Below are 72,089 nucleotides of genomic sequence, written 5' to 3'. Positions count from 1 at the left end.
CAGTTTAGCTAGATCCGTTCCTGTTATCTTCCTACTGACAGGCAGGCTTGTCTTGTTACAGTATTTACAGCTACCTGAAGAAAATTGCTGGTGTTCTTTTGATCCTATTAGTACCACAGTCAGGCAGCTAGACTATTTACAGTTAGTGCAGTGCGTCCTGCTCACAGTGTTCAGCTAGATCCGTTCCTGTTATCTTCCTACTGACAGGCAGGCTTGTCTTGTTACAGTAAATACAGCTACCTGAAGAAAATTGCTGGTGTTCTTTTGATCCTATTAGTACCACAGTCAGGCAGCTAGACTATTTACAGTTAGTGCAGTGCGTCCTGCTCACAGTGTTCAGCTAGATCCATTCCTGTTATCTTCTTACTGACAGGCAGGCTTGTCTTGTTACAGTAAATACAGCTACCTGAAGAAAATTGCTGGTGTTCTTTTGATCCTATTAGTACAACAGTCAGGCAGCTAGACTATTTACAGTTAGTGCAGTGCGTCCTGCTCACAGTGTTCTGCTAAACCTACAAGTTAGTGGGGTGCGTCCTGCTCACAGTGTTCAGCTAAACCTACAAGTTAGTGGGGTGCGTCCACCTCACAGTGTTCAGCTAAACCTACAAGCTAGTGGGGTGCGTCCACCTCACAGTGTTCAGCTAAAGCTACCTGTAGAAGGTTGGTGGTGTTCTCATACTACAGGCAGGCAGTTGATTTTGCTAGCTGCAGTATCAGTACACATATATATATATATATATATATATATATCCCAGCTTAGTGCAGCTACAGGCCATTAGTATGTCTGGAAGGCCAAGAAGGAGAGGCAGACAGTCAGAAGCCAATAAGAGAGGGCAAGCAGGCTCTGTGTCTAGTGCTGGTCATGGAGACGGTGCATCCTCATCAGCATGTGGCCATGGGACACGCTTGGCCTTTTTTTCGGCAGCTGGCCATATTGAGCCGCAACATGCGGAAGACTTGGTTGAGTGGCCTCATCCTCCTCATCCTCTCTCACCCATGCCCAGGGTACTTTGTCTGGCAAAGCAGCGGCCTCTTCCCTCGGCTCAATGTCATCAGTGACTCCTTCCCTAGCTCCACCATGTCCTCCTGAGGAGTCCCTCGAACTGTTTGACCACAGTGTTGGGTACATGCTCCAGGAGGATGCCCAGCGTTTGGAAGGCTCTGATGATGATACTGAGCTCGATGAAGGCAGTAACATGAGCACGGACAGAGGGGATGCCCAAGAAGGACAGCAATCTGGCAGTCATGCTCCCCCTGCTGCACCATACTGCCAGGTTTGCTCCAGTGATGAGGAGGGAGGGGATGATGAGGTCACTGACTCAACGTGGGTGCCTGATAGGAGAGAGGAGGAGGAGGAGGAGGCGGCACATCACCAACGAGGCAGGATGCCCTCCAGGGGCCAGCCTAAGGGCAGCACATTGACTGCATCACACCCCAAAGCTCCACATGTGCAGGGCGCTGCAGTCTCTGCACGTTATTCAAAAAGTTCTTTGGTGTGGGCCTTTTTTGAGACGAGTGCATCAGATCGCACCGCTGCTATTTGCAACATATGTCTCACGCGTATCTCGCGTGGCCAAAACATCTCCCGCTTGGGTACCACATGCTTGAATAGACATTTGTTGACCTGCCATGCAGTTCGTTGGCAAGCGTATCTAAAAGACCCACACCAAAGAACAAAGAGGACCTCTCCTTGCTCCTCATCAGCTGAGATTTCCAACCCCACTAGACCTTCAGTCCTCTCTGAGACCTGCACTGAGAGGAATGAAGGTGTAGAATTAGGTGTGTCACAGCCAAGTACTTGTGGGCAATCTGCTTTTGGTACACCGACGTCAGATTGTACCAGGCAAGTTTCCCTGCCCCAGCTGCTGCACCGCCGAAAGAAGTTTGCTCCCAGCCATCCACATGCCCAGCGGTTGAATGCTAGCTTGGCAAAATTGCTAGCACTTCAACTGCTGCCTTTTCAGTTGGTAGACTCTGCCCCCTTCCGTGAGTTTGTGGAATGTGCGGTTCCTCAGTGGCAGGTACCCAAACGCCACTTTTTCTCATGGAAGGCGATTCCGGCTCTCTACCGGCATGTGGAAGGCAATGTCCATGCCTCGCTGGACAGGGCGGTCAGCGGTAAGGTGCATATTACCGCTGACTCATGGTCCAGCAGGCATGGACAGGGACGTTACCTAAGTTTCACGGCGCATTGGGTGACTCTGCTGGCAGCTGGGAAGGATGCAGGACAAGGTGCAGTAGTGTTGGAGGTTGTTCCGCCACCATGCCTCCAAAATGCTAATGATTGTGACACACCTCTCTCCTCCACCACCCTCCTCTTCTTCTTCCTCCATGGCCTCTTCCTGTGCTTTGTCCTCGGAACCAGCGGTGCTCCGTAGGCGTTCAAGGGGCTACGCAAGTACGCAGGCCAAAAGATGCCATGCGGTGCTTGAGCTGGTGTGCTTGGGGGACAGGAGCCACACTGGGGCAGAGGTGCTGTCAGCTCTGCAGGGGCAGGTTCAGAGGTGGTTGACGCCATGCCAACTTAAGGCAGGAATGGTGGTTTGCGACAATGGCACCAACCTCCTCTCTGCCCTCCGACAGGGACAAATGACCCATGTGCCCTGTTTGGCTCACTTCCTTAACTTGGTGGTGCAGCGGTTCTTGGGCAGGTACCTGGGCTTACAGGATGTCCTGAGGCAGGCCAGGAAAGTCTGTGTGCATTTCCGCCGGTCATATAATGCCAGTGCTCGGCTGACGGACCTCCAAAAGGAGTTTAACCTGCCCAAGAATCGCCTAATCTGTGACATGCCCACCAGGTGGAACTCAATGTTGGCCATGCTGCAGCGGCTGCACACGCAGCAGAGGGCCATCAATGAGTACCTGTGCAACTATGGCACCAGGACAGGGTCAGGGGAGCTTGTTTTTTTTTCCCCACGCCAGTGGGCCATGATCAGGGATGCATGCACTGTCCTGTCACCATTTGAGGAGGCCACAAGGATTGTGAGCAGTGACAGTGCATGCATCAGTGACACTGTCCCCCTTGTCCACCTGTTGGAGCACACGCTGCGTGGAATAATGGACAGGGCACTTGAGGCAGAACAGAGGCAGGAAGAGGAGGACTTCCTTAGCTCTCAAGGCCCCCTTTATCCAGACAGTGTTCCTGCATGCCTGCCGATCACACAGGAAGAGGACGAGGAGGAGGAGGAGGAGGAAGATTGTGTCAGTATGGAGGTGGAGCCTGGCACTCAGCATCAGCAGCAGTCTTTAAGGGATCAGTCCCAAGAAACACATGGACTTGTACGTGGCTGGGAGGAGGTGGCTGCGGACCATGTCATCCTTAGTGACCCAGAGGACTCCGGACCGAATGCCTCAGCAAACCTACGCTGCATGGCCTCCCTGATCCTGCAAAGCCTGCGTAAGGATCCTCGTATTCGTGGTATCAAGGAGAAGGACCAATACTGGCTGGCAACCCTCCTTGATCCACGTTACAAGGGTAAGGTTGCGGACCTTATCTTGCCATCGCAGAGGGAGCAGAGGATGAAACATCTTTGGGAGGCCTTGCAGAAAGGTCTGTGCAACGCGTTCCCAGAGACTGGGAGGTTACAAACTCCTGTTTCTGGACAACATGTTGCTGAGGCTTCGGTCAGTCAAAGAAGGAGCGGTGGAGAAGGTGGCCGTCTGACCGATGCGTTCAGACAATTTTTTGGTCCGCAGCCCCAAGGTATGATCGGTTCCAGCAACCATCGCCAGCGTCTGTTTTACATGGTGCAGGAATACCTAGGGGCAAGATCAGACTTGGACACCTTTCCCACCGAAAATCCTCTGGGTTACTGGGTCTTGAGGATGGATCACTAGCCAGAGCTTGCACAGTATGCAATTGAGCTACTGGCCTGTCCTGCATCCAGCGTTCTTTCGGAACGCACATTCAGTGCTGCTGGAGACGTGGTAACCGATCACAGGGTGCGTCTGTCCACCGACTCGGTCGATCGACTGACCTTCATAAAAATGAATCAGTCTTGGATCACCACCAGCTACCAAGCACCTGATGCTGATGTAACCGAATAATTTTTTTTGAAATCTCAGATCCCTTCAAAGACTGCCTATGCTGATGCTGAGTGACTATCCCTGAGTAATTATCCTCTTCCTCCTCAATCATCACGCTGATAGCTTGTAAGAACATTTTTGGTTCTGTGCGCCACCACCAGTGCCTAAGGCACAATTTTTCAGCCCCTGTTTAACTACAATAATTAATTACAATTTTTGATGCAATACTTTGCAGCAGGGCTCGTTCCTGCGTTCCAACTAGAGTGTCTGTGATGGGTAGCAGTGTTGTGGCACCAGCACCAGTGCCTAAGGCCCAATTTTTCTGCCCCTGTTTAACAGGGGCGTGTTATTACAATTTTTGATGCAATACTTTGCAGCAGGGCTCGTTCCTGCATTCCAACTAGAGTCTCTGTGAGGGGTTGCAGTGTTGTGGCACCAGCACCAGTGCCTAAGGCCCAATTTTCCAGCCCTTGTTTAACAGGGGCGTGTAATTACAATTTTTGATGCAATACTTTGCAGCAGGGCTCGTTCCTGCGTTCCAACTAGAGTGTCTGTGAGGGGTTGCAGTGTTGTGGCACCAGCACCAGTGCCTAAGGCCTAATTTTTCAGCTCCTGTTCAACAGGGGCATGTAATTACAATTCTTGATCTAATATTTCACAGCAGGGCCCTGTGAGGGCTTACAGTGTTGTGGCCACAACAACACCTAAGGCCCAAATTTCTGCTGAGTATATAGGGCAGGACTCTACTTTCAAACATCTAACTTACAAACGACTCCTACTTGCAAACGGAAGGAGACAACAGGAAGTGAGATGAAATCTACCCCTAGGAAGGGAAATTCTCTCCTGTAAGAGTTAATATGGGAAAAACATTTCTCCTTTCCACTGATGCTTTCCAATCCTTGTTCCACAAAAAAACCCAAATTTTCAAAAAACATTTGTCATTGGGACAAAAAGTGAGGTGAAATCTTCTGAAGAGGAGGAAAGACAGCAAAACAAATGTCACAGGGGTGATAACCCTTCCCTATGTTTTCCAAAAAGCTTAAAAAAGATTTTTTGGCTGGAGCTAAACACGTAAAAATGTACCCGTTCAAAATTACAAACAGATTCTACTTAACAATAAACCTACAGTTCCTGTCTTGTTTGCACCGCCTGTATACTGCTGTTCAGAGTATATAGGGCCTGGTGGCCCCACACCTTTCCTTATTTTAATTTGGGTGCGGGGTTCCCCTTAATATCCATACAAGACCCAAAGGGCCTGGTAATGGACTGGGGGGTACCCATGCCGTTTGTCTCACTGATTTTCATCCATATTGCCAGGACCCGACATTACATTAACCTCCTGACATCCGGCCGTAGCCGAATGACGGCTTCAGCGCGGATGTCAATTCCCGGGAGGACGTCATATGACGGCCTCCCCTTTCCTCGCTCCCCGTGCGCGCTCACGATCGCGCAACAGGGAAATTCTGTGTTGGCCGTGTCCCTTGGACACAGCCAATCACAGATCGCTGTAAACGGCCAATCACAGCGGCCGTTTACAGCGCAATCGCTGCCTCCAATGAGAGATGATCTAAAATGTAAACAATTGAGATCATCTCTCATTGCCGGCTCTCTCTCCTCACACAGAGACAGCGTGTGAGGAGAGAGAGATCTGTCAGCCTTCTGTGAGTGTCCGTTTGTGATTTACTGTGCCTACAGTGCCCACAGTGCCCATCAATACAGTGCCCCATCAATACAGTGCACCATCAGTACATTGCCAATCGGTGCCCACCTGTGCCAATCGGTGCCCACCTGTCTGCCCAGCGGTGATCAGTGTCCAGCTGCACATCTGCACAATCAGTAAACACCTGTGCCACCTCATCAGTGCCCACCTGTGCCACCTCATCAGTGCCCACCTGTGCCAATCAGTGCACATCTGTGCTGCCTCAGTGCACATCTGTGCTGCCTCAGTGCACATCTGTGCCGCCTCATCAGTGCCCATCTGTGCTGCTCCATCTGTGCCGCCCCATCTGTGCCACTCCATCTGTGCCGCCCCATCTGTGCTGCCCCATCTGTGCTGCCCCATCTGTGCCGTCCCATCAGTGCCCAGCTGTGCCACCTCATAAGTGCACATCTGTGCAATCTCAGTGCACATCTGTTCCACCTCATCAGTGCCCACCTGTGCCACCTCATCAGTGCCCACCTGTGCTGCCTCATCAGTGCCCACCTGTGCCGCCTCATCAGTGCCCACCTGTGCCACCTCATCAGTGCCCACCTGTGCCACCTCATCAGTGCACATCTGCACATCTGTTCATCCTCATTAGTGCACATCTGTTCCACCTCATCAGTGCACATCTGTTCCACCTCTTCAGTGCCCTTCTGTGCCACCTCAGTGCCCATCTGTGCTCATCAGTGCTGCCTCATCAGTGCCCATCAGTGCAGGCTTAGCAACTATGGCCAAAAGAAGCTTTTCCGCCGAGGAGGCGTACCAAATACTGTCCCAGGCCGACGAGAGCAACGGGGAGCTCTCTTTTTCAGATTCCCTTTCCGATTCCGAGTCGGACATAAATTATGAGCCAGTCCTCAGTAGTGAAACACTGAGTGACTCAGAGGAGGAAGAGATTCGGCCCGCCAAACGAAGGCGTTCTGGTGGGGAGGCAGTGGCATCTACCAGCACCGCAGTCCCGTCCACCAGCACGGCAGTCCCGTCCACCAGCACGGCAGTCCCGTCCACCAGCACGGCAGTCCCGTCCACCAGCACCGCAGTAGCATCTACCAGCACCGCAGTGCCATCCACCAGCACTGCAGTGCCATCCACCAGCACCGCAGTGCCTCGGCAAGAAAGGCCAAGGACCCATGCCAGCCTTCCCTATGCCCTGCAGAACCCCTTGTGCCTTCCTCTTAATTCAGGAGAAGCCAACATTCCCCCTTTCACTGCCCAGCCAGGAGTCCAGGTGAACACGGAGAATTTTTCCCCAATAGATTTTTTTAATTTAATTTTTACCGAGGACATGCTGTCAAGTATTGTGGCCCAGTGCAACCTTTATGCACAGCAATTCATTGCGAATAATCCAACGTCCTACTATGCCCGTCCCTACGAATGGAGAGACCTAACGGTGGAGGAGTTGAAGGTTTTTTTAGGGCTCACATTTAACATGGGACTCACGAAAAAAAACACTTTGCTGTCCTATTGGTCAACCCACCCCCTCCAACACATGCCAATATACTCCAAGGTAATGCCCAGAAACAGATACCGCATGATAATGAGATTTCTTCATTTCAACGACAATACCCAGTGCCCTCCCCGAAATGTCCCAAACTATGATAGACTTTTCAAAATTCGGCCACTTTTAAATTATTTTTCTGCACTATTCCCCCTGCTGTTTACCCCAGACAAAAACATGTGTGGATGAGTCCCTTCTTAAGTTTAGTGGCAGGCTTAAAATAAAGCAATATATTCCCAGTAAAAGGGCACGCTATGGAGTGAGGGTATACAAATTATGTGACCGAGTCACAGGTTACTTGTATGCCTTCAAAGTGTACGAAGGGAAGGACACCCAGCTGCAACCCCCTAATTGCCCAGACTACTTGGGATCAAGCGGGAAAATTGTTTGGGATCTCACATACCCCCTACTGGAGAAAGGCTACCACCTGTACGTAGATAACTTCTACACATCTCTGCCCCTGTTCCACAACCTGCATCGGAAGAAGACGCCTGCATGTGGTACCATCAAAAAGAACCGGAAGGGCTTTCTTCAAAGTCTGGTCAATAAAAAATTGAGAAAAGGAGAAACGGCGAGTCTACGTAACAACGAGATTTTGGCAGGGAAGTGGAGAGACAAAAGAGATGTGTACATGTTGTCTTCAATCCACGATGATACCTTCATGGAAATCCCCAGAAGAAATGGCCCCATACAGAAACCCAAATGCATCTTTGACTATAATTTGTTTATGGGGGGAGTCGACTTGAATGACCAGATGCTGGAACCGTACCTTGCCACAAGACGGACATACCATTGGTATAAGAAAGTCGCAATTTATTTTTTTCATTTGGCCATCTACAATTCTTATGTCATTTATCGTAACTCCACCCAAAACCCCAAACGCTTTCTTGGCTACCAGGAGGAAGTTTTCACTGCCCTTACATTCCCGAACGGCCCCCCAGAAAATATCCGATCTGATGTTCTAAGTCGACTCTCCGAACGCCACTTTCCAGATAAGATCCCTCCCAAACCAACAGGCCAACGACGGCAAAAAAAATGTAAGGTGTGTACCAGAGCTGGATTCAGAAGAGACACATCTTATTATTGTGCACAATGTCCTTCTGAACCAGGCCTCTGCGTAGGTGAATGTTTTCATCGTTACCATACTTCAATAAATTATTAGTGAAGTATGGTAAACATAAGCCTCCGTTCCTGCAATTTACCCTCACACCCCTTATGCCACTGCCTCCTCTGTAACTGACCCTGGCTTGTTATTTGACCATGCTTCTGCCTAACGATTCTGCACATACCTCTGCCTGATCTGGAACTGACCCTGGACTGTTATTCGACCATGCTTCTGCCTAACGATTCTGCACATACCTCTGCCTGATCTGGAACTGACCCTGGACTGTTATTCGACCATGCTTCTGCCCAATGATTCTGTACATACCTCTGCCTGATCTGGAACTGACCTTGGACTGTTTGACCATGATATTTGCCTGCCTCTTGGACTGATCTTGTACCCTGCAACTGGACTAGTGGGATTCAACACAGGGGTCTCACATATGTGAGAGGCTCCAGAATTGTTTTTCTGGATGAAGAAAACAATTTTTTTTGTTTTCTCAATCCTAGATTAGGGTCTGGAGACTCAGAGGCTTCAAAGAGATTTGGGTGGGAGAAGCCTCTACCCCTGTCCCCATTCTGTCCTGAACAAGGCCCTACTTCTGCCTGTAGGACTTACTGCCGTCATGCCTCTGCCTGTTGCACTGACCACACCACATGGACCTGCCTACTACCAGGACCAATATTTTTGGCACTGCAGACAATATCTCTGCCTGCACTGACCCTGGACTTTATATGGACAGTATCCCTGCCTGCTGCCTGGACAATTGTGTTCGCCGCTGCTGACCAAGTCCCTGCCTGCTGCCTGGACCAGTGCTATCCTCCTGTGTACAACTGCGCTACTACAACCACAGGTAATCTTTTTTCTTTACGCTTTGCTCAGCATAATGTATTTTGGGGTGTAATTCTTGCTATGTGCATGCTATGTGTCCCTGGAACACCTGACGGTGTTCCTTGCATGTTGGATCTCTGTATGTGGCCAGGTTGTGTAGAAGTCTCACACATGTGGTATCGCCATACTCAGGAGGAGTAGCAGAATGTATTTTGGGGTGTCATTTTTGCTATCCAAATGCTATGTGTTGGAAATATCTTATAAACGGACAACTTTGTGTAAAAAAAATGCGTTTTCATTTTTTTTCCACATTTTCCAAAAACTTCTGGAAAAAAATAAACCATTGAAAAGACTCATTATGCCTCATAGATTATACGTTGGGGTGTTAGCTTTCCAAAATGGGGTCATTTTGTGGGTGTTTCCATTGTCCTGGTGCTCCAGGGCCTTCAAAATTGTAACAGGTGGTTGAGAAATGTGATGTGTAATTTATGTTCCTAGAACACCTGATGGTGCTCCATGCATGTTGGGCCTCGGTATGTGGCCAGGCAGTGAAAAAGTCCCACACATGTGGTATCGTAATACTCAGGAGGAGTAGCAGAATGTATTTTGGGGTGTCATTTTTGCTATCTAAATGCTATGTGTTGGAAATATCTTATAAACGGACAATTTGTGTAAAAAAAATGCGTTTTCATTTTTTTCCACATTTTCCAAAAACTTCTGGAAAAAAATAAACCATTGAAAAGACTCATTATGCCTCATAGATTATAGGTTGGGGTGTTAGCTTTCCAAAATGGGGTCATTTTGTGGGTGTTTCCATTGTCCTGGTGCTCCAGGGCCTTCAAAAGTGTAATAGGTGGTTGAGAAATGTGATGTGTAATTTATGCTCCTAGAACACCTGATGGTGCTCCATGCATGTTGGGCCTCTGTATGTGGCCAGGCAGTGAAAAAGTCCCACACATGTGGTATCGTAATATTCAGGAGGAGTAGCAGAATGTATTTTGGGGTGTCATTTTTGCTATCTAAATGCTATGTGTTGGAAATATCTTATAAACTGACAACTTTGTGTAAAAAAAATGCTTTTTCATTTTTTCCCACATTTTCCAAAAACTTCTGGAAAAAATAAACCATTCAAAAGACTCATTGTGCCTCATAGATTATACGTTGGGGTGTTAGCTTTCCAAAATGGGGTCATTTTGTGGGTGTTTCCATTGTCCTGGTGCTCCAGGGCCTTCAAAAGTGTAATAGGTGGTTGAGAAATGTGATGTGTAATTTATGCTCCTAGAACACCTGATGGTGCTCCATGCATGTTGGGCCTCTGTATGTGGCCAGGCAGTGAAAAAGTCCCACACATGTGGTATCGTAATACTCAGGAGGAGTAGCAGAATGTATTTTGGGGTGTCATTTGTGGTATACACATGCCATGTGAGAGAAATAAGCTATTACAATGACAATTTTGTGGGAAAAAAAAAATCTCAATTTTGCAAAGAATTGTGGGAAAAAAATACAACTTCAAATAACTCACCATGCCTCTAACTAAATACATTAAAATGTCTACTTTCCAAAAACGGGTTATTTGGGGGGCATTTGTACTTTCCTGGCTTGTTAGGGTCTCAGGAAATGAGATAGGCCTCAGTACATCAGATGTGATAATTTTTTTATGATTTGCACCATAGCTTGTAGACTCTAAAACTTTCACACAGACCAAATAATTTCCACAAATTTTTGGTTATTTTTACCAAAGATATGTAGCAGTATAAATTGTGGCCAAAATTTATGAAGAAAAATTACGAATTTGCAAAATTTTATCACAGAAATTAGGAAAAATTTGTTTTTTTTTCAAAATTTTTGGTCTTTTTTCATTTATAGCGCAAAAAATAAAAAACCCAGAGGTGATCAAATACCGCCAAAATAAATCTCTATTTTTATGAAAAAAAGGACAAAAAAATAATTTGGGTACAGTGTTGCATGACTGAGTAATTGTCATTCAAAGTGTGAGAGCACTGAAAGCTGAAAATTGGTCTGGATAGGAGGGGGGTTTAAGTGCCTAGTAAGCAAGTGGTTAAACCCGCAAGCAGTTTTAAATGGGATTTTTTCCTTTAAAAATGACATTTGGTGCAGGGACTGTTCTAAACACGGGAAACACGCGTCACTTTACAGGCATACTATAGACAACCCCCAGGTACGATATTTAAAGGAATATTTAACTTTTTTTTTTTTTACTTTAAGCATCATTAAAATCACTGCTCGCGAAAAAACGGCCGCTTTTAAAAGTTTTTTTTTGCATTGATACATGTCCCCTAGGGTAGGACCCGGGTCACCAAACCCTTTTTAGGACAATACCATGCAAATTAGCCTTTAAAATGAGCACTTTTGATTTCGAACGTTCGAGTCCCATAGACGTCAATGGGGTTCTAAAGTTCGTGCAAACTTTCGGTCCGTTCGCAGGTTCTAGTGCGAATCGAACCGGGGGGTGTTCAGCTCATCCCTAATAAGCAATCATTTCTGTGTTTGGTATCATTCACAATGCCATAATTTACTACTGTGATAGCTGTGATTGGCTGCAGCTATCGCATAGTACATTGTTTCTGTGATTTGCCTTGAACCATGTATTTGTTGTGACCAATCATGAGACAGACATTGTTTACTACTGATTTAAATGTTATAGAGGACAGAGACAGTTAACCAATGGCACCACATCCCATAAATGTGTACAAAAAAGGAAAAGGGGAGATGGGGTACAATTACCCCAGGGACTTTTAAGGTGCGTGGATCTATCAATGGTTAGAGTAAAAAAAAATGTATGCAAAGTCTATCCATATGAAAACATTTGTTTATTTAGTATATAGTAGCAAAAAATTCATTCATTAAAAACACATTTCACAATGACCATAGTTGGTTTTAACAACATTTTTTGCAGAAACTACCACTTGGTTAATACCACTCAACATGTTTCACTCTTTCTGAGCTTCATCAGGAGTTCTGGTACATATGTGGGCTACTAAAAGTAAGAAACAAAGATACATGTCATATATTATGAATTTGGAAATTCGAGACAAACTTTAAAATAACAGTTCTAAGGATAGAATATTATTACATACATCTGTGACAACAGCAACAACTAAGGATTACATTAGAGTAATGGAAGTATATCCAATTAATCAATGAACAATAAGTAACAAAAATAAAAATAAAATGAATAAATTCCACATGTAACAATTAAGTCAGGACTGTCTTACCAAGCCAGATAGATATATATAGATGAATCAAGTGGAGTAGTTTAGGTAAATGTGATGGAAAACATTCACATTGGATTGGATGAAACTCCCATGCCTCAGCCTCCCAGATATGTGGTCATAGAGGAACAAAGTATGTTTATATCCGTACTTTAAAGTAGAGATAGCAAATATAAAATGAACAAAACAGTAAGCTGCTAAATATTTAAGATTGGAAATCCAAAAATCAAGCAAATAATACCTTGAGTTGAATCAAATGTATATTGCTGATTGTTTGCCAATAGTATGTAAAGTACAGGTGTAATAAAGATATATGTACTCTGTAAAAGAAAAACAATTGAGTGGACACACTAGTGTGGAGACACGATTACCTGTAAGTAGAGTATATGCTGGCATATAGTGGAGGGGAGAGAGATGTCCAACCTCCCTTATCCCTGAGGGAGCCACCGACAGAAAGTGGAGACTGATTGCCGCATACTTATAGTTTCTCCATCCCGGCGGCGTCTGATGTCACCGCCGGGATGCGGACATGTGTTAAGGTGTTCCGAGCGCTGGGGAGCAGGGGCGGGGCCGGAGTATGACAGCGGAACGTCAAATACGTCCCCTGGTGTATTGCGCATGCGCCAGGATAACTGACGCTGGTTGCAACAAGCATCTACAGTGCGCCTGCGTCAAACGAAGAAATATAAATGAAGAACATTATTAGCGGCCCGAGGCCGATGTCGCCATCTTGGAAGAAGAAACACAAAGGGATAATAGCCCATGAGTTCGCCCATATGTTGATCCTCAATTTGTATGGGGAATAAAGATAAATAAATTTAAAGAAAACAATTTGGTGGAATCAAATAGGATTAAGGAGAAATAAAATGAATGGTAATAAAATGAAATGAATTAATAAAATAAAATAATGTAAAATAAAATAAAAATAAAAAATATTAAATAATAATAAATAAATAATAAATAATCAATGAAAAATAAAAAAAAATACTCACAAAATACAAAAGAAAAATTGAAAATAAATATAGAAAAAATATGTGCAATAAACAACCAGATATATTGAAAAAATGAAAATAATAATGAAAATAAATAAGAATGAATATGAATGAAAATGAAAAAAATAAAATAAAAAAATAAATAAAAAAAGGGCCCCATTTGCTATAATGCCCCACTAGGAGCTGGCACCCCTAGGGCTCCCATGGGTGAGTGATTGATTACTCACACGTTCCAAGGGTGCCCCTGGCGTTCGTATGAACCAAAAAAGGAAGCCTGTGCAATGGAAGCATCCAATTTCTATTGCTTGTCTATTTGAAATGTTGATGACGTTCACTACAAAGTAGTAAATAATATATGGCTTGGGAAGAGGGTCAAATCAAGTATTGGGGAAACCACTACAGGTGTATAAATTTAATACATCTTGTATCATACAGAGACAATGATTGATCACAAGTCATTCGTATGTGTATAAAGAGCATATATACTTTGAAAGGGAAGTAAACTGCAATGAGAAAGATTGAAAAGAAAGACAGAGTATTGAAGGACCTGAGCTGATGTTTCCTGTGAACTAAAGAAAAGATTAGAAGCTGAAAGCATCATTGAGGCCTGGATGTTTTAAAGCCGATAAATCGTGTATCCAGCGGGCCTCTCATTGTAGCAATAGCTTATTATATTTTCCACCGCTCTCACCAGGTGGAATATGCTCGAGAGCAAAAAAGTGCATTTTGCTACTGTCAAATTTGTGATAGAGGCCTATATGTCGGCTGATAGGGGTTTCCATTAGTTTTTTTTGTATCAGGGACACATGGTCACTGATTCGGCAAAAAAAGGGGCGCTTTGTCTTTCCAACATAAAATGCTTGGCATTCGCATATCATGATGTAGACAATGCCAATGGATTGACAAGTTAGGTTTGAAAAAGCGACCATTGGGAAGCATAATTCCTCATGTAGCATAAATTAATCTGCAGTATTGACACTTGTGACAAGGCCTACTGCCTTTACGAGATTCAATGGAAGGTGTAATTGAAGCATCATGGCGACTATGCACCAAGGTGTCCCAAAGGGACCGGGAATGTCTAAAAGTAATCTCTGGGTAAGGTTTAAGGTGTTTAGACACTTTGTCATCTCCCATTAGGAGATACCAGTACTTTTTGATTATATCTCGTATCTGTTGTTGTTGGCCGGAGAATCTAGTGATTATCCGAACCCCTGTACTTGCTTCTCTAGATTTGGCATTGTGTATGAGTGACACTCTATTTTGATTTTTAGCTTTCCAATAGGCCCTCTTTAAGCATTTATTGCTATAACCTCATGAGGCAAGTCGAGATCGTAGCAATTTGGCTTCTTTTTCAAATTCTGAATTCGCACTGAAATTTCTCCTGATCCTGAGATATTGTCCATAAGGTATATTTCTAATGAGGGGAATAGGATGGGAACTGGTAGCGTGCAATAGAGAATTGCCTGCTGAAGGCTTGCGGTATAGAGAGGTCTCAATGTTTCCATCCTCTTTTACTGAAATTTGGACATCTAGGAAAATTATTTGATGTTGACTAAGCTCAAACGTAAAGTTGAGATTGTATCTGTTGGTTTGTAAACTATCGAGGATGGAAAGAAGAGTATCTTTACTCCCCAGCCAAATAAAGAAGATGTCATCTATGAAGCGTCTCCATACCGGAATTTGATCAAAATAAATCTGCATGTCATCCCTAAAGAAAAGTTTGTGCTCCCACCCCCCCAGATACAGGTTGGCATAAGAGGGGGCACATTTGGTCCCCATGGCCACCCCCTGTATCTGGAGGTAGTGGGAGCCGCCGAACAAAAATATGTTGCTAGAGAGAATAAAAAGAAGCAAATCCAGGATGAAATTGTTGTAGTCACTTGACACTTCCGAGTTTTCCGAAATGAAGCCCTAAACAACTCTCACCCCCAAATTATGGGGGATGGAGTTGTAGAGGGCCTCTACATCCAAAGCCACCAACCAGGAACCGGCAGGGATGGAGATGCCGTCAAGAATCCAGAGTAAATCTCCGGTATCCTGAAGGTAGGATGTGAGACCCTCCACGTGGGGTCTTAGAAAATCGTCAACTAGTTGACTGGCCATTTCAGTGAGGCAGCCATTCCCAGATACTATTGGCCTACCAGGAGGTCACTCTGGGTGTTTTTGTGTATCTTGGGAATCGCGTATAACGTTGGGGTTCAGGGTCAAGTGACATTCAAAAATTTCCAAGTGCTCTTTTTTATTAGGCCTTTATGGTACGCTGAAGTGTTTATATCTAGTGGTCATTAAGGTAAGATGGCTTGGAGAAACCTTTCGGTACCAATGATGGTTTTGTACAATGGCCAAGACCATATTCTCGTATTGGGTTCGGTCCATGATGACCAGATTTCCACCCTTGTCCGAGGGCTTAATTACAATATTTTTATTGTTTGGCAAGAGTTTGAGGGCCTCAATTTGTGGGTCAGTTGGATTTGACCGAGAGGTGGGGGAGGAGGAGGGTCTGACGAGTCGAGGTGATCATCCGCCTCCTTTAGATCAATCTCCTCTAGACCTCCCTCCTCCCACAGCTCCATCAACTCCTCCATTGCCTTTATATCCGCAATGGTCATGCCTTCCCAAACGGGATTGGCCAGAGCCTGATCATTAATTGAAGCATGTGGTTTGTCATATAGAATCTTGAGCATTAATTTTCTAGAAAAGAGATTTATCACTTTAATTAGCTCAAATTGATCCACTTTTTGAACAGGGCAAAACGTTAAGCCCAGTTTCAAAATTGATAATTGTTCTGATGAGAGGGAATATGAAGACAAATTTATCACTTTAAATTGTTTTTTTACCAGTTTCGGATTCGTTGGGTCTGTATTTACAGCCCTTTTCGAATCCGGAACTGGTTGGGAGAAGATGGGTGCTGGATGAAAATCCGACTGTGAGGGTATAGGAGTGACATTGCTTACCTGTGTGTTGGGAAACAGTGTTTTTGAAGTATTAGTGGGGCACATACTAGTGTTTGAATCCGAGTGGCCCGGTGTGCTAGTTGATGAATTTTTAGCCGTACTCGCCCGAGTGGTCATGGGTGCTTTTGTGTTGGGGGTGCGTCTTACGGTGCCCGTAGAGGTATTTTCCTTTGGATATTTTGCTGCTCCACTTTATACGCACTTCCCAAGATACACAAAAACACCCAGAGACCTCCTGGTAGACCAATAGTATCTGGGAATGGCTGCCTCATTGAAATGGGCAGTCAACTAGTTGACGATTTTCTAAGACCCCACGTGGAGGGTCTCACATCCTACCTTCAGGATACCGGAGATTTACTCTGGATTCTTGACGGCATCTCCATCCCTGCCGGTTCCTGGTTGGTGGCTTTGGACGTAGAGGCCCTCTACAACTCCATCCCCCATAATTTGGGGGTGAGAGTTGTAGAGGGCTTCATTTTGGAAAACTCGGAAGTGTCAAGTGACTACAACATTTTCATCCTGAATTCGCTTCTTTTTATTCTCTGTAACAACATATTTTTGTTTGGCGGCTCCCACTACCTCCAGATACAGGGGGTGGCCATGGGGACCAAATGTGCCCCCTCTTATGCCAACCTGTATCTGGGGGGGTGGGAGCACAAACTTTTCTTTAGGGATGACATGCAGATTTATTTTGATCGAATTCGGGTGTGGAGACTCTTCATAGATGACATCTTTTTTATTTGGCTGGGGAGTAAAGATACTCTTCTTTCCTTCCTTGATAGTTTAAAAACCAACAGATACAATCTCAACTTTACATTTGAGCTTCGTCAACATCAAATAACTTTCCTAGATGTCCAAATTTCAGTAAAAGAGGATGGAAACATTGAGACCTCTCTATACCGCAAGCCTTCAGAATTCTCTATTGCATGCTACCAGTTCCCATCCTATTCCCCTCATTAGAAATATACCTTATGGACAATATCTCAGGATCAGGAGAAATTGCAGTGCGAATTCAGAATTTGAAAAAGAAGCCAAATTGCTACGATCTCGACTTGCCTCAAGAGGTTATAGCAATAAATGCTTAAAGAGGGCCTATTGGAAAGCTAAAAATCAAAATAGAGTGTCACTCATACACAATGCCAAATCTAGAGAAGCAAGTACAGGGGTTCGGATAATCACTAGATTCTCAGGCCAACAACAACAGATACAAGATATAATCAAAAAGTACTGGTATCTCCTAATGGGACATGACAAAGTGTCTAAACACCTTAAACCTTACCCAGAGATTACTTTTAGATGTTCCCGGTCTCTTCGAGACACCTTGGTGCATAGTCATCATGATGCTTCAATTACACCTTCCATTGAATCTCGTAAAGGCAGTAGGCCTTGTCACAAGTGTCAATACTGCAGATTAATTTATGCTACACTAGGAATTATGCTTCCCAATGGTCGCTTTTTCAAACCTAACTTTTGTGTCACTTGTCAATCCATTGGCATTGTCTACATCATGATATGCGAATGCCAAGCATTTTATGTTGGAAAGACAAAGCGCCCCTTTTTTTGCCGAATCAGGGATCATGTGTCCCTGATACAAAAAAACACCTGTAGTGGTTTCCCCAATACTTGATTTGACCCTCTTCCCAAGGCATATAATGTTGAATCAACATTTCAAATAGACAAGCAATAGAAATTGGAAGCTTCCATTGCACAGGCTTCCTTTTTTGGTTCATACGGACACCAGGGGCACCCTTGGGATGTGTGAGTAATCAATCACTCACCCATGGGAGCCCTAGAGGTGCCAGCTCCTAGAGTGGCATTATAGCAAACGGGGCCCTTTTTTTAATTTTTTTTTATTTATTTTTTTTCATTTTCATTCATATTCATTCTTATTTATTTTCATTATTATTTTCATTTTTTCAATATATCTGGTTGTTTATTGCACATATTTTTTCTATATTTATTTTCAATTTTCTTTTGTATTTTGTGAGTATTTTTTTTTATTTTTCATTGATTATTTATTATTTATTTATTATTTTTTAATATTTTTTATTTTATTTTACATTATTTTATTTTATTAATTCATTTCATTTTATTACCATTCATTTTATTTATCCTTAATCCTATTTGATTCCACCAAATTGTTTTCTTTAAATTTATTTATATTTATTCCCCATACAAATTGAGGATCAACATATGGGCGAACTCATGGGTTATTATCCCTTTGTGTTTCTTCTTCCAAGATGGCGACATCGGCCTCGGGCCGCTAATAATGTTCTTCATTTATTTTTCTTCGTTTGAAACAGGCGCACTGTAGATGCTTGTTGCAACCAGCATCAGTTATCCTGGCGCATGCGCAATACACTAGCGGACGTATTTGATGCTCCGCTGTCATACTCTGGCCCCGCCCCTGCTCCCCGGCGCTTGGAACACCTCAACACACATCCGTATCCCGGCGGTGACGTCAGGCGCCGCCGGAATGGAGGAACTATAAGTATGCGGCAATCGGTCGCCACTTTCTGTCGGTGGCTCCCTCAGGGATAAGGGAGGTTGGACATCTCTCTCCCCTCCACTATATGCCAGCATATACTCTACTTACAGGTAATCGTGTCTCCACACTAGTGTGTCCGCTCATGGACAGAGCGATTCACCTCTGTGGGTCAGCACATTTACTTACATAGAATTGTTTTTCTTTTACAGAGTACATATATCTTTATTACACCTGTACTTTACATACTATTGGCAAACAATCAACCCCTATCAAACCTTTCATTTGGTGAGATGGAAAGTGTGTGTGCTCACTCTGCTAATCCAGGCTACTATTAGCCGTTCAGCAATATACATTTGATTCAACTCAAGGTATTATTTGCTTGATTTTTGGATTTCCAATCTTGAATATTTAGCAGGTTACTGTTTGTAACTTCATTTTATATTTGCTATCTCTAGTTTAAAGTAGGGATATACACATACTTTGTTCCTCTATGACCACATATCTGGGAGGCCGAGGCATGGGAGTTTCATCCAATCCAATGTGAATGTTTTCCATCACATTTACCTAAACTACTCCACTTGATTCATCTATATATATCTATCTGGCTTGGTAAGACAGTCCTGACTCAATTGTTACATGTGGAATTTATTCATTTTATTTTTATTTTTGTTACTTAACTTTTCATTGATTAATTGGATATACTTCCATTACTCTAATGTAATGGAAGTTGTTGCTGTTGTCACAGATGTATGTAATAATATTCTATCCTTAGAACTGTTATTTTAAAGTTTATCTCGAATTTCCAAATTCATAATATATGACATGTATCTTTGTTTCTTACTTTTAGTAGCCCACATATGTACCAGAACTCCTGATGAAGCTCAGAAAGAGTGAAACATGTTGAGTGGTATTAACCAAGTTGTAGTTTCTGCAAAAAATGTTGTTAAAACCAACTATGGTCATTGTGAAACGTGTTTTTAATGAATGAATTTTTTGCTACTATATACTAAATAAACAAATGTTTTTATATGGATAGACTTTGCATACATATTTTTTTACTCTAACCATTGATAGATCCACGCACCTTAAAAGTCCCTGGGGTAATTGTACCCCATCTCCCCTTTTCCTTTTTTTGTATTGTTTACTACTGCTGACTGTGATTGCTAGGAACACCCAAACTGGGAGGCCATGTGGGTACATTCTCTCAGAACGACATTTGTCTCACCAGGATGTATATATGCAGTGGGCTGGCAGGAAAAGTTAAGCTAATAGTTTGGCACCCAAAAATGTTAAATGAAGAGTAGGAGATCCACATTCTGTTCTAGAAAGCCAGATCATTGCTGGTATTGTGAAGGACCTGGAGCACCTAGAGGGACACAATGATTCAATACAGATAACTTTCCACTGCCAACTGTGTTTTAAGGAGACATTGTTAAACAGGATCTGAGCCTACTTGCTGTACTTTGTACCCCAAAAATTTGTTTTAATTGTTTTTTCCACAAACCAGTCTTATACAGACACATAAACCTAAACACATAGTTACATAGTTGATAAGGTTAAATGAAGACACTAGTCCATCCAGTCCATTCTCTGTGTGTGTTTATGTCACTACCATATCCCTGTATATTGTATTCACTAAAATGTCCATCTCAAAGTTTTATCAACACTCTCTGACAACACCAGCTGTGGAAGGGAGTTCTACATCCTTAACAATCCAACAGTAAAGAACCCCTTATGGAGTTGAAGGTTAAACCACTTCTCAAGCAACTTCTTTGAGTGGCTACGTATCTTCTTTAGAGACTAGAGACTGGGGGGGGGCGCATGCGCGGCGCGGAACTGGAAGGTCTCTTCTGAGCAGAGCTCCGTCACAGCGGGGACTACAGCACCTTCCCTGGGGCTGAAAAAAACATCTAATCGATCCCAAAACCACCTGCACCCCCGGGGGAACGAGCGGTGGATGCCGTCCTACAAGTCCCATCATGGGAAACCGGCACAAAGGTCCCTCCTCATGGTCCGGGAGATGGCTGAGGACTCCCAAGATGGCACCGCTTCACAGCGTGCTTCAGCCCCTGCACACAGTTTGGTGGCCTCTCCTGCACATTCGTTTGGGGACGGTGAGTACACACTGCAACTCACCAAAGCAAACCTGGATGACAGCCTTACAGCTATGTATAACAAAATTGCAGAGAAATTTCAGACGGAAATCCATAAATCCACTAACACTTTACAGCAAGAGATAGCTGTCCTTGGAGGGAGAACCGATCGCTTAGAGGCTAAGCATTATGAGCTGCAGCTCGCATACACAGATGTTCGGAGAGATCATGAGGCCCTCACAGATTCTGTATCCCAGCTCCAGGCCCATTTGGAGGATCTGGATAACAGAAATAGGAGAAACAACTTGAGAATTAGAGGGGTTCCTGTGGAGGTTACTGAGTTAACCCCAGCCATCCACAAGTTGTTCCAGTCCTTGCTGCCTGATTCCCCACTGTCTGAATTTGCTTGTGACAGGCTGCACAGTGCTCTCCATCCCAAACCCCCTGAAGATAAGCCTTCTAGGGACATAATTCTATGCCTCAAAGATTATCTGGTGAAAGAGGAGATTCTCAGGGCCTCCCACAACACCCACAACATAGGTTGGACTTGATGGACTTGTGTCTTTTTTCAACCTCACCTACTATGTAACTATGTAACTATGTAACTATGTAACACCCCTAACATCTTGCTGGAAGGTACTAAAATTCAAATATACCCAGATATATCTCCCGCCACCTTAGACAAACGCTGAAAACTTAAGGAGATCACCACTCCTCTCCAAGATGCAAGAATTAGATACAGATGGGGGTTTCCCTGTAAACTCCAAATCACCCGCAACGGTTCCACATACACTGTAATAACTATCCAAGAAGGAAAGGAACTCCTAGTTAAACTAGGTCTCTTGGCCAAAGAAGATCCCTCTAGGATGCCGTCCACCCCGCGCCCTTCTGCCATCTGGGCAACACCGTTACCACAGAGGGATCGCAGACGACAAAGGCAGGAACTCAGAGGCCGCAGGTTTTAGTAGCTCAACACCAGCCTCCCTTACCGGCTCTTTTAACCTGTGTTTCCTTATTTTTTTATATTCTTTTCCTTTCTTTTCTTTTCTCATATAACTTGGAACTTTTCCAGAATGGCTGAGATGCAACATGAACTGCCTCAGGAAGGGTGAGAAAGTACAGGCCCCTTTTTCATTACCGGAGCCCCTCTCCCTTCCACGGTATGTATGCACCTGTATGCACCAAATATATCCCAGATTGTTCCCCCCTGTGCTGACGTACAGTGGCACCCGTTTGGTTGTTCCCCCACTCTTGCTGAACTCCACAGGCTGAGGGATTCGGAAAGAAAAGAAAAAAGGGGAGTGGAACTTTTGGACCCCCTCTCCTGGAACTATTTTTTTCTTGGTTAGCTTATTAGCCCCCTTCTTTTTTTTTTTTGCTGGCCTATGTACTCCAACCTTTTATTTATTTATTTATTTTTCTTTTATATTCCCCTATACAGGCAACCAAGAGTGTTGGACAGTATTGTCCTACTGTTCAAGAGGTTTTTCCTTTAACAGATAATTATAGTATCCTTTTGTCGTTATGGTCTTTCCCCTCCCAACCCCAATGCTTTGTATTTTCGTTTTTCTGGTTTATTGTTTATTGTTTTTGGGTTACGGGACCTTACCTTTTGATATCACAAAATATGTCCTTTCATGCATTATAGTTCTAACTGTATGCCTTGGTTACTGCAATCACCAGAAAACTGTACACCTAGTCCTTTGGCCAGACATCCCCACCCTCCCAAGGCGGTGGACGATGGCTATCAACTCCTAGGGATCACTTCACGCTGATACATGCCCTCTTTTCTTCCTACACTTACCATGGGTCTTAGATTAATATCCCATAATGTTAGGGGTTTCAACTCCCCACAAAAGCGGAAGAAGGCATTTAATGCATATAAACGCCTTCATGCCGATATTGTTCTCCTACAGGAAACTCACTTCTCCGAAAACAATCACCCCCACATATTTTGATAGAGCATTTGGGCAAGGGTACTATACGACGTTTGAATCCAGATCCCGAGGGGTTGCAATATTTATTAAAAATGGTTTATTAGGGCCGTGTCCGGCAGCGCACAGAGAAGGACGTGTGGACATAGAGCTCCACAGTTCCAACTTCAATCCATCGACATCCTGGCTGTAAACATCCCGGGTAAGCCACCAACTTTTCCCTAGTGGACAGCTCCTGCCCTCATCCCAGCCAGTATTGAGAGGCTCGGTCGGCTCATAGCGGCTTCCCCTGGCCCGCTCCACATGGCCTTGGCCGGCTGCCATCTTGAGGCCTACAGAGGCCTACAAAGCCTCCCCCGCTGACCGACCGATTGACGGACGCTACTTACTCAGACCACGGCCTGAGGTGGGGTGCCCGGCCGCGTGTCCATCCTCCCATTCGACCCGCGGCTGGATCAGCAATACAAAGAGTCACCGCCACCGTAAGACCCACGAGGCCTACATCATCCCCAGGCTGGAGTGACGCGGACCGCGGGATTACAGGCAGAACATCCAGACATTCCTAGGCCTATGCTCACAGAGGTATTCACCAATTAGTACATCCGCGGGGACCCGCCACTACATCTCTATTGGCTGCCTAAACAGACCTGCGGCCCACCACCGTCTTGCGGTCTGTAGCATCCCCTGGCCTGGAGTGCAGCGGCCCATGGATAGCATACCGGCCCACCCTTCTCTGGTAGTGGCAGCATTCCCTGAAGGGGACAAAGGAACGAGATACAAACGGAGGTCTGCCTGGGATCCCCTGACAGCCAGCATCCTACATCAGCGATCCACAGCCATTCTGAGGCCTGTGCAGTCAGACTCCCCCTCCTCACTCAGGTACAGAACTCTATAGCAACCATCCCCACAGTTTGAGTGGTCATATCTGGCCCCAAGAAAGGAGAAGTCCATCAATTCACCAGCGGCATTCACTTCCCTGCCATCTCTAATTTTCTACCATGTATGCAGCATACCCTCTAATGTAAGATCAGAAAGTTCTCACAGAGGCTCCCCCCAAAGATTCCAGATAACCCAACTACACCCCTAAGGCATACAATAGGGAGGCGCAGGGGCAATTAACACCAATGGTGGAATGCTGTAGATTCTCTCAGGTCCCCCGCTCCTTTACTGAGGGATCCTCCACAGCTACCAAAGCTTTCACAATCACAGGATCATATCCGACTTCCCCCGGACACCTTCGGGCACTACATGGGCAAAATAGGATTTCAGAAGTACACATATCAAGGTTTTATACCACCATCAAAGTCAGCACAAAACATGGAGCGATTCCTATATAGATCACAATCCCCGGCCTCAAATACGCCCACAGAATCGACTGATGCTGCAGACTTATTAGCCTCCGCACCGGGTATATTTCACACAGGAAATACTAACCAACAGGCGAATTCCGCCGAAGCAGTCACGGTAGCAGTTTTAGATCTGAAACTGCAGACACTTCTACAAGATTTGACACGCAATATAGCTAAAGAGGTTGGGAAGATCGCTCAAGAGCTCAGAGGGGAGATAGATTAGCTTGGAGAGCGCACGGCCACTCTGGAAACTAAATTTGATGAGACTGTACAATATATGCATGCACTTAAGGAAGAAAATGCATTTCTTAAACACACTGTTTCCCAAATACAACTCCAACAAGAAGATTTGGAGAATAGAGAATGTCATTCCAATGTGTGGATCCGTGGAGTCCCGGAAACAGTCAATGACAAAGAGCTGCGGACATATCTACTCAACCTTTTTGTCACGCTAGCCCCACATATACCCGATATTGACTGGTGCCTAGATAGGGCCCACAGATCCTTGGCACCCAAACCTCCTCCTGGATCAAATCCGAGAGACTTAATAGTTTGTTTTCACTACTATGAAAGTAAGGAAGCTTTAACAGCAGCCACACGCAACAAAAACCGCATCGACTTCAAGGGATCCAAACTCCAAATTTTTAGCGACCTCTCCCCCATCACCCTGGCCAATCATGGCCCACCTCCAACTGCATCAAATCCTCCACAGTTGGGGATTCCCATGCCGGCTCTCAGCATCCAAAGATGGCACACAATACTCCATCAGAGATCTCCATGAATGCGAGGCCTTCATTCAAAACTTGGGACTGCTCTCAGTTCCAGAAGAAGAGCTCCAGCTTCCCCCGCCTCCACTGACCTCCAAGCCACTCCAGGCCCTAGCAGCAATTTGGACCCCAGTACGTCGAAGACCACAGAAGGCTTTCTCTACACCGCAACGCTCCAATCCGCCTAGACTCCCCACCTGAGGCCCCCAAGGTTTAATGTTTTGCACCTCTTTGTCTTTGGTCCTCAGGTGCCCGGGATCTCGGCTGATTTCCTCGGGTATATATGGGGAGAGCTCTCCCCTTTACTCCCTTCCTCTTCTGAAAAGATCAGTAATTAGTAGTTTCTAATTCTTTTGTCTATTTTTTCACATATCTGTTTTTATTTCATTTTGGAAGACTTCTGTTCTCCTTTTGGCCCTCAATGTGGTGCCAAGTAAGTGGTACTCTGTTTTGAACGTTACCTCTTGTCAAATGTCCGAAACCAGTCATCTTTTAAAGAAGCGGGCCACAGCCTGCCGTTCTAGCTGACCGTCATGCTCCTCTACATGGCCAAGGTGTTCCACCTTGGTCCCCTAAAGGACTTTCCTCCTTCAGGCTTTCAAAACACTTGTTTCAATTTTTTATGTTTTTTTTTTCTCTAATTTTTTTTCTTCTTTTGTCAGGTCTCTTTTTGACCATCCCTTATGTCTAAGTTTGCTATGGTTCTATTACCTTGTTAACAAAAATTCAGTCACTGTCTTTTTACTGTATGAGAAATGCTCACATATGTTTCCTTGCAGATCATTTATTATGAGATTAGTTATACTCTTATGCCAGGTTGAGAGAATGCTTGCTATTCAATTTAAAACTACCATATGTCCTTGAAAATCTTCTCATGTAATGTAAAGGGCTTGAATTCCATTCACAAGCGCTGGTTGGCTCTGAAGGAATTCAAGGCCTCGGGGACTGATGTGGTTATGGTTCAGGAGATGCATTTCCGTCCGGGGGGTTCCTTCAAATTTGCCTCCAAAATGTTTCCTACTACTTATATGGCCTCCGACCCCTCGGGAAGGGCGGGTGTAGCCATTTTGATCAAATGCTCCTGTCCATTAAAAATCACTACCTCATCATTGGATCCCCACGGTAGGTATGTTCTCCTGAACTGTGTCCATCACAAAACACCCCTCACACTAGTCAATGTCTACACCCCTAATTCGGGGCAGATCGGATTCCTCACAAAGATCCTTGAGAGGTTACACACCTCCCCACAACCTTTTACAATAGTCGGAGGTGATTTCAATTTATGCATGTCCCCCAGCAAGGACAGACACACACTTTTCCAAAATACCCCACCGCTCCAAGCTCACAAACTGTCCACTTCATATCGGAAATTAACGCGCTCATACAACTTATTTGATGCATGGAGAGTAAAACATCCAACACATAGGCAATATACCTTCTGCTCCCCTCCACACAAAATGTACTCACGCTTAGATCATTTTCTGATTACTGCACCCCTATTACCTTACCTGGTTGCCTCCGAAATAGGCCCCATTTCTTGGTCCGATCATGCCCTTATTACACTAGATCTAGCCATACACTCTGCACTGCCTAAAACATGCCACTGGAGACTGAATGAGTCCCTTTTGCGGAATACTGATACTAATAACCTACTCCAATCAAAAATCACAGAATATTTTCAGCTAAATGAGGGCTCGGTCTCAAGTATATCTACCCTATGGGAGGCCCACAAGGCCTTCTTTAGCGGTGAATGCATTTCTGCTGGTTCGCGCAAGAAACGGGAATCTACTCAACAAAAATCGGATCTTCTAACCCGACTACGCTCAGCGGAAATGCCTTTGCTTCAATCTCCCACAATAGCCCGTCTACATACAGTGGTATCCATCCGAAACCAAATTAAGGCTCTCGATATGGGTAGAGTCTCTAGAGCCATGTTGTGGTCAAGACAGAGGTTTTACGAGTTAGCAAATAAGCCACATAGGATGCTAGTTCATAAATTAAAACCACACCCATCCCTATCTATCCCTGACCATATAATACAACCTGATGGTACGCCTACTTACTCCCCCCAGCACATGTCAAAGGTCTTTGGAGACTTCTATAACAAACTTTACAATTGCCTATGCTCAGACCCATCGACCCAATTTACACAAGAGAAGTTTGACGCCTTCATATCTTCCTTACAACTTCTGCTAATCTCTCCAGAGCAGCTACCTTCACTTAATACACCAATTACCGCTGAGGAATTGGCGGATGTGATTAGATTACTCCCCTCACACAAAGCTCCAGGCAAGTGACGCACTCCCCTATTCATATTACAAAGCCTTCCTCCCAATATTAGCACCACACAAGTTGAATTTATTTTCCTCCTTACTCAAAGATAATCTGCCTCACTCTCAGTTTTTGCATGCACATATTACAGTAATACCCAAACCAGGCAAAGACCCATCTACCCCTGATAATTATCACCCTATTGCCCTGTTAACATCTTCGCCCCCGCTATAGCCGAAAGACGGCTGCAGCGTGGATGCTAATTACTGGAATTCCGTCCCTGGACATTCTCCTGTTTACTTCCGCGATGCGTGCTCCCGCGGGCGCGCATCAGGGAAGTTCTGTGCTGGCCGTGTCCCTCGGACACAGCCAGTCACAGATCTCTGAAAACGGCCAATCACAGCAGCCGTTTACAGTGCAATCGGCGGTGCCAATGAGAGATGATCTCATATGTAAACATATGAGATCATCTCTCATCGCTGGCTCTCCCTCCTCACACACTGTCTCTGAGCGAACCGCTGTGGCGGTAAGTAAAAAAAAAATGAAAAAAGTGTCCCCACTGCCATCTGTCTCTGCCATCTGTCCCTGCCATCTGTCCCTGCCATCTGTCCCTGCTGTCATGTCCCTGCCATCTGTCCCTACTGTCATGTCCCTGCCATCTGTCCCCACTGTCATGTCGCTGCCATCTGTCCCCACTGTTATGTCCCTGCCATCTGTCCCCACTGCCATCTGTCCCTACTGCCATCTGTCCCCAGTGCCATCTGTCCCTACTGCCATCTGTCCCCAGTGCCACGTATAAGTGCCATCTGTCATCAGTGCCACATAGTGCCATCAGTGCCACCTGTCAGTGTCACGTGCCATCTGTCATCAGTGTCACGTGTCATTAGTGCCACGTATCAGTGCCATCTGTCATCAGTGTCATCAGTGCCACGTATCAGTGCCATCTGTCATCAGTGTCATCAGTGCAATGTATTAGTGCCATCTGTCATCAGTGCCACATAAAGTGCCATCTGTCATCAGTGCCACGTATTAGTGCCATCTTTCATCAGTGCCATCTGTCATCAGTGCCACGTGTCATCAGTGCCACATATTAGTGCCATCTATCATCAGTGTCACGTGTCATCAGTGCCATGTAATAGTGCCATCTGTCAGTGCCACATATTAGTGCCATCTGTCATTGGTGCCACGTAGTAGTGCCATCTGTCATCAGTGCCACGTATTAGTGCCATCTGTCATCAGTGCAACATCAGTGTCAGTGCCACGTATCAGTGCCATCTGTCATCAGTGCCACATCAGTGCCACGTATCAGTGCCACATCAGTGTCATATGTCATTGTCCTGGTGCTCTAGGGCCTTCAAAAGTGTAATAGTTAGTCAACAAGTTAGATGTGTAATTTATGCTTCTAGAACACGTGATGGCACTCCCTGCATGTTGGGCCTCTCTATGTGGCTAGGCTGTGAAAAAGTCCCACACATGTGGTATCGTAATACTCAGGAGGAGTAGCAGAATGTATTTTGGGGTGTTATTTGTGGTATATACATGCCATGTGAGAGAAATAACCTATTACAATGACAAATTTGTGGGGAAAAAAAAATCTTCATTTTGCAAAGAATTGTGGGAAAAAATGACGACATCAAAAACCTCACCATGCAGCTTACTAAATACCTTGGAATGTCTACTTTCAAAAAATGGGTCATTTGGGGGTATTTGTACTTTCCTGGCTTGTTCAGGTCGCAAGAAATGAGAGGCCACCAGTACATCAGGTGTGATCAATTTTTTATGATTTGCACCGTAGTTTGTAGACTCTCTATTTTTCACAAAGACCAAATAATATCCACTAATTTGGGTTATTTTTACCAAAGATATGTAGCAGTAAAAATTGTGGCCAAAATTTATGAAGAAAAATTACTTATTTGCAAAATTTTATCACAGAAACTAAGAAAAATGCGTTTTTTTTCAAAATTTGTGGTCTTTTTTCATTTATAGCGCAAAAAATAAAAAACCCAGAGGGGATCTGGGTTTATTTGTATGAAAAAAAGGACAAAAAATTAATTTGGGTACACTATTACATGACTGAGTAATTGTCATTCAAAGTGTGAGAGCACTGAAAGCTGAAAATTGGTCTGGGCAGGAGGGGGGTTTAAGTGCCCAGTTGTCAAGTGGTTACATTCGGATTATAACATTTTCACAAAAATATTGGCCAACAGACTCTCAAAAATATTACCATCACTAATACATAGAGACCAGGTCGGTTTTGTCCCCACAAGATATGCAGGGGACAACACTAGGCGCACAATAGACCTTATCGATCTATTAACCAGAACAAAAACCCCTGCTTTGATTCTGAGCTTAGATGCCCAAAAAGCATTTGATCGACTCAGTTGGCCCTTTATGTTTGCAATTTTGGCGAAATACGGATTCTCTGGACCCTTTATACATGCCCTCCGTTCCCTATATTCCCGTCCCACCTCCCAGGTTCAACTATCATCTCACATATCCCCTACATTCCCCCTCAGTAACAGTACCAGGCAGGGGTGTCCCCTGTCACCCTTATTGTTTGTCCTCAGCTTAGAACCCCTGGCTGCTGCCATACGCGATTGCCCCAATGTCACTGGAGTATACTTACGACACAGAGAATACAAAATATCCCTTCGCAGATAATGCCCTCCTGACGCTCACACATCCACACTCGTCCCTTCCATCACTCCACAATATTTTAACGGCTTTTAGCGCTATCTCAGGTTATAAAATTAATGCTACCAAGACGGAGGCCCTTCCCATTAATATCACCCCTCCTCAATTAAATATACTTCAACAAAATTATAATTACCACTAGTGTGCTTCCTCGCTGAAATATTTAGGAGTACAGCTTACAGCATCATATTCTACGTTATACCAAGCTAATTTCCCCCCACTATTCAAAGAGATCAATCGCCTTTTGACACAATGGACCGCTCTTCCCCTCTCCATTTTGGGACGTGTAAAAATTCTCAAAATGTCGATACTTCCTAAACTGTTGTATCTATTCGAGACACTCCCAGTGGTAATTCCTATGTCACAATTGAAAGTTCTTCAAAGGAGAAGTCTCCGTTTTATATGGAATAACGCGTCCCATTGGGTGGCAGGATCAGTGGTCATGGCACGTAAAAATAGAGGAGGTTTAGGAGCCTCTGATTTTATTAAATACTATTACGCCTCACACTTAAAAGTCCTTACTTCCTGGACCCACAGGAAAGCTCCAAACAGATGAGCTGAGATCGAAATGAGCGTTACCTCTCCGGTCCATCCATGTTATTTGCTCTGGCAGTCTAGTGACAAACACATGCTCCAGCTGGGAGGTCTATGCCTGGCTCCAATGCTATATACCTTAGCAATATGGAAAAGATGCTCTGATCGTTATTCATTATCTTCTTCAAGCTCACCTCTTTTAAACCTTCTCTTCAACCGGGACATTCCTGATAGCTTGTCATATGATTGTATGATACATTGAACTAGGGCTGGGATCTTTCAGATGAGGCATCTCGTTAATCCAGCTACAAGACATCTACTATCTTTCGCTGACCTACAAAAACAATCCCAGATTCCTAAAACATGTTTCTATTCCTACTTACAATTCAGACATTTCTTCGCCTCTAAATCCCCCACTCTTTCCCTAGACAAGCCAACAGACTTCGAAATGTCATGTGACAAAGGCCCCTACGAGCCCCAATTAATCTCCACCATATATAGAATTCTACACAAAGCCAACCCCTTGGAGGTAGATAGTCAGCACTACATGCAGAGATGGTCTCAAGTACTCCAGCATGACATTTCTCTGTTAGATTGGGAGAATATCTGGGAATCCACCTCCAAAATTTCCCGCTGTGTCGCACACAAAGAATCCGCATATAAAATTCTACTATTTTGGTATAAAACTCCAGAACGCCTACACGCATACAATCCAACAACCTCAAAAATGTGCTGGAGATGTAACAAAGCTGTGGGCTCACACTTTTTATATTTTTTGGGAATGTCCTCTAGTCACTCAATTTTGGGCTCAAATACAAACGGTTCTGGAGAGGTCGATGGGGGTCCCCGTCCCCCTAAAGCCTATGCACTATGTATTGGGCCTTCCTGTCTCTGGCATCCACAAATCTAAAAGAAGACTGATGTCCTTCATATTATTAGCAGCTAAAAGAACTATTCCCAAACTAAGGCTCTCTACTGCCTCTCCCACTCTTATGCAAACACTCTCCATCTCATATACAGAGAATGGAACACCTAAAAGCCATAGTTGATGGTTTATCACATACATTTTCACAAATATGGAAGCTATGGGATGAATCTAAATATAGTTCTGAAACATACAGTCCTATTTAAGTAATAACTGTTTTGTATAGTCACCATTAATGCCATGCGCTGCTCCTGTTCCCCAAACAGACATTGATAATTTATACCAATGAAACCAAATCGTACATATGAAACTCAATACTCCCACCAAGATTGATTTTTCGTTGTCTCTGTATCTATATTAGCCCTTCATACCTCATTCTAACCTAGTTTACATTTCAATTTCATTGACAGTGTATATTTGCATTTTCTGTAAATGAGTGTGATAATTACTTGTTATCTTGTATTATATGTAAAACTTGTTAAATAAACAATTAAAAAAAAAAAATTAAAAAAAATGTATTATTATTTGAAGCTTATAATATATACAAAGATCCCTCCAGCAGGTTTATCATCTTACAGGGCTCCTTACAGGGCAAGATGATAACAATAGCCAACGTGTACGCCCCTAATGATTCTCAAGCATCATTTTTTAGGGCCTTCTTCCAGGTATTGGATAAATATAACTCCCCTCATCTGTGATTGGGTGGGGATTTCAATTTGGTGGTGCATTCGGCCATGGATAGGAGCAGAACAGGCAGCACCTCTAACGCCTTCCCTAAAACTCTAAAATCACTGCTACACTCACACAATTTGGTGGACTCATGGAGAGCGCACAATGTCGGTGCTAGAAAGTACACTTTTTATTCCCACCCTCATGACAGCTACTCCAGATTGGACTATTTGTTTTGTTCTCCCATTTTACTAGCCAATTCTACTACTGCTGCCATTCACTTCTGCCCGTGGTCAGATCATCAGTTGGTATCCCTCTGTCGCTGGGTGGAGACTTATAGCCATGCCTTAAGGACAGGGTGAGGAGTGGTGGAGGGGGGAGAGCAGATTTTCATTAAAATTTAGAGAAAATCTGCAGGACCTCAGTTGGGTGGGAAACTAAGCTCCCTTTGGGGTTTCTTAACTTATAAGTATGGGGGGTTGGATAGATTGGTTGAGTTACCTGCTGGAGGGATCTTTGTATATATTATAAGCTTCAAAATAATAATACATTTTTTTTTTTTTTTTTTTAATTGTTTATTTAACAAGTTTTACATATAATACAAGATAACAAGTAATTATCACAATCATTTACAGAAAATGCAAATATACACTGTCAATGAAATTGAAATTGAAATTGGCTTTGTGGGAGCCTTTGTTCATGGTTTTCGGGCACTATATCACCATCCCTGCACCCGGATTAGACTCCCAGGCTGTAACTCTGAGTATTTCACGTTAGGCAGGTGAACAAGACGAGGTTGCCCCCTGTCACCACTTTTATTTGCTCTCGCCATCAAACCCTTAGCCCGTTCCATTAGCTTAGACCCTAACATCAAAGGATATTTAAAAGGGGATCAAGAATTTAAATTAAGTCTTTATGCCGACGATGTCCTCCTGTTCCTGTCCGACCCGATAGTCTCAATTCCCAACCTGATTTCAACCCTCCATACCTTCCAAGACCTCTCGGGTTTAGGGGTTAACATCTCTAAATGCTCTGCTCTTCCTATAAACTTCCCCCAACATATTACCTCTACAATTAAATCAAACTTTGGTTTTTCCATGGAAGGACAGTGCTTACCATACTTAGGGATCAAATTGGCACCTTCTCTCCACAAATTATACTTAGCTAACTATCCACCAGCATTTGCTCGTGTCAGACAACTCTTAAACACCTGGAACTCATACCACATCACCTTCTTAGGCAGGATCCAGGCGATAAAAATGTCGATTCTCTCCAATTTTTTTTAGAGCCCTCCCCAATTATGTGTGTCTCGACAAACAATTGAATTAATCCAAAGAGATATAAACAAATTTGTATGGCACAATAAAAAACCCAGATTAGGTAAGCAGATGATTTACAGACCTTGGGCTCGAGGTGGACTGGGCCTACCAAAACTTTGGCACTATTACCTTTCGGCCAGACTCCTACAAATGACACAATGGCATATCTCCCCTCACAGAATCCCCTGGCTCAGTTTTGAACGGTCCTCCATAGCCCCTTACTCTTTACCAGGACTGTTATGGGCCACTACAATTTGCCCCAAAGATATCTCCCTCCTTAACTCAGTGGTGGGCCATTCCTTACACCTGTGGTCCCTATACAAAAAAAAATTCGCCCTACTCCCTCCTTACCCCAGATGGGCCTCATTCATTGGTAACCCAGCATTTGTTGCAGCATTTCCTAATCCCAACACTATGCATATTTATGATCTGAAATGGAAATCATGGGTTCCTTGAGCATACAGCATCCCCATAAAACATATATGATACCGACCCCTTAAACTAATGGCACCATTTACGGTTTGCCCCAGATCGGTTTCCCGTAACCCTCTCTGTTCCACATGTTAGTGGTTGAATGTTTACTTGTTTTTGTTCCTTTTGCTTTTATTATTTACTGTTTACAAAATCTCTAACATATAACATTACGACATGAGTGTCAATAATTTGCGGAGAGACTCTCAAGCACAATTTTTTTCACGCTTCAGGACCACTCCTACATGGAATCCTCCTCATGTATACATTACTCTTTTAATAACGCTAATGAAACCGATTATTGTATTTCTATTTGATATAGTGAAATCAAGAACTGTTATGTTACCATATTGCCTATATGGACTTTGGACTGTTATGAGTCTTCAATTTCCACAATTATTGTAACTGACACACAATGTCTTTTGAACCAACCTTTAATAAAAACGTGTATTTAAAAAAAGAGACCTGAGACTGAATTAGTATTATTATTATACATGATTTATATAGCGCCAACAGTTTACGCAGCACTTTACAATGTAGAGGGGGGGCAGCACAATTACAGTACAATACAGAAGGGACAGAAGGGCCCTGCTCATAGAGCTTATATTCTAAAGGGAGAGGGTGGTGGTACAAAATGTAATAGATGCAGGGAATGATTTGATGGGGATTTGATTGATTGATTGATGGATTTGATAGTTTACTCTCTATGTTAGAATCGCCATTTAAAAGTTGGCATATTGTGATCATATCTACTCATAAGTGCTTCTCCAGGGAGAATAGGTTTAATGTTTGTAGTCATTCTTCATAACTGAGGTCCTCCAGCCCCCTTATTGGCTGTTTTGCCCTTCTCTGGACTCTCTACAGTTCCAGCACATCCTTCCTGAGGACTGGTATTGGGGATTCCCTGAGGAAGTCACGAGGTCATGTGACGTAATGCGTAGGAACCGGAACTACAACTTATTGATACACATAGCAGCCTAACACTCCTTTTACCCTCCTTGCTGACACTGTGTACCGGAAGTCTCACACTTGGTAGCGGCGGTATACCGCCACATGCTGTACCATTACAGACACTGTACACAGAGTGCGTTTTTATCGAAATAAAACCAAAGCTTTTTATACTACACCATCGGAGGCCCCTTGTTTTCCCTTCTGTTTTCTTGGCACGAGTTCCAGGATCCGGAGTCTAATCCATCGAGGATCCAGCACGGACACCTATCCATCCAAAGTCAGCTACCATCACCAGGCAACACTCGGATGATCCCTTTCCACCATCACTCAGCACGTTCTATAAGGCTTTGATTTAAGCCCCTGAAGGTAATGGCAATGTGAGCATAGTTGCATGCGGATTTTGCACGGTCATTGATTTTTGCCTATTCAAACACTTATGAACTCTATTGATTAAGAGCACTACAGATGTCTTATATACTGAAGATATATTCCTGATATTGAACTTTTTCTTATAATTATCAGTATCAGCGTATTGAATTTCATTTGTCACGTACTTCCACATCATTTTTCATTACACTTTTTTGATTGAATATATATATATTTTTAGATTATATATACATTTAACCTTCACTGGTGATTCAGTACTTGCTATAACACAGGTCACGTTTAGGAATTTATGGTTATTTGTAATTTTTTGTGTTTTGCACGAAATCATTTACAGATTTATTTGATTATTTTGTGGTGGTCATGTGTACACTATAGATTTTGCAGCAACACAGTTAAGATTTTTTGCAGTACATGGCAGCTCATGTGCGATTGGATAGTAGCGCAGAGGTCCCTTCACGATTATTCTGTTTGAGCATTGTTCGGCTAACAAATTAAAAATGTAAATTTTCTAAACTACTAGGCAAAGAGGTGTAAAAATAGCATGGATGGTGGAGAACATGTACCATTGCAAAAACTTTTTTAAAAATTCCATTTGATTTGGAGCAGTGATTTTTTAAAAAAAATTCTTAAAGTGAAACAGTAAAAATGAAAAATTTCTTTAAATAAAGTTCCAGGGGAAGGGGGGTATCCTAATCTTACCTTTAGAGGGGTGCATCTCCATCATGTTCAGAAAGTGCTGAAGGTTTCTGTTTGTTTGTTTGTTGTTGTTTTTTTGTTTGTTTTTAAAGCGGTTGTATAGTCTTTTTTTTTTTACTTTTACCTACAGGTAAGCCTATAATAAAGCTTACCTGTAGGTAAAAAAAATATCTCCTAAACCTGTACGGTTTAGGAGATATTCCCCTTGCTATGAGTTGCTGACTGCAGCGGCGCATGCGCACAGGGGATTCTCGGCTGAAGGCCCGGCAACTGCTGGACCTTGCCAGGAAAGAAATCTCCCGCGCGCATACGCGGGAATGATGACATCGCGGCTTTAGCCACTCACAGCGCTGGAACCGCGATACCCGGAAGACACGCCGAGGCAACATGTCAGCTAGCTCGGCATGGACCAGGTAAGATACCGACGCCTCGTTCTAAGGTAAGTATTTTATAATGAGCTAGTATGTGGTGCATACTAGCTCATTTTGCTTTTTGCTTTACAGGGGTAAAAAAAAAAAAAATTTCAGTGGGTATACAACCGCTTTAAGAAGCTGGCAGTGAAATATCACTTGCTGGCAATTTAACCTTTTTTCTTTGTAAACATAATTTTTCTTGTAGTATAGTCTAAAAAAAATGTTTTTTTTAAGATGAAACCAAAACAAAAGAAAAAGTGGGTGGTCTCCCTAAAAATCAATACTAGACGCTTAATCTGAGCATGCAGCCTGGCTGTTCAGGAAAGGGGAGGGATGAGCAGGCACCTCCCCCCAAAACCATACCAGCCCTCATGCCTTCAACATGGGGTAATGTCATGTTGATAAGAACAAGAGCCTCTTCACACAACCCTGGCCAGTGATTGTGGAGGTCTGTTGGCCGTTTGGCTTATCAGAATCTAGAGACCCAATTTAATGATTAAATAGTATCCCTACTCATTCACAAAAAAATGCAAAGTGTAAATGAAAAATGCTTAAAGGGTAACTCCACTTTCATGGGGAAAATAATAGCAAATAAAGAAAAAATAATATAGCACATATAATTGCAACACTAATTATATTGAAATTGAATGTTATTAAAAATTACCTTTCCTTTTCAATCTGCAGCCAATGTAATTTTCTGAGAATACATTGCAATATGGCTACCTGGAGTTGTTCTGTACACAGAGTGTTTACTGACCACTCCCCAGAAACATCATTTCATGCTTGTGTGATTGGCTCACCAATTTTCCCAGATGTCGGCCTAAGATACAAGTCAGATTTCAGGCATCCCCTGCAACAAAAAATGTCATTTTTGGAGAGATACTTTCAATAGGAACACGTCTAATGGGATGCAGGCCCAGCAGATTTCCTCATTAGTGCTCTGCAGCTCCACACCTGACAGTAAATTATGAAACAACTCCCATTAGACCCACTCAGCACAGAGGCACAGACAAACACACAGGGATTTCTTCGGAATAACAAAAGGTAGAAATCTGCAACAAAGTTTGTTATAATCCCTGCAATGTACAGAGATCACCCAGAGGGGAATGTTTTTTTCTCAACAAAAATTGAGTTACCCTTTAAATGTGGCCAGTGACCCTATTTGGGCAGTGATGTCACTGCTATCCCCACCCCTTTTCTTATGTGGCCGGGATTTCCAGTGATGTCATTGGTTCCTAGGGATGCCTCGGGAGCAAGCATACACTACTTCCTTAGGAATCACTGACAGCAGGAGGTTGTCATATATAGAAGCTGTAGAAATATTGCTTCTATATGAGATTATCGACTCCAATCCAAAAGAAGGTTGGATGGGCAAAAGTTTGGCCACTTGTCTGAATGTCCAAACATCCAATGTTTATACCAGACCATTGTCTCATCCTGACTGAAAATCCATTTGTTTTTCCATTCACACAGAATTCTCCATGGACTGTACACAGTGCAGAGGTCTTCCTCATATTATTCCCCTTGCTGGTCCAATGTTCTTAGCCTATAATGTTAGGTCATTTTCTCTATTGGTGAATGGTAACTTTCATGGTCAAATGTTCTGATGGCTGTTTTTCTCAATTGTTAGAGAATGTTACATTTGCCAGGTGAAAAGCAACCATTACACACATATTACAAACATTATGGTATTATTAATTACGCTTGCACAAATGTTTAATATTTTGTAGCACCCTCTAGTGTGCTAGAGTAGGATTTTTGTAGCGTAGATAAATTGTTCAGGCTTGGCTACTAGCCAAGCCTGTGTTATTTTATTTGGGATGGTTGGGTGACTCAGGAAGGGCTGGATGCCTCAGAAGTAACATCTCTGAGACCTCCCCCTACTTCTAGAAACTTGCAGAAGATTCTAGAAGAATGGGAGTGGAGGTGAAAAGGAGCTGCCTGGAGTTGCCAACAGATGGGTTGGCAGGGGAAAGGCCCCTCAAATACTCTGGGTCAGCCCAGCTGGGGCAGAGAAGTTCGAGTGGAAGCTGGAGATGGAGTGTTATGGTTGTTTGTGGCCCTTGAGGGTGCTCCATAGTCTGCGGAGGGTAACCTCAGGCCTGGGCTTGGGTGCGAAGGGACCCTCTTCATGACACACAGAGATGTTCTGACTGGAGGCACGGGAGCAAGTGGAAGACAGCAGGAGAACACTGCTAAGCAAATCTCCAGGGAGGAAGACAGCCAGGTGGGCTGGTGAGTGTTATAGTCGGGTGAGAGGCATGCCTGAGAGGACTGGGAGAGAGCAGTCTGGGATGGATGCAGAGTCAGTCTGGAAGGACTGTGGAGTCTTGGCCAGGAGGGCTGGAGAAAGGGACAGCTGCAACCAGGTCGACTGGCAGTGTCTGAAGAGGTGGTGCTGGGATCAGTAGTCACAGGAGGAGGACAGATAGGCACTAGGACTTTGCTACATAAACAAGGGGTCTGTGGTCCCCGCTTGTAAAGGGTTTTTGCTACTCATCTGACTGAGCCTTTGTCAGATCATCCAAACAGTGGCAGCTGGTCCTGGGAGTTGTAGTTCTACAAGCAAGATTTGTGCTGGAGGTAGAGGAGAAGTGTATCTACAGACTGTATATAGTTCTGTCCCCGAAGAGTTATACTGCTTTAATCAAGTGGACATCCCATAATATCCCTATCCAGATTTATTAAATAAAATAAAACAATAAAACATAAAACAAAGCACTGGGCTTTTCTTCTGACTCAAGTGTTCTGTGAAGATGCGGTGTGCCTGGCTGTGCAGGTTGGGGAATCCCTTCACACTTGTGGCTCCTTTGGGGGTGTGCTACATATTTATCAATCAGCTGCTGCACCTGCAGGGATCTAATAAGGAAAATGACAGGGTCTGCATCCCTTTAGATGGGATTTCCCTTTGGGAGTATCTCACCAAAAATGACATTTTTGTTGCATGGAATTCACTAAATCTGATTTGTATCTGATTTGTATCTGACTGATTTGGATACTTTTTTGGAGCCAATAACACAAGCAGGAAATTACATTTCAGGGGGAGGGGCGTTCTGTACACCATTTGTGTAAAGAACACCTCCAGGTGGGCATATTGCATTTTACAGAACATTACAGGGCTGCAGATTGAAAGAAAAGGACATTCAATTACAATATGACTTGAGCAATTGTATACAATATATTATTATTTTTTTATTTGCTCTTTTTTTCTCATGAAAGTGGAATTGCCCTTTAAGTGCCTCTTCTCCAGAGTGAATACCTGTAATCTATCAATCCTCATAGCTGAGATCCTCTGTCCTTCTTGTTCATTTTGTTGCCATTTGCTGAACTCTTTCTAATTCATCGACATCTTTCCTGAGGATTGGTGACCAAAACTGAACTGTATATCCAAGATGAGGCTGAGCCAGTGTATTGTAAAGGGTAGAATTATTTATCTCGGAAATGTTCACATTTGCAAAGCAAATTGTTTATAAATAGTCCCAATAAAATATATCTGATTATAAGTGCTCAGCAAACTGGTCATCTCATCCCAATGGCATTCTCTAAATGAGATATAACTAGATAAACAATCTATAATCAATAAAATTGCTAAACGTTCTATATACTTGTTACCTATAATCATTTCTGTCTTTTTAAAGCTGTCCCGCTATGTAAAAGAAGTCCAGTACAAGGATCCGAATGGCAAGGTTATGACTTTTAATGATAAAGGAGAATTGCCCAGCCCAATGGAAATTGTAAATTTCATTACAAGAATTAATGAGGGAAATATCACTGATTGTATTATTGTGGGTCACTTTGATGGATCCCTTTCAGAGGGTCAGCAACTTACACTAGAACTAGAGAAAATATCATGGAAAGGAGACAAGGTGAGTTACACTGGGGAAGCTGATCCAGAACTTATACAAGAAACATACTAGTTTTGACCCTAAAGCCCATCTCCAGACAAATCCTAACCCCCTCCCCCCATCCTGTTCATAGACGGCCAACATCTTCCCTGACTCATTCCATGGTGATTAGATGAAGGTGTCAGTGCTGGCTGTGTGGATATGAACTACAAAACATCATCTACATTACAGAAGAAGTCCAGCTGAATGTGACTGACTACTACTAGCTACCCCCCTCCTCATCACACAGACCAGGACATAGACACTCATAGAAGGATCCCGACTTCTGTGTACAGGAGAAGATAAAAGACTTTGAAGTGAAATGACCTCCAGTGTTATCCATGGCCAGATTATTCCCAGACCTTCTGAGTTAATCTGACTTAATCTGAATTAATCTGGCACATGGATCTGGACAGTTAGATGTCCTCAGTGCTGGCTGTGTGTTCAGAGGCAGCAATTTAGGACTTCTAATGCCCCGTACACACGGTCGGACTTTGTTCAGACATTCCAACAACAAAATCCTAGGATTTTTTCCGACGGATGTTGGCTCAAACTTGTTTTGCGTACACACGGTCGCACAAAGTTGTCGGAATTTCCAATCGCCAACAACGCGGTGACGTCAACCACGTACGACGAGACTAGAAAAGGCCGGTTCAGAACCAAGTGTGGCACCCTTTGGGCTCCTTTTGCTAATCTCGTGATAGTAAAAGTTTGGTGAGAGACGATTCGCGCTTTTTCAGACTCGTGGCTTTCAGATCGTTTTCTGCGGTTCAGTTTGTGCTTGTGGGTTTGTATCTGCTCTTCAGTGCGTGCAAGCAAGCTACGCGTGACTTTAAGTAGTCATTGTGTTCTTGTTCGTTCGTTACTGTTTTTCAGGTCGCTCTTCACAGGCCTTGCTGTTCTTCAGTGCGTTCTGTTACTTCGTTCTAAGCAGCCGACCGTTTTCTAGCCATGTTGTGTATACGTACTCCTCGTAGAGTTCGTGCTGTGCGGGGGCTTGGTGTTGGGGTCCTGACCTTGACACAAGTCCAGTCCATGAACAGGGTGGGGAGGAGTTCATGGACCAAGAGTTGGTTGCTTCAGCGTGACCAGTTCTCTCATATGCCTTTGCTCCGTGAGATCCGTGAGAATAATCCTGATGATTTCAGGAACTTTCTCAGGATGACGGACCCCGTATTTCACCGTTTGTTGGCTTCGCTGACCCCTTATATTAGCAGGCAGGATACCTGCATGAGGCAAGCCATCACTCCGGAGCAGAGGCTCGTCGCTACCCTGCGGTACTTGGCGACAGGGAGAAGCCTGCAGGACTTTAAGTTCTCGACAGGCATCTCCCCCAGGCTCTGAGGATCATCATCCCAGAGACCTGTTCTGCCATCATCCAGGTCCTGCTGAAGGAGTATATGAAGGTAAGATTTTTATCCTTTAATATCACTTTTTATTGTATTTAATGTTTGCTAATATATTGTATTTCTTTCCTCATTCTCTAATTACCATGATTGAAATATGCTGTGAATGTCCCCTTTCTCCTCATGCATGCTGGATTCTTCTGTAAATAATTCTTTAGTCCTTCATACAGATTGGCCTTCAATAACCTCCCCAGCATGGTGTCTCCTGCCCTATATTCACCTCATGTAGTCACTTAACAATGTATTTTATCTGCTCCATAGTAGTGCTTTACCCCAAACACCCCCTAAAATGTTTAGAAACGTGATTTGTGCTTTAAATTCAGGCAGAGTGCCAGAGGCTTTTTTTTTGTAGTGTCCCCAAATCATTTTTATTAACCCTCCCTCCCCCCAACTGCTAAGTCAGCTGATCCCAATTCTCTATCTATCCTCAATCATCTATCTGCTGACTTTGCCAAACCCATACACACTATACCCATCTCTTTAGTGCTCAGATGTATGGATGAATTCCCCAAAGCATGTAGTGCAAGGGCCTGCCTGTATACTTTCAAATGGTACTGTTTCAAGTTTTTGTATCCTATTATTATCTTGACAGGTAATAGCAGAATGTCCAAATGTCCTCAAATGTGTACAGTGTGTATTTATATCTTTGTATTATGTCACTTTTTACCTGTCCAGTGGGCTGTCAATAGTGTAACTAAGGAGGGGCTGGTCAAAGTAATACACATTATTTAGGCATTCATCTCTCAATGAAGTAGAGAGGGTTACCTGTCCAAGATTACCCCCCCATAATGTTAGAAATGGCCCATGAGGGGGGGGGGAGGGGGAATATGATAGGTGTACCTTATACTCTGTTGTTGTTTAATTCCCCTTAATAAATGCTATCTGGAGGTTGGCCAAGAATGTTTGTGTCTAATCTGCTTGCCATGTTTGTGTGCAAAAATATTAATTTTTTTGTTTTCCCTCAACAGTTTCCTTCCACGCCACAGGAATGGCAGACTGTGGCCTCCCACTTTGCCCAGCGGTGGGACTTTGATGGGAAACACGTCCACATCGTCCCACCACCCAACTCGGGGTCGTACTATTTCAACTATAAGGGGTTCAATAGTATAATGATGTTGGCGGTGGTGTCAGCTAATTTTGACTTCTTGTATGTGGACGTGGGGAAGAATGGCCAGATGTCCGATGGTGGAGTCATCGCCCAGACGAAGTTTTACAGGCGTCTCCAGAATGGCAGCTTGGACTTGCCACCTCCAGAGAACAATGTGGAAGGACTCCCATTCGTCTTCATTGTTGATGAAGCGTTTGCGCTGGGGGACCATCTTATGCGGCCATTCCCTATGATGACCCTTACCCCGGAACAGAGGGTTTTTAATTACCGGCTGGCCAGAGCCAGAAGAGTGGTGGAGAACACATTTGGAATCCTGGCCAGCCGGTTCCGCCTATTTCTGACACCCATCCATATGGCGGAGTATAAACTTAATCATATAATCATGGCGTGCTGTATTCTCCATAACTTTTTACGCAAACATTTGGCCAACTATGCTGGCTCAGTTGGGCCTGATGCCGGAATGATACCTGAAACAACACTGACGGCGCTTGAAAGTGGCAGTCCTGGCTTGCCCTCCCTGAGTGCCCGTGATGTCCGGTTATGATACCTGGAGTTCTTTGCGGGTAGGGGGGCCATCAATATGCCAGCAAATTTGTGAAGCCTTTATCAAATAAAAAAAAAATAAAAATCTTTGTGGACATTTACTGCTTGTGTTTGTTTTAGCTGACCCTGACAGAAATGTGTTGAGTCTAGAAAATGGCGTGATTGTGTAACCTTATACAAAGCACTGTTGGGTGTTATTTACTAAAGGCAAAGACACTTTGCACTACAAGTGCACTGGAAACTGCAATTAAACTGCACTTGTAGTGCAAAGAGGATTTGCCCTTAGGAACTAACCCCCATTTTTACAGAAAACACCAATTACATCACCACCAAAGTGTTTTAGCGTTGACACAATAATCCACACATTCTTGATGAACAAACTTTTTAATTACTGCACAAGCACATGTGCATTTAGAAAAGGTTTTTCAAACAAACCAACATGTTTGTTGTATAACAATTTTTGGGGTAGCATTATCAAAAATTTAAATGTCCATTTAAAACAGGCATGTGTAAAACCAACAAGAAAGACACAAATCTTGAACTTTTGCTAGAATTTGAAGGCAATATCAGACATGAGTATTTAGGAACTGTGTTTGATATTGCGTTCAGATGGGGTGAAGTCACCCCAGGAAAATCCAAATTTGGAAGATGCACACCAATTTACGAATGTCAACATATGCGAGCTGCCATCACGGGGGATCAAGGGACGTGTTTTGGGGGAGAAACCCCTTCCTCTCAGCTACTTTATTATTGAGGAAGGGGTTGCACCCCCAAAACGCGTCCATTGATCTCCCGTGATGGCAGATAGCACATTTTAGCACACTGTGTTCATCCTCCAAATTTGCCTTTTGGAAAAATCACAAAAACATTTTTCACATTGTAGCACACCAAAAAACAAAGGGATTTGGAGGGGCTTTAAACTCGCCCCAAAACATCAATGATGTTTTTATTTTTTTGAATAACATCATTCATGTTTTTCTTGAGGTTTTGCAAAGCTAAATTACACCCCATGATCTCCCCGATCAGGATCTGGGCACTTTCAGGTGTGAAAGGATCTGGATCCACAACATCACGATCACCTAAAAAGAGAGGAACCCAAAAAAACAATTAGTTATCAAAAATCTGCCACCATCCATCTCACACTCACCTGTTGTGGTGACTAGTTCCACCACGTCTTCTTCCTCCTGCTCAGCTTGTGTTGGGGGGATTTCCCCTTCTTCCAGAGGGGGGTCTATGGTCTCCTCGGATGAGGGGTGTCCTCCGAGTCTTTTCTCCCCTATGTAAAACAAAATGGTATACTTAGCACACAGATATTTGATGGCAGAACTAGAAATAGGAAACATTGCTTGGAAGTGGGGTACAATTGTCTGTTTTGCACCGTACACCTCCCTTAGTGGTATAGTATCTGAACGGATCAATATCTGATCCGATCAGATCTATACTGGCGTCCCCAGCAGTTTAGGGTTCCCAAACACGCAGTGTTAGCGGGATCAGCCCAGATACCTGCTAGCACCTGCGTTTTTCCCCTCTGCCCGGCCCAGCCCAGCCCACCCAAGTGCAGTATCAATCGATCACTGTCACTTACAAAACACTAACCGCATAACTGGAGCGTTCGCAGAGTCAGGCCTGATCCCTGCGATCACTAACAGTTTTTTTGGTAGCGTTTTGGTGAACTGGCAAGCACCAGCCCCAGGCAGCGTCAGATTAGCGCCAGTACCGCTAACACCCACGCACGCAGCATACGCCTCCCTTAGTGGTATAGTATCTGATCGGATCAATATCTGATCTGATCAGATCTATACTAGCGTCCCCAGCAGTTTAGGGTTTCCACAAACGCAGTGTTAGCGGGATCAGCCCAGATACCTACTAGCACCTGCGTTTTGCCCCTCCGCCCAGCCCAGCCCACCCAAGTGCAGTATCGATCGATCACTGTCACTTACAAAACACTAAACGCATAACTGCAGCGTTCGCAGAGTCAGTCCTGATCCCTGCGATCGCTAACAGTTTTTTTTGTAGCGTTTTGGTGAACTGGCAAGCGCCAGCGGCCTAGTACACCCCGGTCGTAGTCAAACCAGCACTGCAGTAACACTTGGTGACGTGGCGAGTCCCATAAGTGCAGTTCAAGCTGGTGAGGTGACAAGCACAAGTAGTGTCCCGCTGCCACCAAAAAGACAAACACAGGCCCGTCGTGCCAATAGTGCCCTTCCTGCTGCATTCGCCAATCCTAATTGGGAACCCACCACTTCTGCAGCGCCCGTACTTCCCCCATTCACATCCCCAACCAAATGCAGTCGGCTGCACGAGAGGCATTTTCTTTATGTCCTCCCGAGTACCCCTACCCAGCGAACCCCCCCAAAAAAGATGTTGTGTCTGCAGCAAGCGCGGATATAGGCGTGACACCCGCTATTATTGTCCCTCCTGTTCTGACAATCCTGGTCTTTACATTGGTGAATGTTTTGAACGCTACCATTCACTAGTTGAGTATTAGCGTAGGGTACAGCATTCCACAGACTAGGCGCACTTTCACAGGGTCTCCCAAGATGCCATCGCATTTTGAGAGACCCGAACCTGGAACCGGTTACAGTTATAAAAGTTAGTTACAAAAAAAAGTGTAAAAAAAAAAAAAAACACAAACAAAAATATAAAATAAAAAAAAAATAGTTGGCGTTTTATTGTTCTCTCTCTCTCTCTATTGTTCTGCTCTTTTTTACTGTATTCTATTCTGCAATGTTTTATTGTTATTATGTTTTATCATGTTTGCTTTTCAGGTATGCAATTTTTTATACTTTACCGTTTACTGTGCTTTATTGTTAACCATTTTTTTGTCTTCAGGTACGCCATTCACGACTTTGAATGGTTATACCAGAATGATGCCTGCAGGTTTAGGTATCATCTTGGTATCATTCTTTTCAGCCAGCGGTTGGCTTTCATGTAAAAGCAATCCTAGCGGCTAATTAGCCTCTAGACTGCTTTTACAAGCAGTGGGAGGGAATGACCCCCCCCAACGTCTTCCGTGTTTTTCTCTGGCTCTCCTGTCTCAACAGGGAACCTGAGAATGCAGCCGGAGATTCAGCCAGCTGACCATAGAGCTGATCAGAGACCAGAATGGCTCCAAACATCTCTATGGCCTAAGAAACCGGAAGCTACGAGCATTTTATGACTTAGATTTTGCCGGATGTAAACAGCGCCATTGGGAAATTGGGAAAGCATTTTATCAAACCGATCTTGGTGTGGTCAGATGCTTTGAGGGCAGAGGAGAAATCTAGGGTCTAATAGACCCCAATTTTTGCAAAAAAGAGTACCTGTCACTACCTATTGCTATGATAGGGGATATTTACATTCCCTGAGATAACAATAAAAATGATTTAAAAAAAAAAAAATGAAAGGAACAGTTTAAAAATAAGATAAAAAAATAATAATAATAAAGAAAAAAAAAAAAAAAAAAAAAAAAGCACCTCTGTCCCCCCTGCTCTCGCGCTAAGGCGAACGCAAGCGTCGGTCTGGCGTCAAATGTAAACAGCAATTGCACCATGCATGTGAGGTATCGCCGCGAAGGTCAGATCAAGGGCAGTAAGTTTAGCAGTAGACCTCCTCTGTAAATCTAAAGTGGTAACCTGTAAAGGCTTTTAAAGGCTTTTAAAAATGTATTTAGTTTGTCGCCACTGCACATTTGTGCGTAATTTTAAAGCATGTCATGTTTGGTATCCATGTACTCGGCCTAAGATCATCTTTTTTATTTCATCAAACATTTGGGCAATATAGTGTGTTTTAGTGCATTAAAATGTAAAAAAGTATGTTTTTTCCCCAAAAAATGCGTTTGAAAAATCGCTGCACAAATACTGTGTGAAAAAAAAAAATGAAACACCCACCATTTTAATCTGTAGGGCATTTGCTTTAAAAAAAATATATAATGTTTGGGGGTTCAAAGTAATTTTCTTGCAAAAAAAAATTATTTTTTTATGTAAACAATAAGTGTCAGAAAGGGCTTTGTCTTCAAGTGGTTAGAAGAGTGGGTGATGTGTGACATAAGCTTCTAAATGTTGTGCATAAAATGCCAGGACAGTTCAACCCCCCCCCAAATGACCCCATTTTGGAAAGTAGACACCCCAAGCTATTTGCTGAGAGTCATGTTGAGTCCATGGAATATTTTATATTGTGACACAAGTTGCGGGAAAGAGACAATTTTTTATTTTTTTTATTTTTTTTTGCGCAAAGTTGTCACTAAATGATATATTGCTCAAACATGCCATGGGAATATGTGAAATTACACCCCAAAATACATTCTGTTGCTTCTCCTGAGTACGGGGATACCACATGTGTGAGATTTTTTGGGAGCCTAGCCGCGTACGGGACCCCGAAAACCAAGCACCGCCTTCAGGCTTTTTAAGGCCGTAAATTTTTGATTTCACTCTTCACTGCCTATCACAGTTTCGGAGGCAATGGAATGCCCAGGTGGCAAAAAACCCCCCCAAATGACCCCATTTTGGAAAGTAGACACCCCAAGCTATTTGATGAGAGGTATAGTGAGTATTTTGCAGACCTCACTTTTTGTCACAAAGTTTTGAAAATTGAAAAAAGAAAAAAAAAATTTTTTTTTCTCGTCTTTCTTTATTTTCAAAAACAAATGAGAGCTGCAAAATACTCACAATGCCTCTCAGCAAATAGCTTGGGGTGTCTACTTTCCAAAATGGGGTCATTTGGGGGGGTTTTATGCCACCTGGGCATTCCATGGCCTCCGAAACTGTGATAGGCAGTGAGGAGTAAAATCAAAAATGTACGCCCTTAGAAATCCTGAAGGCAGTGATTGGTTTTCGGGGCCCCGTACGCGGCTAGGCTCCCAAAAAGTCCCACACATGTGGTATCCCCATACTCAGGAGAAGCAGCTAAATGTATTTTGGGGTGCAATTCCACATATGCCCATGGCCTGTGTGAGCAATATATCATTTAGTGACAACTTTTTGTAATTTTTTTTTTTTTTTGTCATTATTCAATCACTTGGGACAAAAAAAATGAATATTCAATGGGCTCAACATGCCTCTCAGCAAATTCCTTGGGGTGTCTACTTTCCAAAATGGGGTCATTTGTGGGGGTTTTGTACTGCCCTGCCATTTTAGCACCTCAAGAAACGACATAGGCAGTCATAAATTAAAGGCTGTGTAAATTCCAGAAAATGTACCCTAGTTTGTAGACGCTATAACTTTTGCGCAAACCAATAAATATACACTTATTGACATTTTTTTTACCAAAGACATGTGGCCGAATACATTTTGGCCTAAATGTATGACTAAAATTGAGTTTATTGGATTTTTTTTAGAACAAAAAGTAGAAAATATCATTTTTTTTCAAATTTTTCGGTCTTTTTCCGTGTATAGCGCAAAAAATAAAAACGGCAGAGGTGATCAAATACCATCAAAAGAAAGCTCTATTTGTGGGAAGAAAAGGACGCAAATTTCGTTTGGGTACAGCATTGCATGACCGCGCAATTAGCAGTTAAAGCGACGCAGTGCCGAATTGTAAAAAGTGCTCTGGTCAGGAAGGGGGTAAAACCTTCCGGGGCTGAAGTGGTTAAATGCTTCTTCTTTCTTCTTTCTTCTATCTTCCTTCTTCTTTTTCTTCTGGTTCTTCTGAAGGGCCTGGAAAAAAAGGAAAAAAAGTCATTTAAAACTACTCGCTTCTAAAAATGAATTGCCAGTCCGACAATACACATAAAAGTTCATTGATAAAAACGGCATGGGAATTCCCCACAGGGGAACCCCGAACCAAAATTTAAAATAAAAATGACATGGGGGGTCCCCCTAAATTCCATACCAGGCCCTTCAGGTCTGGTATGGATATTAAGGGGAACCCCGGACAAAATTTAAAAAAAAAATGACGTGGGGGGTCCCCCTAAATTCCATACCAGGCCCTTCAGGTCTAGTATGGATATTAAGGGGAACCCCACGCCAAAATAAAAAAAAAAAACGGCGTGGGGCCCCACCAAAAATCCATACCAGACCCTTATCCGAGCACGCAACCTGGCAGGCCGAAGGAAAAGAGGGGGGGATGAGAGAGCGCCCCCCCTCCTGAACCGTACCAGGTCACATGCCCTCAACATTGGGAGGGTGCTTTGGGGTAGCCCCCAAAACACCTTGTCCCCATGTTGATGAGGACAAGGGCCTCATCCCCACAACCCTGGCCGGTGGTTGTGGGGGTCTGCGGGCGGGGGGCTTATCAGAATCTGGAAGCCCCCTTTAACAAGGGGACCCCCAGATCCCGGCCCTCCCCCCTGTGTGAAATGGTAAGGGGGTACTTACCCCTACCATTTCACTAAAAAACTGTCAAAAATGTTAAAAATGACAAGAGACAGTTTTTGACAATTCCTTTATTTAAATGCTTCTTCTTTCTTCTTTCTTCTATCTTCCTTCTTCTTCTTCTTCTGGTTCTTCTGAAGGGCCTGGTATGAAATTTAAGGGGACCCCCACGTCATTTTTTTTTAAATTTTGGCAGGGGTTCCCCTTAATATCCATACCAGACCTGAAGGGCCTGGTATGGAATTTAGGGGGACCCCCCACGTCATTTTTTTTTTTAATTATGGTTCGGGGTTCCCCTGTGGGGAATTCCCAAGCCTTTTTATCAATGAACTTCTATGTGTATTGTCGGACCGGCGAGTAGTTTTAAATGACTTTTTTTCCTTTGAAATGTAATTTTGCTGTCAGACTGTTCTAAACATGGGAAACATGCGCCCCTTTACAGGCATACTACACTTTAAGCATTATTAAAATCACTGCTCCCGAAAAAACTGCCGTTTTTAAAACTTTTTTTTGCATTGATCAATGCCCCCTGGGGCAGGACCCAGGTCCCCAAACACTTTTTATGACAATAACTTGCATATAAGCCTTTAAAATTAGCACTTTTGATTATTCATGTTCGTGTCCCATAGACTTTAACGGTGTTCACATGTTCGAACTAACTTTTTTCCTGTTCGCATGTTCTGGTGCGAACCGAACAGTGGGGTGTTCGGCTCATCCCTAATTGAAGACATTGAGAATTGTTTATGCTCTAATAATGTCAGAGTGTTTGGCATACCAGAGAATTCAGAGGGTAATGACCCAGTTAGCTTTGCTGAACGATGGCTTATTGAAATCTTCGGCAAGAAACACTTCTCTCCATTACTCGTAATAGATCGTGCCCACCGGGTCCCTACCCATTTTCAGAAAATTGGAAAAACTCCTCGACCTTTTTTAATATGTCTTCTAAATTATAGAGACAAAGAAAATATTCTGTGGCAGGCATGGGTCCTAAATGATATTAAATATAATGAAGCCAAAATTATGTTTTTTCCTGACATTTCACCATCGGTTCAGAAACAGAGGGCAAATTTTCAAGAGGTGAAGAAACGTTTGTTACTCCAAGGGCTTAAATATTCAGTGCTATACCCTGCCCGTCTGCAAGTGAACTATGAAGGCAATGTACAAATATTCCTTGTCAAAAAAGTTTATTGAACATACAGCAATATAAAGATACATGAAGTACGTTTACAAGGATCTATAAAGTAAGCTCATTGTTATACATTAGAATTTGTATAAGTATTTAACTTGAAATTTTCAAATATTAAAAATTAGGTACACAAAACCTAAAATAAAGGTGGAAAGTAATACATCAATTTCTTTTGGAGGTATTTGAGAAATCTATACCACCTATAGATATTAACTGTTGGTAATATGTGTACAGGTCAGATGTATTCTGATAAAGAGCTTTGATCATGAGGTGGAGGAAAAGAAAGAAAAGGAAGAAAAAGGATAGAAAGACAAAGATATAGTCCACAAGGTCGACTGGCCTGTCAGTTTATTGTCCATTGGCTTCTCCCTGAAGCATTGAAATGGATGTTTCTATAAGTCACTTAATCCACTACCATGGCCAAAGGACAGAGTCATTGAAATTTGACAGAAATTGTTGTTTTATCCATGGATGCCATCATTTTTCAAATTTTGGGATTTGGTTATGATCGATAGCTGCCATCTTGGCATGAGACATTGTGTTATTCATTCTTTGAATTGTTTCTGCCAGAACCAATGTAGGAGATCTCAATGCCTTGGCCACTGTTTGCTTTGCAGCCGTTAGTACTTGGACCATAAGTTTGTATTGAGAAAATGTTAACCATTCTGGTTTCAAGTTAAGCAAAGCTATGAATGGGTCTGGTTGTATTATCCTTTTGAATATTTTAGAAGCAATCACGAAAACTTCCTTCCAGAAGATTTGGATTAATGGGCACGTCCACCATATATGTAAATGTGTGCCTATGTCTGGACACCCTCGAAAACAAAGAGCTGAGGTATTAGGTGAATATTTAGCCACTCTGGAAGGTACAAGGTACCATCGGATTAGAACTTTATAGTTTGCTTCCAATACCAAAACATTGGGCGAAGATGATTTAGATGTGAGCCAAATACTTGACCATTCCGTGTCCTCTAAAGTTCGCCCCAGATCCTCCTCCCATTTCTGAATGTAAGTAGATTTGTTGAAATTTGTGACTCCAAATAATTGATTATAAAGTGATGACATTATTCCTTTAGCAAATGGGTCTTTTTCACAGATTGATTCAAAAATGGATAATTGGGACAAGGGTATTTCCACATTTAGGAATGATGTGAAGAAGTTTTAAATTTGGAGATATCTAAATATCTCAGAGTTTGGTAGATCATAGTTTTCTCTAAGCGTTGGAAATGGAAGGAATGATTTAGATGCAACAAAATTGTGTAGTGTCTGAATACCTGAAGTTGTCCAATCTTTAAATGATTTCAGGTAGATCCATGCCGGATAGAAGGCCGGATTTCTGATAAAAGATAGGAGAGGAATGTGTGGAGATTGTAATTGATATTTGATTTTTAGTTTATCCCAGAGAGATAAAAAGTGTTTAGTTATGGGATTATGTATTTTGGAACTGTCGTTGGGTTCAAGCCATAACAAGTTTGATATTGATAGAGGGTCACATTCTGAAGCCTCTATAGATACCTATAATGGGATTTCCTGTTTTGCATGATACTTGGAGAGACTGGCCAATTGATCTGCTCTGTAATAGTTAGTAAAGTTAGGATATCCCAGACCTCCTTTAGTTTTAGGAAGATGTAATTTGTGTATAGGTATACATGGTTGGAAGAGCCCCATATAAATAAAGTTGTTGTTTTTTGCACTAGTCTCAAAATATAGTAAGGAATTAGAATAGGGAGAACTCTGAACAGGTATAGTAATTTAGGTAGAATAGTCATTTTAATTGCATTAATCTTTCCTATCCAGGATAAAGGAAGTTGCGACCATTGTTTTAATAAGTTTGTGATCTGCCTTAGTAAAGGAGTATAATTGGTTGAAAATAAGTCAGAATGAGAGGCTGTTAATTGAATTCCAAGATATGGGATTGATTTCTCTGCCCAGGTAAACGGGAGTGCAACCTTCGCCGGGATTAGTTCCAGGTTTGATAGTGAAATGTTGAGCACTAGGCATTTCTTAGGGTTAATCATAAGGCCGGAGAAGGCTGCAAATCCATCAAGGATGGGCATTAGATTGGGACCTGAAACCTGTGGTGATGATAGGAAAAGCAATATATCATTTGCAAATATACATATTTTGTGTGTAATACCTCCTACTTCAATGTCAGTTATAGTATAGTTTGTTCTAATGTATAGGGCGACGGGTTCGAGTAAAAGGGCAAATAAGAGGGGAGATAATGGACAACCTTGTCGGGTGCCTCTTTCGATATTAAAAGCATCACATTTGTATCCAGCATATTTTATGTAGGCTTTGGGTTTATTATACAATGCTGTAATCCATTTTAGAAAGTGGGGTTTAAAACCCCATTTTTATAAGGAATAGTGCATATATTGCCAGGATACTGTATCGCATGCCCTCTTAATATCAAGAGATAAAAAAACATGAAGGGATTTTTCGTTTTTTAGCAATATGTGCCAATAGCACTGCCCTGCGTACATTATGGATAGGCCATGGATAGGCATCAGGAAAGGAAAATTACAGAGAGATAGGATAATTTTCTATTTTAGCACAGTGGTTCTCAGCCTCAGTCCTCAAGTACACCCGACAGGACATGTTCTGGAAATTTATCTTAGCTAAAAAAGAGCTGTCTAAAATACCAAGCCATTGACTGTGATTGCACCTGTGCAAGATGAAGGAAAACCTGCAAACATGACCTGTTGGGGGTACTTGAGGACAGGGTTAAGAAGCACTGATTTAGAGCACTGAGCTAAAATATAGCACAAGACAATCCTATTCTAATTGTGGGCATTTGAGGGAAACCAAGTGAGTGTTAGAACCCCTGCTTGTCTTTTTTATGTTGGGCTTTGTGTCCCTTTTCTGAAAATTGGCTTCACTTCCTGTCACATAGCCAAACAGGAAGTGAGGGTAAAACCCTACCAATGTCTTTCCTTGGGGGCACACAAGTCAATCTAACTAGTGTCCTCATTAGGCAAATTGCACTCTAGCACTTTGTTGTGTGCACCCCAAATTATTAGGTATTTTGGAGTTTTTTAAAGGCAAATTCACTCTGCAATGCAAGTGTACTCGCTGTAAATCTGAGGGGAAGCACTGGTGATTTTATCATCCAATCATGTAGAAGCAAAGATGATGTTTTTTTATTTTCCTTGCATGTCCCCCTCGGATCTCCAGCAACTGCTCTTCCAAGTGGATTTGTAGTGCAAAGTGGATTTGCCTTTAGTAAATAAACCCCAAAGTCCAAGATACCTAATAATTTGGGGTGTACACAGCAAAATTCTAGAGTGCAATTTACCTAATGGGGACACTAGTTAGATTGACCTGTGTGTCCCCAAGGAAAGACATTGGTAGGGTTTTACCCTCACTTCCTGTTTGGCTATGTGACAGGAAGTGAATAAATTTGAAGAAGTAACTGGCAAAATTTGTGAGGTGTCTTCACCCTATAAGGGGTGCAGACATCCCCAAAAACTGACAAGACTTCCAATCCCTCTGCACTCTATCCCCAAGCAAAATAATAAAGGATTTAATTTAGTTTAACTTTGCAAAGACACCTTCCTAAGTTCAACTGTGATGCATGTCAATGGCCCACATTTAGACCTTGTTTAATAGAAAACACCAGTTGACTTTCACTAGAAACATTTGTTAGTCCAGTCCTGGAAATCTGCATCTGCTTTACTATTAATTTCCATAAAATTGGGTTCCTAAAGCTAGATGCGCCAAATGCATCTATATGCGACCGCTGTGTATGTGAGATGCGCAACTGCTTTGTGGGTGGAGGTATGTACCCATGGTGCATATCTGGTACCCGGAAGCAGTGGCCAGAACACAGGAATGACATCACGCCCCTCCAGGAAGTTGCTTGTACTGCTGCTAATTTCTTCCCACCACCATGCCCCGCTCACTGTTCTCTGAGGAAGAGATTATCCTTATTTGCAAATTAAGATCATTTTTATTTTTTTTTACATGGGGTGGTGTTTGTGTGGGTCATGTGTGTATGTCTAAATGATTTGGAATCAAAATACAAACCTACTTCCTGTGTACAGATTCACTTCCGGGCCAATGTATATTGCTTCCTGCTTCACTGTGTGTGTATATATAGATATATCTGAAGATCTAGGTTCTTGTGTCCACCAGCAAAGAGAAGTTGGGTAGATGCCATACTCCCAATTCTGGAGGCATATTAATGGTCTAGCACAGGGGTCTTCAAACTACGGCCTTCCAGTTGTTCAAAAACTACAATTCCCATCATGCCTAGTCATGTCTGTGAATGTCAGAGTTTTACAATGCCTTGTGGGATGTGTAGTTTGCAACAGCTGGAGAGCTGTAGTTTGAAGATTCCCGATCAAGGTGGTTTTTCATGTGCCTTGTATAATGTCCGAGAAATATCGTTAGGAAAATACAAGTGGGTCATGGCACATCTACATTCCAAATTTGGCACTTAAGATGGTTATGCACTATGCAATCTGATTGGCCAATCTCTGTACAACTCGATATTTAGGCAAAATAGATAATAGGAAGACACACTTGTAAAATTAATTCAAATTATAGGCAATCAAACAGGCTCTTGCACTAAATCTAACTTATTTAAGCTCTACATGATTGCAGTGTATGGTCACCTTCAAAGATCAAGATCTGAAAATATTTATTTATTGGGTTTAGAAACTCTTCCCTGTTCTTTGTAATGTATTGAAAGATTTGGGTAAAAAAAAAAAAAAAAAACACATTTCAAAGATATATTAGCAGTAATAGGAATGAGATTAGCATCAAAAGGGTTAATTAACTGAGAACACCTACTAATTGCCTAACAAGACACATCCAATGAGATCAAATTAACCAATTGTATTGGGCATGCGCTATTAATGAGAAATTCGCAATTACCCTAGCGACAGTTGCAGTTTACATATGCGGGTATTTATTATCTCTTTTTGTGCTTCAATGTGCGCCGGTTCACACGTTCAATTAATGACTTTTCCGGCGCACCAATTAATGTATGAGCTGGTGCAGTGCCTTCTTCTTAGTAAATCACCACCCACCCTAGATTTCTATTTCTGGATTCTAGTTCGGAGCATATTCTGTGGTATCCAGACTAAAGAAGAAGGGCCACCTTCTGTAATGAATTATTAAAAGTGCAGCGCCAGTTTAAAAAGTCCTGCAATAAAGACCACCAACGATGAATGATCAGGTGGTGAAAACGATATAGTCCCAGCACCACCAAAGTGAAAAGGATGTTGAATACACTCATCACCACCGTGCAAATAGAGGCAATCCTGCTTACCGGAAAAAATTAACCCCTAAATTATAAAGAGTCAAAGATCGCATGTACCACGAGGATGTATGGTCATCCAGACATCTGTTATAAGGTCACTCCTGCTCCTTCAAAACATGGAAATCCCAATTCCTAAGCAGGAAGCACATACTCCAGGTGATGGGTGTGTATAGATACAGTGGCCGTTTTCTTGGCCTCTCGTAGGGTGGAGACCCTCATCAGCAGTTGAGTTGTTCCAAAAAATGTAAGCAGGCTGGGGCTTCTGGTGTTGTATTTAGACACTCCCCAGGTGCCCCCTTTATGGCCAATGAACCCTTCCACACTACACACACTCCTGTCACCTTCTGGAATGGTTCTTGTGTTTATACCAAGGTATGCATTCTACATCATTTTAAACACCAGAAGCTTAGTTTACTTACATCCGTATTTTTGTTCTTGAATAATTCATATTGTTCTATATTATCCTAGGTCCCAAGAGGTCAATGCTCCAAGGAATGTCTTCCAGGGTTCAGAAAATCTGTAAGAGAAGGATATCACCCATGTTGTTATAATTGTGCTCCATGTTCAGAAGGAGAAATATCAAACCATTCTGGTAAGCTTTATGTTTCTTTAAACATAAACTCTGATATTGGATAAGAAAATGAAAACTTTCAAAGTCATTTAAAGTGGTTCTGTGACCACTTTACAGTTTGCAGGCTGAACATCTCCCTAAATTGTATGAAATTAATGATTACTGATGAAGCCTTTCTGCCTTTTTTAGGGGAAAGATTGCTTCACTTTTCTTCTACCTCTGACCATTCTGGGAGTGTTGGAGGCTTTCTCAACTGTCTGCCTGAGAACGCCTCCAACAGTTTTGCACTTATCTAAAAGTAATGGTCCTGAAAATGATTACACAAAAGAGACCAAAACTGTCAAATAGTTGCATTCTCGGTATACCATGCCTAATGTTATTTTTACTTATTTTTTACTCTACAGACAGTAAAAGCTGCAAGAAGTGTCCTGAAAATGAATGGCCTAACAAAGCTAAAACTATTTGTATTAGCAAGGTCATTGAGTATTTATCATATGAGGAGGACATTCTAGTTTTATTTTTTTCTATAACTTCAGTCATATTTGCTACAACATCTCTCTTTATACTTGGACTATTTTTTTGGTTTCGGAGCACTCCCATAGTCAAAGCCAATAACCGGAACCTCAGCTTTATTCTGCTCCTCTCCCTCATACTGAGCTTCCTTTCTGTATTCCTTTTCCTTGGCCGTCCTGTGGATATTACCTGTATGCTGCAACAAGTCACTTTTGGAATTCCCTTCACCATCTCAGCATCTTCTATCCTAGCCAAAACCATCATGGTCTTCATTGCTTTTAAAGCCACCAGACCTGGAAGCTCTTGTAGAAAATGGGTGGGAATCAAACTTCCCAATACAGTCATGTTATTCTGCTCATCCATTCAGGTTATGAATTGCATTCTCTGGTTGTCCATCTCTCCACCATTTCAGGAGTATGACATGGACTCCTATCCTGGGAAGATCCTCATTCAGTGTAATGAAGGGTCAGTTATCTGGTTCTACTTTATGTTGGGATATATGGGGTTTCTGGCAGCTGTGAGTTTTGTTCTGGCTTTCATGGTGAGGACATTACCCGACAGTTTTAATGAGGCCAAGTACATCACCTTCAGCATGCTGGTGTTCTGCAGTGTCTGGATTGCCATGATCCCGGCCTATCTGAGCACCAGAGGGAAATACATGGTGGCTGTGGAGATATTCGCCATACTGACCTCCAGTGCTGGAATATTATTGTGTATGTTTTCTCCAAAACTCTACATTTTGCTTTTCAAACCTGAACTGAATACAAAGAAAACAATGCTGGGGAAACAAATGCTGTAAATGTAACACATTCATTCAATGTATAATACTGTAGATCAGATTAAACAAATTTAACCAATTTGTCGTCATTATGAATGACATTATCATTATGATTTTTTGTGTATATTGACTACATTCTGTCTATCTATTGTACATAGGATGGAAGGTGGATGTTACAGGATTGGATGCTATATCACAGCTTCATTTTTGTCTTGCTCTTACATGCCCCCTAGCCTGCACAAACAAAGTACTGTGACTGCACTGTCCATTGGATGGTGCCAATCACAAATATATGCTATGACCAATCAAAGCATCACACAATGTAACCAACACCTGCAATTAGCAGCTTGATGCCACTTTGCTCTCACATACTGATCAGTGTGTTAGAGGAAAGAAATCTTCAAGATCACCAGCCAGTAACATTTTAATCCAGTACAAGTGCAATCCAGTACCAGTAAAAGTAGCAGTACCAGAAACAGCTTCATCCATCGTATATTAATATTATTAATATCATACAGGATATATATATATATCGCTGGCAGTTTAAGAGGCACTTTACAACATAAGGGCAGACAGTACAATTACAATACAATTCAATACAGGAGGAATCAGAGAGCCCTGCTCATTAGAGTTTACAATCTAAGAGGGACGGTCTAGAGATACAAGAGGTAATAACTGTGGGGGAAGGGCTTCTCTGAAGAGATGAGTTTTCAGGGATCATCTGAAAGTGGACAGTAGGAGATAATCATACAAATTGGACTAGAGAGTTCCAGAGGATAGGAGAGGCTCTTGAAAAGTCCTGGAGGTGAGTGTGGGATGAGGTGACAAGGGAACTAGAGAGCAGGAGGTCTTTGAAGGATCGAATAGAACAATTTGTTGGTATTTTGAGACTAGGTTAGTGATGTAGCTGGGGGCCAAGTTGTGGATGGCTCTTTAAGTTATTGTTAATATCTTGAATTTCATTTGTTGGGTGAGTGGAAGCCAGTGGAGGGATTGGAAGAGAGGGGGTAGCAGACGCTGAGCAGTTTGTAAGGTGGATGAGTCTGGCAGCAGCATTCATGATGGACTGAAGGGGGATAGTCTATATAAAGGTAAGCCAATGACAAGGGAGTTGCAGTAGTCAAGGTGAGAGGTGACCAAGGAGTGAACTAGAAGCTTTGTGGTGTCATTGGTTAGGAAGGGACGTATCTTGGAGATGTTGCTGATGTTGAGGTGGAAATCTATGGACAGTGATTGGATGTGGGGTCAAAAGGATAGTTCAGAGTCCAGGACTACACCTAGGACTTTGGCATGGGGTGACAGATTGATAGTTGAGCTGTTGATTTTGACAGAGAAATCAGGGGAAGAGGCACAAGGGGGAGGAAATATTATGAGCTCGGTTTTGGATAGATTGAGTTTGAGGAAGTGGTGTGACATAGAGGCTGATATCTCTGTTAGTAAGTTGGTGAAAAGTGAGGACACTGATGGAGTGAGTTGAGGTAGAGAGATAGATTTGGGTGTCATGGGCATAGAAGTGGTATGGAAAGCCATGGGAGACAAGCAACTGACCCAGGGAGGAGGTGTAGATTGAGAATAGAAGAGGTCCAAGAACATTTACCCCTCTACAGTATATGTAGGCAATTATTTTCTTTCAACCTTTTCTGTTTCAGCATGACTGTCCCCCTGAGCACACATCCAGATCCATAAAGGCATGGATTGATATTTTTGGTGTGGAGGAACTCAAATGTCATGAACACAGTCCTGACCTAAACCTGATGTGTGAGTCAGGTCTCCTCATCCAACATCAGTTGTATTGGTTGAATGGGCACACATTCCCACAAATGCGGTAAAAATCTTGTGAAAAGTGGAGACAGTTATAGGCACAAAGGTGGGAGGGGTAACTCCACATTAATGATCGTAATTTTGAAATGAGATGCCCAACCAGCCCATATAGGTGATGGTCAGGTGACTACAAATATTTGACCATATAGCATATGTGTGGAATGATCTCCTTTTCTACTTATATCTCATTGTGCTGCTGGATTCCTTCCTTGTCTCTTTCACAAAGTTGAATTTTATAATTTTTCAATATTTTTCAACAGTATGTCAGGTGGTCCATACCTGATTAAGTTTAGAGTCTGTTCAGATAAACTCCTAGTCATCTCTGTAGGTACAGACACTGTGAAGTAAATACTATTCAAAGTTTCCAGCAGAAGTACTTTCATTCTGATCCACCTTCCATGCTTGACAGCCTGCCAGACTTCTAATCTCTAATGTATACACAGATCAGGTACACAGGAGGAGGGGAGAGCAGAGTGCTGAGACCTGAATAATGACTACTGTACATTCAAGAATTTTAGGATGAATTGCTCCATGGTGCCTTCGGCTATAGAGATCAGTAAGAAATTGTATTAACCCTTTCTGTTACACCAACTTAAGGCTTATGTTGGTGACAGTACTGACCATTATAGCACCTTGGAGATTGTAGAATATTTTCCTCTCAGCTTTCATGTGGAAGTTCAAGTATTTCCCCAAATACTGCAAAATGCTTACCACCTCTTCTGCCCCTCCCCCAAACTCTGTGTCTAGGGATTACCAGTCCCACCTGGGCGCCCAGGATCTCCAAGGTGAGTGTCAGGTATGAGAACATCAGATGAGGGAACATTCTCCTCGTCTTCCTGTGAAGAATGGACCCAGAAGTGATGTGCTCTGATCTCTTCTGGGTTCAGTGTTGTCATTCCCCGATCTCCATGGCCAAGGAAGAAGATATTTGAGAATGATTGTGCTTTGTTCCTACAGAGTGCAGAGGTAACATTAAGAGTCTAAAAGACCCCGATGTCTCCTTAAAGACATTTCTAGAATTCTTCCAACTCTTATTCACTCTTATACAGAATCTCTTATTCACTCAAAGTCTTCTGTACATAAACAATAAATCCGATTATTAGATGTCAGCCTCGGATTCTAATCCCAGGACACTAAATGAGATCAGAGAAATGATTGTAAATGGAATTTAAACCCAAAGCCGACCACTCAGAAAATGATAAATCACAACTCTGCATTACTGAATAAACTCAAATCACTTTTATTATTCCACATTTAAAAAGATAACCCCCCTAATACCTAACAGGGCCCCCCACCCTGAATAACTAATTATAACAAAAGTCAGTGAGAAATGTATGTCTTCTCCAGACCACCAATATGATTTTTCAGATCTCTATTAGGACACATACATAATCCGAATAAATCAATAAATTGTCTAAATTCTGGAAAGGTGCGATCCACAAATCACTTACTAAGGAGGCACCAAAGAAACATCCAACATAGGAGCCAATCATCATGTATGAATGAGAGAGTAAGATAATAATGAGATTGTTGGGAAGTTGTTGGGTTGTATAACACAGACCCCCAGCTAGGAGCTTCTATAACACAGCTTTGGGTTTACCATCCATTTCCAATCATCTCTCTGATCTCCATGAAGAGAACACGTCCCCTGCACTATACTATTACATATGGGGGGGGGGGGATTAGTCTGATTGTGATAACAATAAATCTAAGTAAAAAAGAAGTTTAATAATGTAATATACTGTATAATAAAATAAATGATCTTATGTGTAGGTATGTCTGAGCACAAAACTGACAATTCCCCCACATATTACATGTTGTTATGTCTGTTGGAGTGTAAATAAAACTTCTTCAGTCATTCTTCTACTGTTAGTTCTAAATTGATGATCTGTAAACTCTGATAAATCATTTCTTATGGGCCATTTCTGGTACCGGAATTGTTTCCCATTTCACAGATGTACAATTTGAAGTCTTTACATGTTTGGTATCTATGTACTCCATGGAACCCCATCTTTTATATTTTACCCTAAAAATTGTGAACTGAATAGTGTTTGTGTGAATTACAATTAATATGAGGTGTTATTTGATGAAAATACGGGTTGGATATCCAGTTGCACTGACATAAAATGACAGCTGCCCCCCTTCTCATCTATAGGGTCTCAGGATCTCAGAAAGGATATACTGTACAGTAATGTGTTGGGGGGTTTAAGTAATCCTCAGGCCTAAAATGTACATTTTTATATGTGTGCCAAAATGAAAAAAAAATGTCCCTGGCAGGGAAAGGGTTAAATCTCGGTTACTGCTTGTTAAGAATCTGTATATTATGGGATGTTCCTGGCCTGGCTACAGCTCTACATTGGGTGGGTAGAAGAGATCTTCCCATTCTCCTGAATGGAAGAATAAAGCAATAGAGAAATCATCAATCCATTGTTTGGAGGTTTATGTGATGACATTTCTGTATCTTCTGCTCTAAGAGAACATCATAGAGGGATTTATTAAAGGGGGATTTTGGTTCCTTTCAGCCGCTGTAATCTGACCAGCAATCCTCCTTCTTGTCCTCTCACCTTTCTATCTTTTCTTCATGTCACCCAGACAGTGACCAGGAATACTTCTCATAGATCATTATAGGAAGAGATCATCTTCAATGGAATCATCCCAAGTCACCATTTCCCCCCAGCACTGAGATCTCTCCCAACTTCTCACCTTCACAATCAGGGACATTTCAGGGGGATAGTGACCTGCGGAGCACTAAGCGGGCCACAGATAAAAGTGGGTGTGGCCAAACATGATCGGGGGGCATGTGGAAGAGAGGAAGGATCACTATGATACATAGACATGTGCAACTTGTTTTGTTCCAAATTCGTTTTTTAACACATTTCAGCAAATTCATTCATTCAGAAATATCCGAATTATTGAAAACCCGTTTCACAAACTTTTCCATATATTCATAAATTTGAAAAAAAAAATGTAAATTAGTTAAATCAAATTAAAAATCGTAAATTCAGAAATTCAAAAAAAAAAAATCTGAATTTCGAAACAAAATCAGAAAATCTGAAATTAAAAAAAAAAATCTGAAATTCAGAAATTAAAAAAAAAAATCTGAAATTCGCAAATTTCGGAAAAAAACGTAAAATCTGAAATTTAAAAAAAACCCTGAAATTCGAAAATAATCTGAAATTTGAAAATTCGTAAAAATTTGAAATTTGAAAAAAAAATTTGAAATTCAGAAATTTCGAAAAAAAAACTATAAAATCTGAAATTCAAAAAAAATTATCTGAAATTGGAAAATAATCTGAAATTCAAAAATAATCTGAAATTTCCTAAAAAATCTGAAAAACTCGGAAAATCTGAAAAAAATCTGAAATTCACAAATTCGAAAAAAAAAATCTAAAATTCAAAAATAATCAGAAATTTCGTAAAAAATCTGAAATTCAGAAATCCGAAATAAAAATAATGGAAATTCCAACATTCAGCAATTCTTAAAAAAAAAAAGAAATTCTGAAATTCAAAAAAAAATCAGAAATTTAGAAATTTGGAAATTTGAAATAAACCGGAAAATCAAAGAAAATTGGAAATGAAAAAAAAATGAGAAATTCAAAAAAAAAAAATGAAAATTCAGAAAATAAAAAAAAATCGTAAATTTGGAAATTCTAATTTTTTTTTAGAATTTCCAAATTTACGATATTTTCAGAATTTCAGATTTTTTTTAAAATTTCAGATTTTTTCAGAATTTCATTTTTTTTTTGAATTTATGATTTTTTTCAAATTTACGTTTTTTTTAGAATTGCAATCATAACAAATGACCCAAAAAAAGTAAAAAAAAGAATGAAACGAAAACAAACAAATTTGGTACATGGAAGGCAGCAAGGAAGAATTACTATGGCATATGGAAGTCAGGAAGGATCACTATGGTATATGGGATTTTTTCATTGTGGTCATTGTGGAACATTACAATGTGGTCCAAACTCTTCCATCCCCATCCCCCATTCATGTCACCTAACCAATCCCCATTCCCCACCCATGTCATCTGACCAATCCCCATCCCCCACCCATGTCATCTGACCAATCCCCATCCCCCACCCATGTCATCTGACCAATCCCCATCCCCCACCCATGTCATCTGACCAATCCCCATCTCCCACCCATGTCATCTGACCAATCCCCATTCCCCACCCATGTCATCTGACCAATCCCCATGCAATGTCTGCACACTGTATAATCAACAATGACATCACACCTATCACAATGACATCCCACCCATGTCATCCGAGACTTGTTAGCCCCCTTGTGACAGCAATAAAGGTAAATAAAAAACATTGTTAAACAATTCAAAAGATAATAAAATAAATGTAAAATAATGAAAAAGTGACCCTGTCTCTCTGTGGACACATGAGAGTGCAAAATAACTGTAAATGTTTTTATAGTGCCCCCTATGGACAATTTGGGGTACCATGGCCCTTCATCTTTTCACAGATGTGTTCAGTTTTAAGGTGTGACATGTTTGGTATCTGTTTATTCGCTACAACCGTCCATTATCATTTATAATTTTCATCAAAAATTGGGTGTTATATATTGGGTTTAAGTGCATTAAAATTAATTTTAACAGCGACCACATGCCATATTTTTGTAAAGGAACAATATACAAGTTTAGTAAGCAATGTGTACTGTCCTTCCAATGGACTGGTCTGGGTTTTGAGAGGACCCCACAGGACCCTACAGGTTTGGATTTGAGAGGACCCCACAGGACCCTACAGGTTTGGGTTTTGAGGGGATTTTTTTTAAGCAGTACAAAGCCAAGTCAGGAAGTTAGAGGTCATTTATCACCAGGAATTATTATCATTTTTTCAGGAGTGCGTTGTCCTGGTGCACAGCGTCACACGCAGCGATAAGACATCCCACAAAAATGTTCTTGTCAAAGATTTACTTTAACATTAATATTGAACTTTGACCCTTTCATGACCCGGGTTACAACAAACCTTAACACCCAAACCTAATTGTACAGCTGTGACATGTGTTAGTAAATCTGTACATATCATCCCAACTACTTTGTGTAGCCCATGTATATTGCCTCATTTTTTTATCAAGACAAATTGATTGATTTGGTGGGAAATGTTAATAAATATCTCCTGATTTTGTTTTAATAATAGAGAAAAACTGACCTAAAACAGTAAGAATTTTTTTTAATGTAGTTGTATATTTTTTTATGCCATTACCATGACCCACCACCAAAAAAAAACCTAAAAAAATATTTTTTTCTACTCCTGATAATTATGACACTACCACATATGTGTAGATTATTTGTTGTTTGTATATATACAGTTTGTTATATCTTTCCATCATACTAAAAATTAAGTAATTTTTGCGAGACAAGTTTCTCAAAAGGAAGTCTGTCTATTATTGAAGGAGAATAGGATTTTTTTAAAAATTTGTAACACAAAAAAAAAAAAAAAACCATAGTAAACCATACATAGAGTGTATTGCACTGCTCATGTATCTATATGTGTGCTATACACTAGATGATGTATGATAAACACTCATGTATTTGTTGTTTTTTCTTTTCTATGACAGCATAGTGTACAGAATATTTATGACATGTCATTTAGCTTATTGTATGCACTCTTTACTACACAAAAATCCAATCAAATTGTTTTATTAATTAATTAATTTATTCATTCATTGATGAATTAATTTTAAGTAAAATGTTGATCTGTATTATGTACTTCATCTTATAGGGGCAAAATGTCCAAAAACATCAATAATTGGAATTTCAACATTAATAACAAACTAGAGCTGCAATGTACACACTAAACATCCCTGTATAATTTATCAATTATTTGCATTTGAGTGCTAGTAATAAAAAAAAATAAAAAAAATAATAATATTGGTACTAAAAAAATATATTTTTTAATGTAATGTATATGAATTTAATTATACTTTCATTTATTGAATTAATTGAATTTAAATCTAATTTATTTAATGTATAATTTATTTAATATTATTATTATTTAACATTTTTATTTATATTTTATTACTATTCACCTAAATTAGCTGGGTGAATGAATAGTTAAAGTGAAGAGACATAGTAAGACTTGTATGATGACAGTCTGTATTGGAAAGCAGATGGTGATCAGTAAATTCAGCGTCTGTTTCCTGGGGGAATCCGGCAGAAACTTTCATCCAATAAAATCTCAGGTTTGTTGTTCTTTGGTGACTTTTGTTCTATTGTGAATGGAGCGGTCCCACCACTGTAATCATGTGCCGGTCTTGTGGTGTCTCTAGGGGGCGCTCAGCTCAGGTGTCAGTAGTCCCGGGAGAACGGCACACAGAAGGTTTACAATCGCTCTAATAATGAAGAATGATGTCACCGGCTTTACTATTCTCTACAATCTGCTGCCATGTGTGAGATATTGTCACAACATTCTAAATGTGACTCTAAACTTTCATCCAATAGAACAAACTCCGGCTGTTCCCTGAAGAAGATGTCTAATAATACTTTACTAAAGAACTGCTTTCCAGGATCAGCAATGCCGAGGAATAAAAGTTATAAAGTTTAATAGTTTCTTTTGCTGGATATTCAGAATATATTACATTTAAAATATAGATGCAAGATTACAAAATAATTTACTTGTTATTACATGAAAAATATTTTAAAAAATTATTTTATAATTAAAGATTAAATGTACTGTTCAATAAAATATCAATACTAATACGAATACTAATAATAATACTACTACTAATAATAATAATACTAATATATATTATTATTGATATTATTATTATTATTATTATTATTATTATTATTATTATTATTTATGAAGAAATTTGATGTAATATATATGGATGGCTTGAGGACCACACCTCTTGCTTTTTTTTTAACCACTTCCTCCCTCACACCTGTACCCCACCTATGGACCAGAGTATGAACTCAATGATGCAGTAACAAAATGTATAACAAAGTAATACATATATAATTTCTCTTAGAGCAAAAAAATACTTTTATTGCTGGAAAAGGACCTGGGGGTCCTAGTAGATGATAGGCTCAGCAATGCCAAGCTGCTGCTAACAAAGCAAACAGAATATCGGCATTAAAAAGGGGATCAACTCCAGAGATAAAACGATAATTCTCCCACTCTGCAAGACTCCGGCCGCACCTGGACTATGCACCAGTCCTCAGGAAGGATGTACTGGAAATGGAGTGAATACAAAGAAGGGCAATTAAGCTAATAAAGGGTCTGGAGGATATCAGTTATGAGGAAAAGTTACGAGTACTGAACTTATTCTCTCTGGAGAAGAGACGCTTGAGAGGGGATATGAGTTCAATGTACAAATACCGTACTGGTGACCCCACAATAGGGAAAAAACTTTTTTGTGGAAGGGAGTTTAACAAGACACGTGGCCACTCATTACAATTAGAAGAAAAGAGGTTTAACCTTAAACTACATAGAGGATTCTTTACTGTTTACTGTAAGAATGGCAAGGATGTAGAATTCTCTTTCACAGGCGGTGGTCTGGGGGGGGGGGGGGCATTGATAGTTTCAAGAAACTATTAGATAAGAACCTGAATGACTGCAACATACAGGGATATACAATGTAATACTGACACATAATCACACACATAGGTTGGACTTGATGGACTTTTTTCAACCTCCCCTACTATGTAATATTGCTTTGCAAAAATGTTTTTATTTTGTAAGCAAGCCATTGACAAAAATGTAGCCAAACTTAAAGCTGTACTCCAGGATAAATGTAAAGTAGTGGTAGAAGTACCACTTCTATATATGATGCTCGGCTCTCACCAAACAGGAGGCTGAATGGGCAAAGGTTCAGATATTTGGACAATTGCCCAAACAGCCACAGGTCAGTCCAAATCTAAGTTCAGACCAAAATGTTGGCTCATCCCTATTCTTCTCCTGAAAGACCATCCCTGACCCTCACCATCATGTGGAAGTAATATTAATAAGTAACTCCACCATGGGGTCAGCAGAAGGGCCCACCTGACCACAGACACATGGTCCAGCAAGTCATGGCAGAGATGTTATATATCATTCATCACCCACTGGGTAACTCTTCTGGCAGACAGAAAGGATGCAGGGTGGCATCAGTTGGCTACAAACTCTTCTCTTCTGCTTCAAAAGATCCTATAAGTCAGGGTACCTATCTAGGAATAGTTGCACCACCAGGTTGGGGACATGTCCCAGAGAAGGCACATATGGGAACCTACCCTGCTGAAGGGCAGACAACAGGCTGGTGTTGTTGTCATACATGACTTTTCCTGGCACAAGATGGAGTGCCACCTCCGGACCTGCCCCTGCAGAGCTTACAGAATCTCGGCCCCAGTGTGGATCCTGCCCCCCAGACATACCAGCTGTAACACTGCATGGCATCATTTTGCCTAAAGCCATTGTATAATCTATTGAACACTTGTGGGGGACTGCTGTATCAGAGGACAACTTACCCGATGCAATCTGCTCATTCTATGGCCAGCATATAGTATCCTGCCTAAACAGACTTAAAAGTTGTGGTTAAAATCTGATAACATGTACCACCCTGATTCATTGCTGGAAAAAAATAAAATATAATTTCTTAGTTCTACTTGCTCTCTCCCTCAAAAAGGAGGCCTGACTAAAAAGGATTACACGCTTAGCAGCAAAATTGTCACATTTTACTTTATTCCGTCTGTAAAAAAGGCCATTTATTTAATTGCACATGTAATCTGTTTACTCTTTCCTCATAAATTGTCACTTATCCAATGAAGGCCTGAAAAGTGTTGCACAATTCTGTTCAATGTTTATGTTTCCAATTTAAAACAAAAATTATCCAAATTGTAGTTCTAGATGCCCATTCTGTCACTCAGAAATAGAAGCCCCCCCTTCCCCCCTAATATCTGTTGTGCAAATCTCTAACCTTTTCCCATCTTCAGTCTACAAAGAAAGACACTCATTTTTTAAAATCCGCATGTAATTTTCTTGCTCTCTCCCTCAGAAATTGCGGCCTATCCAAAAAAAGCTTCAAAGTTGTGAAGTCTTTACACTTTTTTATTTAAATTTGAAACAAATAGGCACTGATTTTTTTTTTCTTTCTAGATCCAATTTTCTTTCTTCTTGCTTTGTGTGGCCTGACCAAAAATGCTAAATAGCTGTGGTGCAAAATTGTAAATTTTCCCCTTTTCAGTCTCTGAATTAAGACACTCATACTTGCTTTTATTTCCAGATGCAATATTCCTACACAGCCACTCAAAATTTGCACTCTGTTCATTAGGGCTTTATATCTTTTCTATCAAAACTGTAATAATTTGCCTTGTCAGTCTCCAAATTGAGTCATTATATTTTATTTCCAGATATATTATTCCTGCCTAACCACTCAGAGAGTGCAGCCTGTCTATACAGACTTAATATCTGTGGTGGTAACGTATAACATTTTTCCATCTTCAGTAGAGTTGGGTGAACAGTTCGGGGAATGAGTTTGGGCCAAACGTTGGCTGCTTGCCCCGTGCGGGGAACACCCGCACTTCCAGGGTGTTTGGCATATATGCTCTGCACAGTGCATTCTGCGCCCTGATTGGGCAATGCTTTGCCCAATCAGGGTGCAGTAAAACCTGGTTGTTAAGGAGCAAGGGCCGGGAAGCCATCACGGCGTCCTTAACAACCAATGATAGATCAGCTGTCAATGGGCTTCCCTGCTGACAACTGAATAAAAAAAAAAAATAGTTAACAGAAAAACTGTGTGGGCCCCCCAGTCCATACCATACCCTTATCTGAGCATGCAGGTCAAGAAAGGGGGGGATGAGCGAGCTACCCCAAGAACCATACCAGGCAACATGCCCTCAACATGGGGGGGATGGGTGCTTTGGGGCAGGGGGGGAATCTGCCCCCTCACCCCAAAGCACCTTGTCCCCATGTTGATGGGGGCAAGGGTCTCTTCCCCACAACCCTAGGCTGTGGTTGTGTGGGTATGCTGGCAGGAGTCTTATTGAAATCTGAAAGCCCCCTTTAATAAGGGGGCCCCCAGATACCACCCCTCTTTTGTGAATGAGTATAGGGTACAGAGTACCCCCACCCATTCATCAAAAAAGTGTCAAAGAGTAATAAAAACACAGAGACAATTTTTGACAATTCCTTTATTAAAAAAATATAAAAAGAGTATCCCCCAGTGTAAATCCATTGTCAATCACATCACCCACCCGAAAAAAAAGCTTCTGCTGCCAATGAAGGTTGACCACCTACTGCAGGCTCTGCTGTTTGACAGTTATTATATAGGTAAGGGAGAGGCCACCTGGTGATGTCACCTGGTGGCATCACCCCACTTGTGAAGACATCGATGCAGCATGCAGAAGTCCGTGATGTCACAAGGGGGGCGGTGCCACCAGGTGACATCACAAGGTGGCCTACCCTTACCTACAGTATATAAGAACTGTTAAACAGCAGAGCCTGCAGTAGGCAGTCGGCCTTCGTGGATGGTGGGAGCGTTTTATATTTATTTTTTGGATGCGGCATGTAACGTGATTGACGATGGATTTACATCGGGGGACACTGTTTTTTTATTTTTTAATAAAGGAATTGTCAAAAACAGTCTCTGTGTTTTTATTACTTTTGTACATTTTTTGGTGAATGGGTAGGGGTTCTATGTACCCCATACTCATTCACATGGGGGGGCATGATCTGGGGACCCCCCGAACCATACCAGACCCGAAGGTCCTGGTATAGACTTTTGGGGAACCCCCACGCAATTTCTTTTTTTTATTTTGGTTCGGGGTTCCCCTAATATTCATATCAGACTCAAAGGGCCTGGTAATGGGCTGGGAGGAGATCCCATGCTCTTCATTTTAATGAGTTTTTTCTATATTGCCGAGACCTGACAATTCATTACAGCTATAAATGACTATTATTCCTTTAGAAATGTCATTTTGCTGTGGTACTGTTCTAAACATGGGAAGAATGTGCCACTTTGCAGGCATACTATAGACACCCCCCAGGCACGATATTTAAAGGAATATTTAATTTTTTTTCTTTCACTTTAAGCATTAAAAAAATCACTGCTCCCAAAAAAAGTCAGTTTTTAAAAAAAAAATTGCATTGATACATGTCCCCTGGGGCAGGACCCGGGTCCCCAAACGCTTTTTATGACAATAACTTGCATATAAGCCTTTAAAATTAGCACTTTTGATTATTCATGTTCGTGTCCCATAGACTTCAACCACTTCAATACCCAGCCATAGTCAAATGACGCCCATAGATGGGATCTCCAATCCTGGGTGGTTAACCACCCAATCCTCATATGACGTCCTCAGCTTCCCGCCGCTACTGCGGGCCCCCGGGGGCCCACAGAGCGGTGATTGGGGATCCAGCGCATCCCTCAGGGCACAGCCGTTCCCCCGATGGGGGTAATGGAGCAGCGGCGGCAAGTGGTGGCGGGCAACAGAGCTTCGGGAGTGGCGTGACCAGTCAATATGCAGAGCGGCATTGGGAAGCGGCATACACGGTGCCCCCGGTGGCGAGCAGAGCAGCGATCGGGGCTGAGGCTTTTCCCTTGGATACAGCCCAGCCCCGATCAGTGTAAAGAGCCAATGAAATTGGCTCTTTACCACGTGACCGGCTGTGTCCAATCACAGCTGGTCACTAATGCAAACAAAACACCAGTGTGTAACTGCTGTTGCTGGATTCTCCTCTTCACACACCGATCCATTGTGAGGAGGAGATCAGCTAACAGATTGCCCCCCTAAATAAAGAGGACCTGTCATCTAGTACTGTCATCTAGTACCTGTCATCAGGAGTACCTGTCATCTAGTACCTGTCCATCAGGAGTACCTGTCCATCAGGAGTTCCCGCCACCTCACCAGAGTACTTGCCACCAGACCAGAGTACCTGCCACCTCACCAGAGTACCCGCCACCAGAGTACCCGCCACCTCACCAGAGTACCATCCACCTCACCACCTGCCACCAGAGTACCTGCCACCAGAGTACCCGCCACCTCACCAGAGTACCCACCACCTCACCACCTGCCACCAGAGTACCTGCCACCTCACCAGAGTACCCGCCACCTCACCACCTGCCACCAGAGTACCCGCCACCTCACCACCTGCCACCAGAGTGCCTGCCACCAGAGTATCTGCAACCAGAGTACCTGCCACCAGAGTACCCGCCACCTCACCAGAGTACCCGCCACCTCAGCACCTGCCACTAGAGTACCTGCCACCAGAGTACCTGCCACCAGAGTACATACAGCCAGTCAGCCACTATGTCCAGAAAGGTGTACACCCCAGAAGAGGCATACCAAATACTCAGTCTGACCGATGAGAGCAATGGGAAGCTCTCATCGCTCAGTTCTGATTCCGATTCTGGTTCAGAATGTAAGCCTCCCGAAGGCAGCACATCAGGATCCGAATCAGAGGAGGAAGCAGTCCGTCCAAAAAAACTATGATCT

Source organism: Aquarana catesbeiana, linkage group LG01 (genome assembly GCF_042186555.1).
Source record: "Aquarana catesbeiana isolate 2022-GZ linkage group LG01, ASM4218655v1, whole genome shotgun sequence".
In the NCBI taxonomy this organism is placed as follows: Eukaryota; Metazoa; Chordata; class Amphibia; order Anura; family Ranidae; genus Aquarana; species Aquarana catesbeiana.
The sequence above is the reverse complement of the archived record's forward strand: the minus strand, read 5'-3'. Positions refer to the sequence as shown.